The sequence below is a fragment of the Phodopus roborovskii genome, unplaced genomic scaffold, assembly GCF_943737965.1.
Source record: "Phodopus roborovskii unplaced genomic scaffold, PHOROB, whole genome shotgun sequence".
Classification (NCBI taxonomy): Eukaryota; Metazoa; Chordata; class Mammalia; order Rodentia; family Cricetidae; genus Phodopus; species Phodopus roborovskii.
Window position 1 is genome coordinate 17,601,598 of NW_026126517.1, and position 72,089 is coordinate 17,673,686.

Here is a 72,089-nt window from a genome sequence, read left to right on the forward strand (position 1 = left end):
AGAAGTAGTAAGCATCTTCATCCCGTAAACTGTCTCCTCCAGCCCCAGTTTTAGCATTTGAATTATAAAGTATTTGTAGGTTCAGTTCAACTGCTATCTGCTTCTGCTTCCTCTTGTTTATTACACCTCCTATACTTATGAAGTTATTGCTTTCAATTCACAGTCAGGCTATATTTTCATAAGTATCTAGAGAGTTCTCTCAGTTCATCTACTCAAAATTAGCAGATACTCCTGCCAGTTGCTTGAGTCTAGGTCTTTGTCTCCTGAAATTGACATTTGTGGCTTCTAGTTTTTCAAAGAAAAATGATGGGAGGAGTTCACGAAGACATTGTTTCCCCTTGATCTATATCTGAGATTAAAATAGTATATAAGGTGGATTTCTTCTGCAGTTCACTATTTTCTAGAGAGCATAGCACTTCTTGTTTTAGGAACCTCTGAAGTTGACCTTAATCCTGACTCCATTCTTCACTCAGATGCAAAACTTTGCCTTCTGTCCCTGAGGAAAGGAAAGCCCTTGAGCCAAACCCTGGCCCACCCTCTGCAAGTACAACTGGCAACATCAAAACCAACTGACCTGTCACACTGATGCTCCCACCTCTTTCTGGATGGCTGCCGTATTTTTGGAAGGTTCACTAACATAGGTAAATGGTTGGGGTTTCTAGTTTAAATTTTTGTGTTTCTTTTTTCATAATTTGTACAGCAGAATAATTTCCTAATATCTAGGCTGTAATACTGTCAGAAAGACTAATCTACGATCGAAAAGTTTAATTTTTAAAACTAAAACTTCTGTATAACAGAAAACGCCATGAAGAAAGTGCTGAAAGAAAAAGCAAACAAATGGAGATATCTGCAATGAAAACAACAATGAATTTGTATGCAGTGTTGAGGATAAACACAGTTCTTGTTCCACAAGAAAGAAGAAATAGCTTATTCTGTACATCTTCCAGTATGGAAGTTATTACATGACCTTTTAGTCCCAAGGGATGAGGGGGGAATGGGGACAGGAGACGGGGAACAACAGTCATAAATCAATACATTTGCAAATACTTCGGTGGAGACAGATACCAGGGAACAAAGTGAGAGAATATTAGAGATTTTACACACTATCTAGAAACATCTCTAGCTTTGGGGTTGCTGAAAGAGAGTGGTCTCCTACAGTATTACAACTCAAAAAGATGCTGGCTCTGAAGCAGACATGGATGATAATAATTGCTATTCAGGGGACTAAATGTAACCTGTAGCAGCTTGAATGAGAAATGTCTGCCATTGGGCTGTATTTAAACACTCTGTCCCCAGTTGGTGGTGCTGTTTAGGGGAGTTATGGAATCTTTGGGACGTGCAGGCTTGCTGAAGGAAGTACATCAGTGAAGACAGACGTAGACGGTTTATACCTTCACCAGACTTCCTGGTTACTTTCTCTGCTTCTTCTTCCATGTGGATGAAAAAAACGTGATTGCCTTTTTCCTGTCCTGCCACCATCCATGCCTTTCATATCATATGGATTCCAGCCTTTTGGAGCACTAACATAAACAAACTCGCTTCCCTCCTGAAGTTGCTTTCAGTTGTGGTATTTTACCAAAACAATAGAAAAATAACTAGTACGGAATCCAACAAATCTTGGCTCCAACCATGCAACAATGTGTCTCCCCCACATTCATCAAGCCGTGAGCCTGCAGACTCCTGAGCATTAGTATGGCTTTTTCAAGAAACTGCTGCTCACAATGGATTATAAAAAAGGATTCATTTTTATTATCAAATGACTTAATAGGAGAAAAATTATAGATTAGCCTACTTGCGGATATATTTTATGATCATTTGGCTCTGTTTTTAAGTTTGTTGCAAGGCATAAGTCTTTCTGTGCTGATATTATTTCAAAATGAATACTTGTTCTCAATAGATACATGTTATGATGGAAAAATCTTGAAGATTGGAAACATGGAGTTTTAGTGGGTTGGTAAGAATTTATGTATGCATATAGCCTCTTTATTTTTCATTCTATTTTAATAGAAAAGGTAAAAGGTAATGAGCAGGGATAGGGAATACAGAGTCAGATATATTGACTCTGGTCAATGTGGTATTTCAACTCTATGAGCTGAATGGGTCCTTTAATAAATATGACTGGGACAACCGCACTCTCTGCCTAATACAATACACAATGAATACGACACACAAGTGAGATCCAAAGGTAAAGTGAAACTAGAAAAATGCTTCTTAATATTGATAAGAATAATGTCATCCACCCTAAGGGTAGAAAGAATACAAGTTAAAATTGTTGGAGAAAGTGAAAACTAGTAGTAGAGTCTTTCATGCAATATATTCTGAGATCATTTACTAAGCACACACACATTAAGATACAGCAATCTTTGTATTCCACTCATCAAAATAAATATATTTAAACATCAACACATCAATAATTTAATAACAACAGGAAACATAGTTATAAACAAATAGCAGATGAATACACACCACTCCATTTCACACATCTGTATGTACAGCAATAAGCCAGGAAGAGATTAGAAGAACAGACTACACTGTTAATTTGGATGAGAGTGGTTTCAGCATGGGGAAAAGACCTGTGAAATAGTGTGTACACTATAATACAATGTGAAAATGTAAATTCTGAAAAATATTAAGTCTAGTGTCTTCTAAATTTTCTAATTGAATTATGTATAAACAAAGCTTACTTTGAACCAGAGGAAAAATTGATATTATAAGAAGAGAACTGAATTTAAGTCCTCACGTACTAGACAAGGTTTCTACCACTGTGCTTCAGTTCCACCCTTTGCCTCCTCTTCTTTTTTCCTTCCTTGCCTCTTTTGTTTTCTTTCTTTTCTCTCCTTTTTGAGATTATAATGTGATCATATTTCTCCTTTTTTTTTTCTTAGCTCCAAATTCTCCTATACACCCCTCCCCTCTCTCCTTCAAATTCATGACTTCTTTTTTCACTAATTGTTAATGCACACATATATGAACAAAACATGTTTCGCCTATATAATATCACCTGTATGTGTGTATGTTTTCATATTAACCATTTGACACTAGACAACCAATTGATGCACTCTTCCCTGGGAAGACCATCTCTCCTGCTCCCAGTTTACCTAAGTTGACTATGGTTCTTTGTGTAGGGTTGAGGTCTCACAGCTTTTTCCTATTAGTTTGGCATGCCCATTGATGGCATCCTTAGTCAGCTCAGGTTTGAGCAGTTTTGTTGGTTATACTTTATAAATGTAGCTTCTGATACTACTGGAGACAAAATCTCACAGCAAGCTCCTTTATCCTTGAGCTCTTATAATCTTTCCGTCTCCCCTCTTTGGAAATGTTCCCTGAACCTTAAATACGGAAGTGTTTTGTAGATGTATCCATTGGAACTGGTCCCCACAATGCTGAATTTTGATTGATTGTAGGTTTTTGTGCACTCTTCATTTCTTCATTGAAGATGCAGTGTGACCAGCTCCCTTAAGCCCCTACCGCCATGACTTCCCACCATGATGGACTATACCCTTAAACCATGACCCCCTTCTTTCCTTAAGGTTTTTTGGGGGAACTGTTTGTTTGGTTTTGGTCGGGTATTTTGTTACAGCAACAAAACAAGAACTAATACTTTTAGCATTATAACAATATGAAACTTCTTCTCATTATAAAAATAAAAAAGTCCCACCTGGCAAAAAGACATAAAAATATGAACTAGTTCCCAGAAAAAAAAAGTCATATCTTTGTGAAAGATTATCAAAGGCTTGTTGATTGATCAGTGCCTCACGATTATTGGGAGTTGGAATGTTACAGATCTAGGAACAAATTATCTTAGACCAATCATAGCTCCTTGACTAGCTACTTATGGCTGCCTATGTGTCTGACCTAACATCTCTGTGACTATCACCAAAACTCTTTTGAATTCTACAACCATTAGTTTCTATTAACCCAAACCATAAGAATGCAATCAGACAGCATTTCCCTGCTTTTCTGTAACCACCTTACTTGATGGTCCATCAGTGTGTTTGAAAGATGCCCGGATTTATACCTTTTATTTGTTTCTTAACTATAAAGATTACATGAAACCATTTCTACACTGGAACATGGTATTTGGGGTGACCTACATCCACATGTGTTCCCAAGCCATGATCAATCATATGTGACTCAAGAATAAGCTATGTTTTGTTCCTGTAAAGTGGGAGCTGTGTTTCTTGTCAGTTAGAATCAAAGTCAAAATACAAGTCACAAAATAAGGAAAATATCTCTAGCACACCCTCTAAAGCTGTTAAAGTACTTACACGTCAATCAAAAGATAAAGATAATTTAATAAGAAACTACAGCAGGTGCACAGACCATTCTCATAAGAGAATCTGGAAATAGCCAACAAAGATATGCAAAGACAGCCATGTCTAGTATTAGTCAGAGAATGATCTCCTGAAGCAATATGTCTTTGCATACTTAACTGACAACATTTCAAAAAATGGATAAACACCTAGAACAGAAATTGATGTGGAATAATTACACACTGTTCAGAAAAATCTAGGAATGACAGATGGCATGATCCCCAAATCCTTATATAAGTTGTCCCAAAGTTAGCATTTGATTTCTAAACTATGCATAGCAGGTGCAAGGCAAGGAGCCCAGCAGAAGCAGCACTTGGAAGGGAACAATCTGGAAGGGAATTTCAGTCACTGTCCTTGACATGAGAAAGTGTGAAGTCAGAATCCCATAATGACATTGGAATGACCGGGATATGCAATGGATGGATGTGATCACAGAGAATAAGCCATGCTCCATAAGAATGGGAGTTTTTGTTTGTTTGTTTGTTTTTTGTTTGTTTTTATTTTTAAGGTAATTATAAAAGTGACTGACCAGTATTTTATAAATCCCAAGGTGAAGCCTTGGTACTTTATTTTGCCAAAGAAACAAATTTAAATGCTCTTCAGGGTCACTTGCAGAAGCTAGAGTATCTAACTGATTTTCCAGCATACAATATACATGACAACACATATACAAGTCACCAAGTACATGCAAATTATGGCAGTAACAGGGAAGTGAAGAGAACTGCTTCATGGAGGTGATATTAGCAACAACTGTAAAGCAGACACTACCTACATGATAAACACGCTACTTTAACACAGTGAAAAATATGTATGGCCTTGGTGAATGAAAGCATAAAACAATTGCTTTTGAAAACTGAAATATTAAGAAACATAAAAGTGTCTTGAATGATGAGAGCATTGACTGGAGCCCACAGAAGAATAGAACAGTAGAAGACAGTACCATAAACCTGGAGCCCAAGCCAGTGTTATTGTCATGCTTAATGACACTCATATCTTATGAAAGAAAAAAAAAAAACCTACAGAACCACACTAGTCTCTGGAACAGTGTGAGACAATCATGTAGGAACTTTCTTGATTCTGTTTGAACACAGTATTAATGAACATTCATTACAAAACGTCAAACTATTTTTAGTCATGAAATGTTTCTATAACTATACTGCTAATTATGTCTTTCTTCATGCAATCTAGGAGTACAATACTTACAAATAGGATGTCACATTCTTTATCATGAATAATCATGTGCATGCATGCATGCATGCGTATGTGCATGTATGTGTATTATATATAATGGTAGTTTGAATGCAATTGGCTCCCATAAGGTCATAGAGAGTGGCACTATTAGGAAGTGTAGCCTTGTTGAAGTAGTTGTGGCCCTGTTGGAGGAAGTGTGTCACTGTGGGGGTGGGCTTTGAGGTCTCCTATGCTCAAGATACATCTAGTTCAGTTCACTCCCTCCCTGTTGCCTGTGGATCAAGATGTAGAACTCTTAGCTTATTCTCCAGCATCATGTCTGCCTGCACACAACTATGTCCCACCATGATGATAATGGACTAAACCTCTAAATAGCAAGACACCCCAATTACATGTTTTCCTTTATAAGAGTTTCTGTGGCCATAGTGTCTCTTCACAGTACTATTGAACCCTGAGAAAGATAGATAGATAGATAGATAGATAGATAGATAGATAGATAGATAGATAGATAGATTGGGGAAAAAACTGCCTACAGACCTAGCTTTCCTTTCAGTTCCTCTACTTTTTTCACTTTTGGGCCATTAAACAAATGCCTGCCTAATTTTATGGTTCACATAAGTGAATATAAAATTGGTAAATCAGTTTGGTTCAAAACTGTTTATAGTGGGTGGCATAGAGAGGATTTTAAGCTGTTTCTTGAAAGCCTAGTAATGTCTTCATTGACAACCTTCCAAGGAAGTCCTTTCTTCTATCCTGGTCTCCTTTTCTTCTCCCCTTTAATACCTTTCCTCTGGAATGTCCTAGAGCTTTCAACACACACACACACACACACACACACACACACACACACACACACACACACACACGGGGGGGGGGATAAGAAGGAAAGGAGACAGGAAGCATCAAAAGCAAATAAAACAGATCCTTGGTGATTAATATGTTATTTCTTTTGGGGGTTTCCTCCCCTCTAAGACCCATAGCATCCCTGCCTCTCCTTAGCTCCATGCTGTGCTTTTGAGGCAATATTTACATTCTGTAGTTTTAAAGGCTCTTCCAGAGAATTTAATTATTCAGCCTTACTTCCTGGGGAATTCTAATCAATAATGTTTTGTTGCTTAAGACAAAATCAGAAGCTACTCTAAGATTTGGATTTGAAAAATAAATAAATAAAACAAAACAGCCTCCAGGAGCATCATTACCCACAATGTGCAGGAAGAAAAGCTGGGAGCCACTTTCCAAGGCCTGCCTGCCTGCAGCTGTTGGATGGTCACTTCCAGGAGTTTCTAACAGTGAAATATCTTTATGCCAAGTTCTTAGAATGTGACTCTTTCCTACCAGAACAGAAATCCACTCAAAACATCCTCTCCCACTGATTTCACTCATGACCACTTTCCTTAAACCAGCTGCCCTATTGTTCCTTGCTATTTCCAAATTTCTCTCTTTTAATGTTTACCCAAATTTCAAGTTAGACTTGCTTTTTCTTCCCCTACCAACTTTTTTCTAAGAGAAAAACTAACATAAAGTTTGTATTAAAAATAACTGCAAAATGGAAAATATGTATTTATTTATAATCACTTATATCCTCTTTTGCTCAAACATACATGATTTTAATTTTTTGCTAAATGATTCCTTTTTGTTTTGAATCTTTAGAAAATATAGTACTTATGAGTGAATTTAATAGGTCAATGTCCTAGCTTGCTTTTCTGTTGCTGTGTTAAAACACAGGAAAGGGTTTATTTGGCTTACACTTTCATGTCACAGCGCATCTTTGAGGGGATTCAGGAAAGGAACTCAAGCAAAAACCATGGAGAAATGCTGCTTACTGCTCACTAGCTTGCTTCCCATTGCTTACTCAGTCTGCTTTCTTATAAAACCTAGGACAATCTGTCAGTGGGTAACACGACCCACAGGGGTGGGCCCTCTCACATCAACCTTTAATTTAAAGAAAAAAAAATGCATCAGAGACTTACCTATAGGCCATTTTGACAGAGGGAATTCCTCAATTTAGTCATCCTCTTCCAAGATGCTACAAGTTTGTGTCAAGTTGACCTAAACTAACCAGCACAACCAACAGCAATAACTTTGTGCTCTGTGTGCAAAGACCTGCACTACCATCTGTGGAGGTATGTTTGGAAAACTACTAGTGGATTCCTGAAGCTGTGGCAAGTATCAAAGCATATGATGCTTTCCCCTTACATACACAATTTGAGTGCTGAATTCAGAAATTAGTCCCAGTAAAGAGATCAACAATAGCTCATCACAGGTCCCAGCAATCTCTGCATATGATTGTTTTCCACTTTCCTTATCAAGTCAAGAATTTTCATGCTTTTACTTGAAAGAAATGCTATTCAGATTCTCTTTAGCATCACAACCCTTTTACTTTGGAGCTATTAATATGTAAAATGTGATTACTTGCACAAAGACACAGTCAATAAGACAAAATGGCAGCCTGCAGAATGTGAAAGTCTTCAACAACTCCACATCTAACAGAGGACTGATCTCCAAAATATATAAAAACTGGAGAAACCAAACATCAAAATAACAAATAATCCAATTTTAAAAGAGGGTACTGATCTAAATAGAGAATTCTCATTAGAAGAATCTCAAATGTCCAAGATATATTTAAAGAATTGTTCCTTAGCCATCAGGGAAATGAAAATCAAAATGACTCTGTAATACCATCTTACACCTGTCAATGTAAGACCCTAATTTCAGGATCCTGATGGGCCGATGGGAGAGCCCTGCGACACAAACACCAAAACCAGGAGATGCAACAAGCAAGAAGTGTTTATTGAACAAGTGCACTCGGGTGTCAGCAATCTTGGGGAAATTCTTTGTGCAAGCAATCCCTCAAAGGGTTCAGGTCCTTTTTATAGAGAAAGACCGCAAATCAGCATATATACATGGTCACAAGGTAATTGATTACAAAGTATGATCTCATGTTTGAGAGATCACCCAGGTATGACCAGAAACCACAAAATGACTTGGAAAGTCCCCAGACTGTCCGTTGGCCAGGTATGACCCAGACAGGGCTGTTCATCTGGGACCATTTGTTCCAGGGTTGGGGACCTATTTCCTTGTGGGCCAAGACCTGTGAGAAACTTCTTTCATACTCTGGCTTTCTCTTGGCTGTACATTTAGAGCCTTCGGTTATTCCACAAAGGTTTGATGATTCAGTAACTAGCCCTATTTAACAAGACCAGCCTAGCATATAACCATTAGCCCCATCACCATAGTAACCTTTCTTGTTCTCATAATTCCTATTCTTTCCTCCCATGTCAATATCCATTTCTTATGATTTTCTATATTCCGCTTGCAAGAATTATTTTCCTTCCTACATCCTTACTCTGCAAACTAAAATTTTTTAGTCATAATGGCAAAAAAAAAAAAAAAAAGTAATGACAGTTTATGTTGGAAAGGATGTGGAGTAAGGGGAACACTCCTCCACTGCTGGCAGGAGTGCAAACTTGTACAACCACTTTGGAAATCAATATGGTGGTTTCTCAGAAAATTGGGAATCAATCTACCTCAAGACCCAGATATACCAATCTTGGGCATATATCCAAAGGATGCTCAATAATACCACAAAAAAACACTTGCTCAACTATGTTCCTAGCAGCTGTTAAGGATGGAAAAATACAGCCTAACTCTCCAATGACCCCAGGAAGCTAGAAGTTTAAAAATACTAAATACCTTAAATTCCAGACCCTGTCCTCAGCCAGTAAATGGGCAAAAGGTCACATTCCTTGCTACTTATCTGACTTCGTAAATGGCTTGTGGAACCCCCGTCCCAGTGACCTAACCCAACTACCATTTGTCACCCCACCAAGGAGTCCACACAAATGCAGACCTCCGGGGCTTTAGAAAACTGATTAATTGACCTGCATCGCGCAGGCTCTTGATGCTATGAGATGATCGGTTTACGATGCTCGGGCTTTGTTGTAAACCCTATAAAAGCTCTCAATTCTGTACTGGGGTCCTCAGTCCTCTACTGAACCCCAGTGCACTTGGAATATAAAAGACCTCATGCTGTTGCATCAAGACCGCTTCTCGTGAGTGATTTGGAGTGTCGCCTTTCCTGAGTCGGAGCGTGAGGGTCCATGCTCTGCGGGTCTTTCACAGCATTATTCATAATAACCAGATCCTAAAAATAACCTAGATGTCCTTCAACTGAAGAATGGATAAAGAAAATTTGGTGTATTTACACATTGGAGGACTACTCATCAGTTAAAAAAAAAAAAAAAAATGACATCATGAAAGTTGGAGGGCCCAAAAAGTGAAATAGAAGAGATCTCCTGGGTAAACTGGAGGTAGGGGGATAGAAACATGAGGGATCCAGTGGGGGTGAGATAGATAGGGATAGTAATGAAAGAGATGCCTTGATAGGGGAGGGCATTTCCAGGTTAGGGAGAAATATGGTGCCAGGGAAACTCCCAAGAATCCAGCTAAGACTCCACCAAGCCTCAGACTGCTGCCTCTCCTCAGAATGGCACCTGAGATACTGGACTCTTGTTTTTCATATACCTCTCTACAACTGGGATTAAAAGTATGAACTCTAATTCTCTTACACTGATTCACTCTCATGTAGCCCTGGGTGGCCTTGAACTCACAGAGATCCATCTGCCATTCTCTCCTTGAGTCCTGGGATTAAAGGTGTGTTCCACCACAACCCAGCTTCTATAGCTAACTAGTGTGGCTGACTTTGCATTTTGATCCTCAGTAGCTTTATTAAATAATCAACAATATATCACCACACACCTGGGCTCATAGGAACTCACAGACTGAACAGACAACTAGGGAGCCTACATGGGACTGACCTAAGCCCTCTACATATGTGTGATAGTTGTGTAACTTCTAGCAATGGGATCAGGGTCTGCCCCTCATGTTTGAGCTGGCCTTTGGGAATCTAATCCTCCTGAATTCATTGCCCAGTCTTAACACAAAGGAAGAAGCATAGTTCTGTCTCAACTTGATATGGCATGATTTGTTGACACCCATGGGAGGCCTTCCACTTTCTGAACAGAGACAGAGGAGGAGTGGGGGGCGGGTGCACAGAAGACATGGAAGGGGGATGGGAGAAGATGGAGGAGAGGAAACCAGTTGGGATATAAAATACATGAAAAAAATTGACTATTAAAAATTGCAGGAACACTGAAAATACTACCCCAAATTACTTTCAGCCTATCCATATAAAGTATATCTGAAACATAAGTGAATTATTGTATTTAAACTCAGCTCCCATCCCCTAGATCTCATTGTGTATATGCAAAATTCTGATCATGGTTTCCCAACTCTAAGATCTTCCTTATACATACAATCCCACAGCTCACTCGCTCTCTCTCTCTGCTCTCTCTCAACAAATAAGCAAGTAAACAAAACAAAATAGACTAAGAAAGGTGAAACACAGAGAGAGAGACACAGATGAATTAAAACAAAACCCATAAAATACAAAATTGGAAACAATAATATTCAAGCAAGACTACTAGTAAGACCAAAAAAAAAAAAAAATGACCAAGCAAAGGAAGATAAAACAGTCTATAAAAATACCATTGAGTTTATATTGTGTTGGCCATCTACTGCTGGGCATGAAACCTATATTAAAGCATGGTTAATGTAGACTCCGGTGGAGAAAAGTAATAGAACCTTTGACAAGCAGATGTCAACTGGAAATAGCTTCTTGACTAGAGATGGGAGCAATTTACAATTGCAAATCAAATTTTCCTATTTCTCAGAATACTTGCTTTAATGATGAGTTATTTATGTTCCCTCTACCAGCATGAAGATGACAGTCTCTGACTTTTCATTCATCACTTTGAGATAGTTCATACAAAACTCAAATATAATTCAGTTCCATTCACTCTCAAATTCCTGGGTACTTGACCAGTTGACATATTATTAAAAAAAAAAAAATTCATACCCATGATTCACATGGAGTTCCTCATTTAACCAGTCATATACCACTGATTGCCAATCTTAGTGAAACTAAGAAATTGAACACTTGGTAAGTAACAGTGTGGGTTCTCAGATGTAGATTAATTTCCTTAAGAATACAAGGATGATGGATACCAATTAGGAATCAGAAAACTCTGAGTTCTTGAGTTTGACTCATGAATAAACTTTTAGTGAGAACTTCTTTTCTCCCAGGACTATTTGAAGCTCATCCATGGGGACTAGTGTCTCAGAGGAAACTAGGAAAGTGCCACACTGACAAATCATTATTTTTAGAGAAGAAAACTTGGTCTGGCATGAAGAGATCCATTATTCATACTCAATGTAATTCTTCTAAGCACTGAGGAATTTTCCCATTTCTTGTCCTATTTATAAAGAAAGTTCATTGATGCAGAAAAGCACTTGCTTTCAGTTCTAAAATGGTGTCCATTTTTCTTTACAGAAAGTAGAAGAAACATTTTCTGTTGGTATTATACTGTCTTTCTAACAAGACCCCTTATCTGTCAGTGGAACCATGAGCAGAGACACACTTCTGGACCAGAACTGCTTCTTTGAGCAACCTTGGTGCTGTGAGTATCGCTTGGCTAGAGAGAAAATGTTGAGGATAAAATTTTGGTTTTCTCTAGAATAAAGAAATACAGTTAGCTTTGATGTATGGATATCTTCAAGTAGCAAATGACTTTCAGTCTCATACAGAAAAATCATAACAATGCCTTCAATCTCCTTCAGTGCAAGTGACATTTATTTTCTGCATCTTACCAGCTGTCCTTGAGTGGAATTCCAACTGCCCTCTATTGAAGGTCCACCTTAGTAACAACCTCAAGCAGTGACTTTTGTTAGTTTCCCCTTGTGGAATGTATACCACATAGTGTTCTTGCTTTAAGGCTCTATCATATTGAGAATTTTCAAACTGACCCCATGAGCAAAATCTTGAAAACTTGAATTTATATCAACAATTTAAAAATTAAAATAAACAAGGCCCAAGACTCTTTTAAACTTCAGCTGATATCTAGAAGACAAAAAAAAAAAAAAAAACAAAAAACAAAAACAAAAAACAAAAAACAAAAAACAAATCTATCAACACATTTTTTTTTCTTCTAAGACTATGAAAAAAATGTAAAAAGGCAAGGTCAATTATTGCAACAACATAGCCTAGAAAACAACAACAGATTCTCAAGACAGCATTAAATGAGTTAAGAAGGATATGTGTACTGGGGCAATCTGGAAATGCTGGGAGCACAAACACAACACAAAAACAGCATTTCCTATTTGGGGAAAGATACAGCAGGGAGATTTACATGCAGCAAAACCTAAATAAGGAGAAGCCAGGGCAACAGCAGACTTGGAAATAGATTATGTAGTACATTGCTCCTTCTATGACACCCCAGGTGTTTAAAATACAAGTGCATATCACATACAAATGCATATGTAGCAGTCTACATAAACATAGATAACCAGGGCATACTGCCAACAAGCTATGAATTTATGCAATCATTTAGGAAATATCATTCAAGGGTTTGTTTCATACTCAGTTCAGTGCATAGGTCCTGAAAATACTATTGAGACCTCCTAAGAGCTTAGCATCTACAGATAAAGCCAGAAAGATAATACAATTCAAGTGTTAGGATACAGACATGGCCAGGACTTGTTGAAAGGGTGTGGATAAAGCTTCTAAGATTGCCTGGATGTCAGAAATTGAGGAAGACTCCCACGGAGAGGGCTCCTAAGCTGAGATCTAGAAGTCTAGTAGGGAGGAAAGGGCATTAAACCAATGTAAATCCCCCTGTGCAATAACTGGAAAGCAAAGGAAAAGATGACTCTCTCAGGGAACTAGAGCAGGGTGAGAAGACTGCTAAGGGCCTGATAGAGAATGTTTAGGCACACTGGAAACCTGTGTGGCCCCCTTTGCAACTGCTTAAGTCGCCATTGTAGCACAAAAGCTGGCAAATGAGTCTGGCTGTGTTGCAATTTGCTTACTGAAACACGACAGTGATTTGCCAGACTTTGAACCTAAGTGATTCAGTGAGGAACACAGAGTGGGAAAAAGATGAATGGCAGGTGAGGCTGGAAAAGTGGTTAAGGCAAGGTCATCAAACGTCTTGAATGTTAGGCTAAGAAGCTTGGGGGTCACCCGGAAGGATGTGAGTGATCAGCCTTACTACAGTTTGAGCTGTGAGTAGGAAAATGGCAGAATCAGGAGAAAGGGAGCTCCGTTTGGGGCTGTACTTGTACACAGACTAAAGACTGAAGACATGGGCTCAAAAAGCCAGCATGAGGTACAACAAAAGGGACAAGGTGGAGAATAAGGAGCTAAATTATTGGTCTTAGGAAAGGTGGAGGAGTGTCATCTGACCCTACACATCACTATATTTCTAGTGGAGAATTAAAATGACTAGGAAATATAGCGGTGGATTTTGGAGAGTACGCAGATTCAGTGTTTTAACTCTGAAGCCTTAGCTTCCCAAAGCCACTTTTTTGTCTTAGTGCTGTTGCCACTTGTGTATATGAGACATCCAATTTCCTTCAGAAATATCAGAGTTCACAGGGTGCTCCAAACCTTGCCTGTGCAGCAGTCTGGGGAGCCAAGGCCTAATTCCTGATGACTGTATTAACATCCTTTCCATTGGATGCTACTGCATCTGGCGCTCATGCTAAGGACCACTCCTCTCAGCGGGCACTGTCCTTCCATCAGTGTCTTTTCTGTTGGCATTCCAAGAACTTCATTATTCCTGTGCCAAGCCATAACCTTTACAAAAGGAGGGAAGACATGCCCTTTTCTTTTTCAACTTGTATTAGTTTTTTATTTATTTTACATACTAACCACAGTTTTCCTTCCCCCACATCCCTTTAACCACCCCCACTCCCACCCCCCATCCCATCCCCACCCCCCACTGCACCCCCACCACCCATCCACTCCTCTGTCTCTATTCAGATGGGGTAAGGTCTCCCATGGGAAGCAACAAAGCGGGCATATCAAGTTGAGAAGGACCAAGTTCCTCTCCACTACATCAAGGCTGAACAAGGCATCCCATCATAGGGAGTAGGTTCCAAAAAGCAAGCTCATGGGTCAGGAATAGGCCCTGATCCCACTGCTAGGGCTCCCACAAACAGACCATGCTACACAACTGTCACCCACATGCAGAGGGCCTAGGTCAGTCCCATTCAGGCTCCCTAGCTGTTAGTCTAGAATCCATGAGCCTCCATGACCTCGGGTCAGCTGTTTCTGTGGGTCTCCCCATCATGATTTTGACCACCCCTTGCTTGGCCGTGGGTTCTGCATCTGCTTCAGTTACTGGCTGAAGGTTCTATGATGACAAATATGGCAGTCACCAATCTGATTACAGGGGAAGGCCAGTTCAGGCATCTTCTCCACTATTGCTAGGGAATCTTAGCTCATATCTTAGCTAGGGATCCTTGTAAATTCCTGGGAGTTTATCTGGCACCAGGTTTCTCCCTGACCTCATAATGGCCCCCTCCCCAAACTCTACCATCCTGATTCCTTATGTTCCCATAATCTTCCCTTCTATCTCTCCCTCCCCTAACTCCAGCTGATCCAGGAGATCTCATCTATTTTCCCTTCCCAGCAATCCATGCATCCCTCCCTCATAGGGTCCTCCTTCTTACCTAGTTTCTCTGGGGATGTGGATTGTGGCCTGGTTATCCTTTGCTTTACATCTAATATCTACTAATGAGTAAGTACATACCATGTCATCTTTCTGGGTCTGGGTTACCTCAGGTTATTTTTAGTTCTATCCATTGGAACTAGAACATTGTAAATAGCCCTTTCTTGTGTGCACCCTATATGGTTACCTGAATACTGTGGTGTTGCTTTGAACTCACACAGGTATCACCTATATACTTACTCTATAAAACTTACCTCCACTTGCATGCGTTAGGGTTAAAGGCTGACATCACACTACCTACATATGCAACCTTCCATGTGAGAAAGACTCCAGACCCTCCTCTACAAAAGCCTCAGGAAAAGCCTGACTCCCCGCTCTAAGATGGAGGGGATTCATTGCTCCAGTTGTAGTTCACAAGCATTGCATCTTTGCCCCTTCCCAGCACTCTTCTGTTTAACTCAGGTTAGGTTTCTTTTTCTCTGGGAAACCGCTACTCCATGTCCATGTGTTTCTAACAAAGGGTGGTTTCTGACTATTCCCAAAGAAACCTGTGTGTGACACTACTGTGTCATTTTCATTCACTAGATCATGTTAGAACTACCATTCAGGGTATTTGTGTGTCCTGATTGACAAGCTCCTGAGTGGTCTATAGGACTTGAAGCATAAGCCTTCAGCAAGTAATTGTGGAATTCATCCATCTAATTCTTCAAATGTCGGAATATTTTGTATTAAACTGAAGAGGCTGCCACTCTCCTCTATGTAGGAAATGAAGGTGATTCCAAGTCTACCCTAGATTTTAAAAAGACCATGCAGGTGACCGGTTGGATTGGCTATTAATGCACAATTGAAAATTCCTCCCTCTCATCTTACCATTTCATGGAAAGTATGGGAACTTTGATATTAAAGATAACAACCTTGTCTTTGTCTAGAAAGGAGATGAACACTTAACCTCTCAGTGTTCACTCATATTAGGGAAAAATTAAACAATGCAACAATGAAGCAGAAGCTTCCTCCTCCATGCCATTTTTGGTGTTCTTTGAGACTGTACAATTCATCTCACAGGAATTTATCTTACACATTTCAAAGGAAAATTATAAGGAAGAATATGCTCATTAACACAGGCTGTCATTTTACTGTTTCATAGTTATCTTTAGTAGAACAAAAAGAAAAAAATCGTCTATGAATTTGCACATAAAAATTGGAATGCTTCATTTACCAATGGAAGATAATTTGTCACAAAAGAAGGTTTTGATAGAAATGTGCTTTTCCAGTGTTTTCAGTTTGGTATCATTAGCAATTATTTCACTTCTTTTAGGTTAATGTCTACAGTTCCTTATCTAATATGCATACACTATAAATTTCCATATAGCAAGTAACTGGTCCCAGAAATTTTAATTTAGACACTTTTCTACTTCCTCAACAATCTTGTTTACTTGGTTTCCAATATTTTATTTATTCCCCTTAAAAGAATGACCTTAACTAGAATGTGGACTCATTAACAAAAATCTGCCCAAAGTCAATAATATAGAACATAATTACAACTACTCAGGAGAAAGAAGCAAGAGGATATGAAAAACCAGCCTGAACAAAACAGTGAAGTCCAACTTAGCCAAAGCTAAGAAACTGTGTCTCAAATCCCCTTCCCTCCTTTCAACATAAATAAGTTTAGAAAAACATTAAGGCATCTTCTCTGATTTGTATCCCACCCACCTACATAATAGCAATGGTTTTAGTTACTTTAATAAACACACATAATGTGGGCTTCCTTCACTATATCTGACCTCAACTATGGAGTCTGTGCTGGGGACATAGCACAGGGGTAGAGCACTTGTCTAACATGGTAAACCTGGGATTCAAACCTCAGCACCAAAAAGAACAAAAAACAAAAACAAAAATCCCTTTTTTTTTCAGAATGTAATATAAGAGTTAATTCCTCATGAACTCAGTTGTTTGTCATTTATATATATGCTTCATTATTATTATAAATTATGCACTATTCACTAAGTTATGGTATGGTTTGTTGACAGTAAGCTATCACATTTATAAATATTATTTTCATAAGTATATAATGGTAAAAAAATCACTATTTTCCAGTTTACATAATACTTACAAATTCTATTAAAAGCTGGTTTGCAGCCAGCTAGGTGGCTCAGCAAGCAGAGGTGCTTCACTAAGCCTGATGGCCTGAGTTCAATCTGCAGAATCCACACAGTGAAAGGAGAAAATCATTCTCATAAATTGTCATCTAACCTCTATAAGTACCCTATAACATGTATGTGCATGTGTTCACACATGACTAAACATAATTTTAAGATTTAAAGTTGGTTTAGGTATTCAAAGGACCAGCCAAATCATCAATCAATGAAGAAGTCATGCCTACTGGGTATGTATAAATGGAGGAGGGGGGACCTGAAATACAGCTATGTCCCAAAGGAACGTAGATACAACCTTTTATATTGTTATTCTAAATCTTCTTGACTCAAGTCTAGGGATCTGTGGCTCAGTAGAGGGTTTGCTTAGCGTGCACAAAGCCCTGGATTACATTACCAGCACCACTGAATGAATGAATAAATTAGTAAATGAATAGCAGTAAATAGCAAACTATTTTAAAAGCCCAATTTTCTGTTCTTCATAAAAGATGCATCTAAAATGTAAGCTATAAAAAGAACCAATAACCCCACTAAAATTTGTTTATTATCATTGTTATTATTAGTAATAATTCCCTGATTCTGAGAACTCCATCCTTGCTGTCTCCTTAGGAGATCAAAGGACATGAGAAACGGCACTGCAATCACAGAGTTCATCCTCGTAGGCTTCCCAGGCACCCAAGGCTTACAAGGCCTTCTCTTCATAGTGATCTTTCTCATCTACATATTAACACTTTCAGGCAATGGACTCATTATTTTCATTGTCTGGGTTGAGCCCAGGCTTCAAACTCCAATGTACTTTTTCCTCTGCAATTTAGCCTTCCTAGAGATCTGGTATACCACCACCGTCATCCCCAAACTGCTGGAAATCTTTGTGGTAACAAAAACAGTTATTTGCACTGCCTGCTGCCTGCTGCAGGCTTTTTTCCATTTCTTCCTGGGTACCACTGAGTTCTTGATTCTGGGCACCATGTCCTTTGACCGCTACTTGGCCATCTGTGAGCCCCTCCGATACCCTACCATTATGACTAAAAATCTCTGCATGCAGCTGGCCCTCAGCTCCTGGCTAGGGGGCTTCACCATTGTCTTTTGTCAAACAATGTTGCTCATCCAGTTGCCATTCTGTGGCAACAATGTCATCAACCACTTCTACTGTGATGTGGGTCCTATCCTGAAAGCTGCCTGTGCGGACACCAGCATTTTGGAACTACTGGGTCTCCTGGCAACCATCCTTGTGATCCCAGGATCACTCCTCTTCACCATCATTTCTTACTTCTACATCTTATCCACCATCCTACGGATTCCTTCAGCCACTGGCCGCCAAAAGGCTTTTTCTACCTGTGCCTCTCACCTGACAGTTGTCTCTCTGTTCTATGGAGCTGTCTTGTTCATGTATCTGAGACCCACAGCACACTCCTCCTTTAAGATTAATAAGGTGGTGTCCGTGCTAAATACTATCCTTACACCCCTTCTGAACCCCTTTATTTACACCATTAGAAACAAGGAGGTGAAAGGGGCCCTAGGAAAAGCCATGACTTGTCCTAAAGCTCACCATGCAAAGTGAAACCTGCAATACATCAAAATGTGCCTAATGCAGATATTAACACAAGGACTGGTAATGAGACAAACTTGTAGAAAAGTTTGGCAAAATCCACCCCCTACCACCACCACCTCCTGCACCCATGACTAACCTAGGCCCTCTGCTAGTGTGTGACATTGTGTGGCTTGGTCTCTTCACAAGGCTCCTAGCAGTGAGATCAGGACCTGTCCCTGGCACTTGGCTGGCTTTGGGGAACCTGTTCCTCATGCTGGGTTGCATCAGTCCTGCATCCCTCATCTTGATGTCCCATGCTTTGTTCAAACCCATGGGAGGCCTGCCCATTTCTGAATGGAGACTAATGAGGAGTGGATGGCAAGTAGAGTAGATGGGAAGAAGCAGGGGAAAAGGGAAGGAGAGGAGAGAGGGGAATCTGAGATTGGTATGTAAAATAAATGAAAAAAATGTTATTTAAATAAAATAAAAATTTGACCCTATATACCAGAAGCTTTAGTACGTATTATCCCAACAGACAGACAGACAGACAGGTATGATGGGTAAGATCTCCACTAAATTATATAAAATGAACGTATATTTGTTCTCCTTAAAGGGGAAAAGCCATCTAAATTTTCATCAAAAGATGTCTCATGATTTCCTAAGATGCATGGGGCAGAACTCAGGACTTTCTTAATTACAAAGGTGAAAAGGCCAAAGTTAGAAACAAATGTTAGTGAGTTTAGACGTGTGTAAAGAATCCTGCTTCCCTCTTTTATTGATAACTGGGATTTCTGAAACAGCATAAAGAGACAGAAGGTGGGAAAGAGACAGGAGTCTGACCTTCAACAGACAGTCAGACAGGACTATGTTCATTGGTGCACACAGTGAGAGGTAGCCTCTCTACCCAGGGAAATTGAAGGGTCTGACAGTGAAGAAAAGCTGGCTTCCACCCTTTAGAGGAGCTGGGTAAGGAGTCGGGAATGAGGAAACACTACAACTGTAGGGGACTACATGTCTCTCCTTCCTGAAAGTGTTGGCCCAGGGGAGAGAGGCTATCTTTGAAGACTGTCTCTACAGACATTCTTTTCTGACCCACAAGGCTGAGCAAAGTCAACTGTAATCTCATGGAAATCCTGTTTACTAGTGATGCACTCTATCAATAACCATATCTTGCAGCATCCCACACCTCATTTTCTCAGCCCCATTGCTTTATCATAAAAGAAACACACTGGAGTCAATGCTGATGGGCTTTCAAAATGTCTAAAATGAACTTGCTTTCTGCTTGATCACATGTTAATAAGGCCCCTCCACCTTGACATAATACAGAATTTTAGGTAAGCCTAACGGAATCATTCCCAGGAAGTACAAAAAAATGAGGGCATAGTGTAAGTTCTGATTTCTACTTTGTGGATTATTCCAGTTTCTGGAATTTATTCCCAAGAGATCAGGCACAAACAACAGATGTCTTGGTGATAACATAACTGGGAGCCTTATTGGAAAATTCCATTCCTATGAAGTTCATGACTTTGAATGCTCACTTGCAGATTAGCATTGGAGACCATAGAAGCAAACATATTCTTGGGCAAGATACCTGTTATACTATAATGATGATATGGGTGAGTCAGTTTGTGGTAGTGGATATTGCATATTCCCTTTCCCAACAGTGAAGATTATCATTTAAAGCCCATTGAAACTCATATTTATTTATTGTACATACTAATCACAATTTCCCCTCCCTCCTCTCCTGCTCTTCTCTCCCCCCCCTCCTCTTCTCTATCCCTCCCCATTCACTCTCCATTCAGAAGAGGTAAGGCCTCCCATGGTTGTCAACAAAGCAGGAACCTATAAGGATGACCCGAGCTAAGACTGCTAGTAATAGTAGAGTGGGCACCTAAACTGTCCTTTCCCAGTAATGAGATTGGTAACTAAAGCAGATGCAGAGATCCACAGTCAAACCTCGGGATTAGTTAGTTAGTTAGTTAGTTAGTTAGTTAGTTAGTTAGTTAGTTTCTGTTTCTCCAGACAGGGGTTTCTCTATTGCTTTGGAGCCTGTCCTGGAACTAACACTGTAAACCAGGCTGGCCTCGAACTCACAAAGATTCACCTGCCTCTGCCTCCTGAGTGTTGAGGTGTGTACCACCAACAGCCAGCTGAAATGTTTTTTGTTTATTTTGATTTGATTTGATTTTTCAGGACAGGGTTTCTCTGTGTAGCTTTATAGACCAGGCTGGCTTTGAACTTACAGTGATCTGCCTGCTTCTGCCTCCCGGATGCTGGGATCAAAGGTGTGCACCACCTTAAATTGGAAACTCAAAACAAGGTATAATGAGATAAAAATGTTATCTCATTCGCTATACTTAATTTTCTCCAAGAGAAGCAGCCACATCGGAAATGATCAAGGCAAACAAATGGCCATTGTTTAAGTGGGAGCTTAATCCCATGAATTTTACCCAAAGCCATTTAGACAATAGTTGAAATTGCCTTGAATAAGAAAATAGAGCCATGTTTAGCAGTCTCCAAAGAATAAAGTATCTTAAAAAAGGAGAAGAGCAAACGCAATAGAGGGAAAGTAGTCTATGTCTACTTCACCAGACCAAGAGATGTGCAAACAACTGGGAAGGACTCTGTGTGTCCCTTATACATATTTACCATTCTTGTGACAGTAGAAAATATTAGTACTTGAATCGGCGGGTCTCAGTCAATCCATTGAGGACTGAATAGAAGACAAAGGCAGAAATACTCTTTCTTTTGAACCAAGATATCCATTTCATCCCGATATATCAGAGCACCTGATTCTTCCACCTGCTGATGCCAAGGTCCACAGCAACACCCTGTCTTCATTCATCTGTTCTCAGGCTGAGTCACATTTTCTCAGTTCTCCATTCTTCAGTCCACACAGATCCTGCCCTGTCTCAGGCTCCATAATCGCAAGAGCAAATTCTCATATTAAATCTCCACTAGTTGGAACTTTGTGGAGAACCAGCTTAAATTCGACAACAGTAGAATTTAAGAATGTACTAAGAAGAAAGCTCAAAAACAATATTATTAGGCTTTAAAAAGGAAACCCCCAGAGCAAGCAAGCTGTAAACTTCAGCACCTGCCTAGAGAAGGAAGATGGACAAGATGAAGAGAGGAAAATTGTCATTTGCAAGCAGTCACATGGTGTGAGGGAGGGGTGCTTCAGAAAAAGATGGAAAGGACCTAAAGTAACAGAAAAAGCATACTTTGGCTCTGGCCAGTGTCCTAAGAAAGGAAGGAAGGAAGGAAGGAAGGAGGGAGGGAAGGAGGAAGAAAAAAGAAAAATTAAATCTGAGTTAGAACTCAGAAGGGCAGACAGACCTGCAGAGCCCTCGAAGTGGTTCTACCTGAACTGCACAGATCAGGTTTGGGGGGGAGTACATTATCTCATTAAAGGGATAAATTTCCCCACTCTCATCTCTTTTACAATGGTATTAGGTAAACCTGCAACCTGCAACCTGCAACCTGCAACCTACATTCTGGAGCCGTGATCTCCTAGTCAGATGCTTAACTCTCATGTTAACCTGAAATGATAGGTCTCCACCCAGGCCAGAGGTCGATTCCATTTTTTTTGATCAGAAAGAAATGGTTTTCCTTTTGATGGCCTCAACAAAGCCCTGGTCAAGGGTACTGTAACATCGATTTCATCCCCTCTGCAGAACTCAACTGCCTCTCCAGCAAACGGGATTAAATTAATATCTGCAGTTCAAAGTATGCTAAGCAATCAACAGCAATTTGTCCCACGGAGTGAAATGGTTTTTCAAGACGCAGTTGACAAGAGAAGGCCTGCCCAAGTGACACACGGGGCAAAACTGACTATAGAAATGTCAGTGACACAGACAAAAGTGAACAACTCGGATCAGGCAAGAAAGTCGTAAAGCAAAAAGGCACCAAAATAACATACGAGGGCAAATAGGAAACACCACTATCTTCTCACTGAGCTTCCAACTACATTCCATTTTTTTATTTCTAAGACCAACATTATTAGCCTGCCTTTTTTTACGAGATGGACAGAGTTGACAGGCGGATGTGCCAGCGGGGAAGCAACAGCTGACTGTGCATGCAAGATCCAGCATTCAAACTCAAAGCTTTCTTTTTTTGTTTTTCCACGCTTGCAGGAAAGGAAAACTGCGTGGGAAGGAAGGAGTTCTCGTAGAGGTGTAGATACCAAAACCAACATGAAAGATGAAAACAAAACCCTGTAGGAGGCAGGCAATGAATTCCACACTCAGGGAGTTGATTGAATTGTGGCAAAAGGGGCTGTGTACAGAGGGCAGCGGTCCTGGGGGAGGCTTTTCCCGCAAGGGTCTCTCTAGAGCCCCAGTCCTCAACCCGCATTAACACAACCAACGAGTGGACCAAACCTCCGATAGCCTAGACCGGCCCCAGTACGACCAGGAGGCAGGGCGAGCAGCCGCTTCCGGTTCCGGGCGCGGAGGCCCCACGTGTTCCGACCCGCTGGGCCCCGCGCGACTCGTATCCCGCTCCGCTCTTTCAGCCCGGAGTGAGTGGGGCTGCACCGGGCAGGGGAGGAGCCGCTGCAGCCGCGGGAGACGTGAGTGTCGGGGACCTGGCTGGCGAACGGGCACCGCGGCGGGCGGGGAGTGAGGGCCGGGCGGGAGCGTGGGGAGGGGCTGTAGACCCCGCCCCTCCGGCGCCGGGGGATAGCGGCTGCCTGGGGAAGGGGCGGCGGCGGGGTCTCCACGGCTTGGGCGTTGTGGCCCTGTCACCTCCCCGCGGCCGGAGTCGGCACGTCCGTAGACGGGTGGCGCTCCAGGCTTCTCTGCCCAGCCACCTCCTTCCGCCCCCTCGCGGGGCCTGCGGACACGAACTGTGCCCCTCGGATTGCATCCATGCCAACTACTCCCTGTGCCCCGGGACCCAGTGGGGAGTGGTCTACGCCCCCTGACACCCATCTTCCCCGCCTCACCAGGATTTTCACCCTGCCTTTCGCATTGCTCAGGAACCCTCTCGGCAGGCTTTCCCTTCTCTCCTTCCCGGCGGACCCCGCCCCCTTCACCAGCGATCTTACCACCTGTGAGCATGCCAGGTATTGGAGAAGGTCTAGCTTGTGGCTCTCAGCTGCCTTAGTGACAGACTCGCAGCTTCCCTGTAGCTAGAGGCTACTGTCTGCACTTGCAGCTTCTCCTTTGCTACCTCTGACAGCCAGTTCAGGGGCCTGTTCTCCACCTCACCACACCAGTTGCGGGACTTGTCTTAGTCGACTGAAAAGTTTGCTAGTTTCAATTCCATGGCTGTTCTCTCGCAGGCTTTCTAAACCCTGAGCCGTGGTTGTCTGTTCTCTGTGATGAACTGCTCATAGGGAGGCATATGGGCCCAACTGATCTTGAACTGCCTTGGTCCTGGACAGAAGTAACACATGCAGGTTTTGCTGACAGGCTACACTTAGAAATACCGTTTGTTCTCTGCCCACACTCTGTAGAGGAAAGCCGGGGAAGGCACACTGAAGTCACAAAGCTCTCTCCGCAGCTTTTCTTCCAAGCAACCCCATGGGCCTGACCCAGAAAACTACTTCGAAGAGGTGTCAGGGGGTTGCAGTGGAAGGCTTGTTGGGAGAAGCAAGTGACAGTGGAGTAGTTGCTTTGTGCCATCTGTCTTGAGTAATTTTCTGCCATTACTGCCTAACATAGAAAGGTGGACAGAGTTGGAGGGAAGTGGGACATTTTTTTCTTCCTAGCACCACAAGACACTGATGGTTTCCCCTCTCCCCACCATATGCATACCCTTTTGCACTCTGAATAATTGCAGGAGATAATCATTTCAAGGACACTTGATTTGTATGACTGTGAGGGGCTCTTGTCATTATAGAATATACAGGTGGCTGTGCAACTTGACAGACATAAAACAGTTCTAGACTTTCTGCTTCTATTGTCTTCTTGCCTGAATGTGGACGTCACTGGATAAGTTTGTTCCTTTCTGCATAAAACCTCAAACTTACTTCCTGTGTCCATGTAGTGGGTATCAAGTTTAGCACACATGAAACGTTTATCAAATACAGACTCCTGGGCCTTCATGCCCAGAATCTGCATGTGAAACCCAAGTAGTGCTATGTGGTCTGGATTGATCCCTTTGAGAGCCACTATCATTTTCCAGACCTCGTGACAGCCACCTTACTTAGGTTTGAAGACAAAGACTTGCAATACTAATAATATTGATTCATCTTTAGTGGGTGATCTTAACATTCAAGTCTGAGTTATTTGTGAAATGAAATAAAGTCGGATGCTAAGCATGCATTATGGCAAGTTAAGATGAAGTACTGATGAAGGTTTTGGTTGTTGATTTGTCTTTCTCTCCCTCATATTGTTTTGATTTTGATTTTGGGTTTTTGGGACAAGGTTTCTCCCTGGCTACCCTGGAACTCATTATATAGACTAGGCTGGCCTAGAACTCATAGAGGTGTGCCTGTCTCTGCCTCTGGGTGCTGGAAGTAAAGACTTAGATCCCGCTCTCCCAATTTTCTTCTTCCCTTGATACAGAGCTTCCCATTCAGATCACATACATATTCCAAGTTTTGCTGTGAATTCTTCATATTGCTGAATGAAGTACCTATTTTTCGCTGATTGCTTGTTAAGTTCAAGGTCATAGCCTTTCATTTCTTCTCTTTTCTCTTAAGCACCTAATCTAGTATGGGATATAAAATTGAGGCTCAGCGTATGTTTATGGATTGAATCAACTCTGTGTACTTCTCCCCTAAAGTTTCTCTCCATTGATATTAATGTGGTCTGTCTCTATTGAACAGTAAAACAGGATAGACTTTTCATTAAGACTTTGGAATACTACAGCTGTCCCCATGAAGGACTCATTCATTACCAAAGGGCCATTGTACCCACTAATTTCAGTGCTTCTATATCCAAATTAGGGTATTATGTATTGAGCTTCTTTTCTACAAACTTCCTGGAGTAGTGGTAGGCCCAAGAACATATTCTGACTTAGGGGGCCCAGCTTAAAAGGAAAACCCAAGAATGACTGCTGCTGGGTTTTCTTCTGTCCTCAGATTCTTCTTGGTCAAACCACAGAGATCACAACATTTATCATCACATATGTGCACAAAAGCCTCAGATAAAATCAGAAGGAAGTCACCTAGCATAGAGTAGTGAATAGTCAGGATATAGTAATTATACAGAGGTAAAAAGGCATCTGTCCTGAGTTACCTGCATCTAACCCTATGATCTGGCTGCATTCTTGTTAGTTATCCTGTTCCCATTAAGTGATAGTTCCCCTGTTGTGAGATTGTCATTGATTGTGTTTGTTGTGGGACTTATGACTGTATTTGCTTAACTTTGGCTACCAAATAATAATTGCTATTTTCTTCTAGGTGGATGTCAAGATTGGTGTCCCTTATTTTTCAGCTTCAGATTAATTTGGGGGTTTGTTGTTGTTGTTTGATATCTATATATATTTTTTTCTTATTTTACATATAGATCACAGTTCCCTTTCCCTCCCTCCCATAACCCCCCCCCCTTATATTCCATTCCACCATCCATACTCTAGGAGAAGGGTGATGCCTTCCAGGAGGGATCATCAAATCTATGTTAAGGGAGTGTCCCTCCATGGAGAATATGATCCCAAAGTCCTTTAGTGCACAAAGGATACATCCTGGTTCCAAAGACAGAGGTCCCTTAGACTGCCCAGGCCTTCTAACTGAGACCCATGTTCAGGGGGTCTCAGTCGGTCTGATGCTGGTTTCCCAGCTATCAGTCTGGGGGTCCATGAGCTCCCCCTTGTTCAGGTCAGCTGTCTCTGTGGGCTTCTTTAGCCTGGTCTTGACCCCATTTTCTTATCACTCCCTCTCTGCAACTGGATTCTAGGAGTTCAGCTCAGTGTTTAGCTGTGGGTGTCTGCTTCTGTCTCCATCAGCTACTGCATGAGGGCTCTAGGATGGCATATAACTTAGTTATCAATCTCATTATCAGGGAAGGGCATTTAAAGTAGCCTTTGCACTGTTGCTTAGATTGTTAGTTGGGGGCCTCCTTGTAGGTCTCTGGACATTTCTCAAGAGTCAGTTTTCTCTTCAAACCTATAATTGCTCCCTCTTTTATGGTATCTCTTTTTCTTGGTCTCTTCTATTAGTCCCCCTACTCAATCTTCCTGGTCCCACATGTTCTTCTCTCCTCTTTCTCCTAATTTTCTCTACATTCACTGCCCCCCCCACCCCACTCCCAATATGCTCAGGAAATCTTGTTCCTTTCCCCTTCTGTGAGGGACCTTGTATGAATCTATTAGGTTCCTCCTTGGATCCAGCTTCTATGGAACTGTGAATTATAGGTTAGTGGTCCTTTGCTCTATGTCTAAAATCCATATATGAGTGAGTACATGCCATATTCCTCTTTTTGTGACTGTGTTACCTCACTCAGGATGGTTTCTTCAAGTTCCATACATTTGCCTGCAAATTTCAAGATTCCATTGTTTTTGTTTTTTGTTTTTTATTTTTCTGCCGAGTAGTACTCCATTGTGTAAGTATGCCACATCTTCTTTATCCATTCTTCAGTTGAGGGGCATCTAGGTTGCTTCCAGGTTCTTGCTATTACAAATAATGCTACTAAGAATATAGCTGAACAGATGTCTTTGTTTTATGGATGTGAATCATTTGGGTATATGCCTAAGAGTGGGATTGCCAGATCCTATGGTAGACTGGTTCCCATTTTTCTGAGGAACCACCATAGTGATCTCCAAAATGGCTGTACAAGTTTGCACTCCCACCAGCAGTGGAGGAGTGTTCCCCTTTCTCCACATCCTTTCCAGCACAAGGTGTCATTGGTGTTTCTAATTTTAGCCATTCTGACAGGAGACTTTTTTTTTTTTTTTTTTTTTTTTTTTTTGAGCACTTAAGTGTCTTTCAGCCATTTTGGACTCCTCCATTGAGAATTCTCTGTTCAGTTTTGTGCCCCACTTCCCACTTTTTAATAGGATTATTTGGTGTTTTGGTGACTAGCTTCTTGAGTTCTTTGTATATTTTGGAGATCAGCCCTCTGTTAGATATGAGGTTGGTGAATATCTTTTCCCAGTCTGTGAGCTGCTATTTGGTCTTGTCAACTGTGTCCTTTGCCTTACAGAAGCTTCTCAATTTGAGGAGCTCCCATTTATTAATTGTCAATCTTAGTGTCTGTGCTACTGTTGTTATGTTCAGGAAGTGGTCTCCTGTACCAGTTTGTTCAAGGGTATCTCCCACTTTCTCTTCTAAGAGGTTCAGTGAAGCTAGATTTATGTTGAGGTCTTTGATCCATTTGGACTTTTTTTCTTTTTTGTGCATGGTGATAGACGTGGGTCAATCTGTCGTCTTCTACACACCATCATCCAGTTGTGCCAGCACCATTTGAAGGTGCTTTCCTCCTTCCATTGTATACTTTTAACTGTTTTGTCAAAAAACAAACAAACAAACAAAAAACAAAACAGGTGTTCATAGGTGTGTGGGTTAATATCAGGATTTTCTATTCAATTCCATTAGTCTGCCTGTCTATTATTGTGTCAATACTATGCTATTTATAGGACTATAGCTCTGTAATAGAGCTTGAAGTCAGGGATGGTGATACCTCCCAAAGTTCCTTTATTGTATAGGGTTGTTTTGGCTATCCTGGGTCTTTTGTTTTTCCATATAAAGTTGAGTATTTTCCTTTCAAGGTCAGTGAAGAATTGTGCTGGGATTTTGATGAGCATTGCATTGAAAAAAAGATTGCCATTTTTACTATGTCTATCCTACCTATCCAAGAACATGGGAGATCATTCTATCTTCTGGTATCTTTTTTAATTTCTTCCTTTAAAGACACAAAGTTCTTTGCTATATAGGTCTTTCACTTGTTTAGTACACATTATGTAAGTTACTTTATGTTGTTTGTGGCTGTTGTAAAGGGTGTTGTTTCTCTGATTTCTTTCTCAATCCCCTTACCATCTATATATAGTAGGGCTACTGAATTTTTTTATATATAATTTTTTATTTAATTTTATATAACAAAGTCCAATTAAATGAAAACAAACATTTATACACAATATTTGGGAATTTGGGCATCGTTCTTTCCAAACTACTTCCTGCTGGTAAGGGGCGCTGTCTTGGGGGATTTGAAAATTTAAGTTGAAGAACAAGTTACTGGGGAAAAGGATTTCTATTTTTGTTTCCACAGAAAATGAAAAGATGTGGATTCCTTCCAGACTAATGTGGTTTGATCACGCCAGACCGCCTGAAACAGAGTACAAGCTGATCCTACATTCCAAACAGCTGGACAAAACAGCCCTACAGACTACAGCTAGGATATCTGAATCTTTTTTTTTTTTTTTTTTTTTTTTTTTTTTTTTTTTAGTGAATCTAGTATCTGCTAATTTGCTGAAGGTGAAGGTGTTTATCAGCTGTAGGAGTTCCCTGGTAGAGAGAGTTTTTCTGGTAACTTATATAAACTATCATATCATCTGTAAATAGTGACTGTTTGACTTCTTCCTTTCCAAATTTATTCCCCATTGATCACCTTTTGTTGTCTTTCTGCTTTGGCTAGAACTTCAAGTACAATATTGAAAAGATATTTAGATAGTGGGCAGCCTTGTCTTGTTCCTGATTTTAGAGGAATCGCCTTAAGCTTCTCTCCATTCAGTTTGATGTTGCTTTTATTACGTTTAGGTATGTTCCTGTTATCCCTGATCTCTCCAAGACCTTTATCCTGAAAGGGTGTTGGATTTAATCAAAGGATTTTTCAGCATCTAGTGAGATAATCATGAGATTTTTCTTTGTCAGTTTGTTTATATGGTGGATCACATTGATAGATTTTCGTATGTTGAACCATCCCTGCATCCCTGGGATGAAACCTACTAAGTGGATGATTTCTCTCTCTGATGTGCTGTTGGATTCAATTTTCCAGTATTTGATTGAGTATTTTTGCATCAATGTTCATGAGGGATATTGGTCTGTAGTTCTCTTTCTTAGTCTTTCTGTGGTTTGCCTAACAAGGTTGCCTTATAAAAAGAGTTTGGTAATGAACTTTCTGCTTCTATTGTGTGGAACAATTTGAGGAGTATTGGTATTAGCACTTCTTTGAATTTCTGGTAGAATTCTGCACTGAAACCATCTGGCCCTGGGCTTTTTTTTTGGTTGGGAAACTTTTGATGATTGCTTCTATTTCATTAGGGGTTATATGTCTATTTAAGTTGCTTACCCACTTTTGATTTAATTTTGGTAAGTGATAACTATCCAAAAACTTGTCCATTTCCTTTGAATTTTCGAATTTTGTAGAGTACAGGTTTTCAAAGTATGACCTGAAAATTCTCTTGATTTCTTCAGTGCCTATTGTTTCGTCCCCCTTTTCATTTCTGATTTTGTTGATTTGCATGTCCTCTCTCTGCTTTTTGGGTAGTTTGGATAAAGGTTTGTGTATCTTGTTGATTTTCTCAAAAAACCAACTCTTTGTTACATTGATTCTTTGTATTGTTTTCCTGGTTTTACTTTATTGATTTCAGCCCACAAATTGATTATTTCCTGGTGTCTACTCCTCTGGGGTGAGTTGGCTTCTTTTTCTTCTAAGGCTTTCAGTTGTGCTGTTTATTTTCTAATGTGACTATCCTCTATTTTCTTCATATGGGCACTTAGTGCAATGAACCTTCCTTGTAGCATCGCTTTCAAAGTGTCCCCATAAGTTCAGGTATGTTATGTGTTCATTCTTGTTGAATTCTAGGAAATTTTTAATTTCTTTATTTCTTCCTTGACCCGGGAATGGTGCAATTGTACATTTTTCAGTTTCCATGAGTTTGTAGGGTTTCTGCAACTTCTGTTGTTGTTGAATTCCAACTTTAAAGCATGGTGGTCTGATAAGATACAGAGGACTATGCCAAATTTTTTGGTGTCTGTTGAGGTTTGTTATGTTGCCTAGTATGTTGTCAATTTTAGAGAACATTTCATGTGGAGCTGAGGAGAAGGTATATTCTTTTGTGCTTGGATGGAATATTCTATAGATGTTCGTTAAATCCAATTGAGACATAACTTCTGTTAGTTCTTTTGTTTCTTTGTTAAGTTTCAGTTTGCTGGTCTTGTCTAGTGGTAAGAGTGGGGTGTTGAAGTCTCCCACTATGAGTGTGTGGGGTTTTATGTGATGAATACGAAATGATCTTCATCTCTTTTGATTAATTTTGGTTTGAAGTCTAACTTGTTAGATATTAGGCTAGCTACACCTGCTTGCTTCTTGGATCCATTTGATTGGAGGTCTTTTCGCAACCTGTCTTTGAAGCTTAGATGTGTTTGTATGCAGCAGAATGATGGATTCTGTCTTCATATCCATTCTGTTAGCCTGTGTTGTGTCTTTTTATAGGTGAGTTAAGACCATTAAGGCTGACGGAAATTAGATTTGTTGTTGGAGGTGGTATAGTGAGTATATTTGCCCCGCTTTTTCTTTTATGTTCTGCTAAGTGGGATTATCTATTGCCTATGTCTTTGTGAGATTAGTTAACTTCTTGGGTTGGAGTATTCCTTCCAGAACATTCTGTAGGCTGGATTTGTAGATATACATTGTGAAAATCTGGCTTTGTCATTGAATATCTTATTTTCTCCGTCTATAGTGATTGAGGGTTTTTCTGGGCATAGGAGCCTGGGCTGGCATCTGTGGATTCTTAGTATTTGTAGATCATCTGTCCAGGACCTTCTGGCCTTGAGAGTTTTCATGGAGAAGTCAGGTGTAATTTTGATAGTTCTGCCTTTATATGTTACCTGGCCTTTTTCCTTTGCTACTCTTAATATTCTTTCTTTATTCTGTATGTTAGGTGTTTTGATTATTATGTGGTGAGGGATCTTTTTTCTTTGGTTCAGTCTATTTGGTTTTCGATATGCTTTTTGTACTTTTCATGGGCATGTCCTTCTTCAGATTGGGAAAGTTTTCTTCAATGATTTTGTTGAATATGTTTTCTGCACCTTTGAACTTGGCTTCTTCTCCTTCGTCTATGCCTATTATTCTTAGATTTGGCCTTTTCACAGTGTCCCACATTTCGTGGATGTTTTGTGTTAGGGATTTGTTGGATTTAAGATTTTCTTTTTTAGATGAATCTATTTCCTCTAGTTTATCTTCAGTACCTGAGATTCTTCCATCTCTTGTATTTTGTTGGTTATGCTTGCATCTGTAGTTCCTGATCGTTTGCCCAGTTTTTCTATTTCCAGTATTCCCTCAGTTTGTGTTTTCTTTATTGTATCTATTTCAGTTTTCCGGTCTTGAACTGTTTAAATTGTTTCCTTCATCAATTTGGTTGTTTTTTCTTGGCTTTCCTTTTTTCTTTAAGAGATTTGTTCATTTCTTATATTTTTTGCTTGGTCTTTTCCTCTATTTCTTCCAATTTTTTGTTTGTTTTTTCTTCCATTTCTTTAAGGAATTTTCTCATATTGTCTTTGAGGGCCTCTATCATTTTTATGAAGTCATTTTTTAAGTCGTTCTCTTCTGCTTCTTCTGCTTTGGGGTGTTTGGGTTTAGTTGATGTAGAGTCCCTCGATTCTTGTCATTCTATTGCTTGGGTGTTTTCTTGTATTGCTGTCTTCCCGTTGCTTCTTCCAGTGGCTACAAGTGGAACCTTTCTCTCTCCCTTCTTCCCTCCCTCCCTCCCTTTCTCTCCCCATGGGCATAGGTGGGTCAGGAGTTTGATGTCTATAACTCTGGATGATCCAAGCTCTCTTGTGTCTCTCCTTTGGCAGAGGTCCAGTGATGGAGTCCAAAGATTGGACGAGTGGCACCTCAGGGTGGTCCTGCATGGATAGGCAGGTCCATTGTGCTCAGAGCAGACCCAGGAAGTTCCGAGGAGGTGGAGGGGTGTTGGATCTGCACTCTGGCCCAATGCTCACCCCTTGCAGTGGGCCCAGCAGGACAAAGGGTCCCTATCTCAATTCTTGAGTAAAAAACCTCTTTCACCACTCCTCACAATCCATTGCAAAACAAACAATAAACAAAGCACTTGTCTTTGTTCTTTTGAAGCCCCTCCTTAATATCATAAAATCTGGTTAGCATCTCAAAGGATGATCCATTTTGCCTTTAGACAGAAGAATCATCTGCTTCAAAATGAATTGACACAGCTGGTCAGCATGCCTCACCTTTACAGGGTAGAGTAGGGCGTAGAATGTAAGTCTTCTGTCTCTCATAACAGAACTCTTTTGCTATTACTGCCTGGTGTGTGACAACAGAGAAACATTTTATTAGAGATTTCATTACTATGATTTTTATATTTTTAGTTTTACCTTATTCTCAGTGACATTTTTACATCCAGCTTAAACCTTAATGATGACTACAAAGGCAGTCAGATTTCACAGTAGAAGATAGCTAAACCTCTACCCATACCTCCTGTACAAACCACTACTTAATTGACCTCTCATCTCATTTCTTCCTGTCTTCTCCTTTTCTATTCCTCATTCTGTTTCTTAAAATCTATTATAATAAGCTTTGAACTAATATTTTTCTTGGTACCTAAATATGACTTTAATGAAGGAAAAAGTAGCCAAAAAAAAAAAAAGGTTTTCAAAGTAGGACCATAGTTCAATGGTAGAGTACTTGCCTAATATGCAAAGTTCTGGATTCCATTCAAACTCTTCCAAAATCAAACCAGTTTTTCAGCTTGGTTCAAAGCATACTGATCATGACAAGTTTGAAGGCCAGAATGCAGGGAATGCATTGCTTTTCTCTTCTTTGCCTTCTGGATTGAACTTTCACAGGACTATACTCACTGGATATGAACCATATTACCTCCTGCCAGCTGCAGAAAGTGGAGGGTCTTTGCTTTTGGTAAGTAGAGGCCTTGGTGGTTCCCCCTATCATCAAGGTTCTACCCAATCTGTGTTCAGCAACTCATTTCATTCTGTTTATAGTGCCTCCAGAGCAAGGTCTGTTTGCTTCTTGAGTTTAGCACTTCACTTGTAGCAGACAGTAAACAAACCAACCCTTTCTGTGCGATCTAATTTTTCTTTCATAATTATGAAGACATAAAATGGAATGTTTGCTTATTATTTACATCTTGGTTTCTTAAAAGGATTTAAAAGAGCTTGAAGCAGAAAATTACAAGCCATATTGCGCATCTACCCTGTGCTGGATTCTGTGGCAAGAGATTTTTGTAAATTATTTCATTTACTCCATAAAATATGTAAGATAAGCAGTGTTAATCACATTTCAAGGATAAGGCTAAGAGAAAAATAGTGTCATGTGCTTTATGAGAGTAGAGATACATACCTAAGATCCCAAAGCCATGTTACCATTACACGGGAAGACTGGATATGCATATGTATATAGAACAGTTGAAATAAGAGTGAAAATTTGGCTAGAGGAAGGGCCATATTGTTGCAATCTTTAATTTTGTAGAGCAGCAGTTTAGAAGAGAACGGTTAACAGTTTGAATTAATTGTTTTTACTCTAGAACAGCCAGAAGGCCCTAGTAAGCTCCAGTAAGCACTTATATTCACAGTTCCAGATTATGGGGCTACATTTGTCATTTGTGGAAAGGTGTGAACAGATATCCACACCAGATAAGATATAAATGACAAATCAAAGAAAGTGTACTACCCATAGAGTTTGGTAAGCCATTGAATTCATTAGTAACAATTTGGGTAAGGGGTTACTCATAGTCACAGAGATACCTGCATCAACAAAACATTCACCCCAAAATGACAACTCCCATAGTTCAATCTGCTCAGTCTGAAAGTGGCTCCACCAGAGTCTTTACCACCAGTTGCTTCCTGTTTATATCATCTTGGAAAGGGGCCTCAGGAATCTGTAACTATGTATGAGCTTCCTGAATCAATGAACTTCCAGAGCCTAAGTTTCATTAGCTTCATGAGACTTGTAAACCACACCCCCCACCACCTCTTCAAAAGGGGCTATTTCATTTGGGAGGAAATAGTGCATAGCATTCACTCTTTCCTATGGCTCATATGTTCTTTCCACTCTATCTTCCAGCTTGTTCCCTAAGCCTTTGAAGAGGTTAAAGAGATGACTGATTATTTTCTTCCACTCAGTTATTCTCAACAGCTTGTATCAGTCTCTGCAGTACCCACTTGTGGGAATGGTGGGGAGCAGCCTTACCTTCTATATTAGAGACTGGTAACAGCAGTATCTATGAGTATAAGCAACTGTTTCAAAGTCAATTAGATACATCACATTCACACACTAAAACAGAAACAGTAGTAGATTCTTCACTGCTATTCCTCCTGACCTCCCTAGCCACAAGTATATGCTTGGCTTAACAAAAGTAGGTGTCAGTCCCTCCTGTAGAGCAGGCTTTAAATCAAAGCAGAAAGCAGTTGGTTGCACATGTAGCAATTGGCCATTATTGCAACAGCTGGCATATCATTCCAAGCATGTTCATAGTGCAGCATGTAGAATTAGTATCTGAACAGAACTGTTGGTGATATTTCTCACACAGTAGAGTGCATAGCACCCTCTGGCACTATGAAAGCCATCCAGCAGGTAAGAAGCTTCTAGCTCAGTCCCAGACTGATTTCTTATGTGCCATAATCAAAGCATTCAGTGTCTTCAGTAATAGAGTCTTACCATTTAGTTCTAATGTGAAACCAACAGCAGTGGCAATAGCTTGTATGAAAGGAGGTAAGAGGGAACTCAGGTCTCCTTGGCCAGTAGCTCATAGGTAACCAACTCCTAACACCAGGATTAACATTCAGTAACCATATGACTTCTGGGAGTGCCCACTCACTTAGTATGATTTCCTGAAGACAGTTTAGACATTTTCATTGCTATTTTTTACTGTCCTTAGAGATATTTTTCTAAGTCTGTGAGACACCCAATGTTAACATTATAAAATGATAACCTTTTTATGGTGAAGGTAGAGTTTCTGAAGACTTACTATCCATTCCAAGTAAATACCAATTGGTCTTAGGCAGCTAAAAAAAGAACTGTTATTAAGGCACAGTACAGCATGAGTCGATCCTATTTGAATCATTTGGCTTTGTCACAAGAGTAATGTTAGGTACAGTTGTGTAGATGGAAAGCACTACCTTATTCTACACTCTAATCATAGTCGTTCTCCCTAAGCCATCTACTCCATGCTGAGGACCCACTTTGCATTCCCTCATTGGGTCCTATGGGGCCAGCTTGCACTGGTGGGCTAGCTTGGTTGAGGCCAAGCAGGCACTTAATCTTCCATACCGCACATGCCACTGATTGTAACAAGCTCCAGGTCATTATCATTGCCATCCCTCTCTGTCAGCCACACATGGCTGTTAAAGGGGCCCTGGTTTAAGTGACCTCAGTATACCTTTCATACTAAAGACTGACGACAGCAGTAGTCTATGGGTATAAGCCTGAATATTCCTCTTTGCAGGGAAAACACTTACAGCATACTCTGGAGGACAGCTGCCTACTCCTAGGAAAACCTTAGTCTGTTCACTTGTAATGCTTTGTCATCCTCGTCTTGTTTCAACAGTTTACAGAACTGTTCAGGCTTTAAAGCTTTTGAAAATCCAAATACACACACACATACACACACACACCGACCTTTTATCAACCCCCTCCTGAGAACTCCAGTTCATCCTAAATCTTGCCACATTTGCCTTTCAGTGACCAAGAAAGACTCCCTTATATGCTTTTCTGTTCTCATTTGATTTCTTTAGCATCTTAAACACCCAATACATATTCTGTTCTGAATATTCAGATCTGCCAGAACCTCTTCTGCCCAATAAAGATCATGCCGTAGCATGGACTTAGCAGTGCTACTAAAGCCACTTATGAGTTCCAAGGTCCCCCTGAATCAACATCTTAATTTTCCTTAGGTAGCCAGTTCTGTCTAGTCCAGTGAGCTGGGTACCAACCACCACTTCTCACATGTTCAATTCCTTTGGGAATATTTACCCTTCCTCTGTTGTTTTCCAGTTCCTGTTAATCCTGAAGAAAGTCTGAGCCAGTGATAACCAAAAGACATAATGGCTTATATGAGCTCTACTTTAGAGACTGGTCTTCCTCACACTCCTTCGGGTTCTGTGTACTCTGTCTCAGGGAGTGATGAGTAGTTATGCTTCTCTGTTTCTCCATTTCTTGATACTTGGACTCATCCCATCTGCCCTCGAGTCTCATAGCCCCATGAACCAAGCTATGAGGGACTCTCTCATACTTTGTTTTTACCATCTGCTCAGTTAAAACATCACATATGTACAGCATTCCCTTATTCCATACTGGGCCCCTAGTCACTCCAAACCCCCTCATGCTGAACCATGAATTTTCTCCTCCTTTGTATTAAAGATTGGAATTGGGGAGATATCTTCTTTCACTTTTGTCCTCTTCACTGACTTACTTTCTCATGGTATCCCAGTTTTTAAGTTGGGGGTGGCATAGTGGAGTGTTTTTTAGCAGGAATCTAGTTTGTACTGTCTCCCTTGCACCTGCCAAATGTAGGAAATGACAACAACCTGCCCTCTCATTTTACCTTTTTTTTTTCCTTCTGCCAAGTTAGGATAGAGTGTTTTAATGTAGTGGGAATGACTACACACAGGATAGCTAGATCTACTAAATATAAATTGTTTAAGTCTAACTGCTTGTTACTTGTCTAAAGACTATTTTCTAGTAAAAAGGCAAGTCATCCTCTTCTTATAGCTAGAAAAGATATCTTTTGAGCTATAAAATTGAGTATTTTCATGTCCTATGGTTTTCTATGCTCAAGAGAACTGAGTTCATGTGATACTTTCAGATAAGGGACAAAGAAAGCTGATCCAAGAATAGTAGAAAGGTCTTAGGTTTAGTTTCCCCATGCCTCCTCTCCTAACCATTCTTTGGGTACTCTAGCAATTCATATTCAAGAGGCCCTATCATGAGCCTTGCCCCATCTTACCAAATTCTTTGTAGACATTTGTCTTAGTGACTCTTCTATCCAATCATTTACTACTCCCAGCTTAGTTATAGACTCTAGCATGGGGTGTCCAAGAGCCATGCCCACTTCAGGGTGACTGCTGTGGGGGACATTGGTGATAGGAAGTGATCATTGAGTAGAGAGGCAAGCTGCCCAGAACCCAGGGATTTGCTGCAGAGCCACCAGATTTGATGCCAAGGTTTGATCTTGTAGAACTCTTCCAAAGATACCCAAAAAAGGTAATGGAATCAGAAGGCCAACAAATTGCAAGGCATCATGCATGTAGCCTACACATCCCATAAATTAAAAGGGGGGGGGATACCGCATCCTCCATGATTTCTCCATTAATGCTTGATATTTGAATAGCATATTTTAACTCATGCACTGTATTAGAATAGTTATCTGAAGAGTACTTTACCTTATACGTGGACTCTGGTGAGTGTGTTAGGATCTGGAGCTGGAACGTGCTTCTTCGGGTACATGATCTATAGCTTTACTCAGTTGTCACGCCTATTCCATTCCCATCTCCTTCCCCTCTTCATTCTCACTATTGATGGCCTCTTTCCCTCCACCTTGCTTTTTTGAGGCTGCTGAAGTGAATGCAAAGCAAGCAGCAGAAATATCAAGTGAGGAGCATTTAAAACCCTGGCAGGTCTTATGTGGCATGGCTAAATTCTTTATTCTCTGGAAAGTAAATCAAGGCAGGCTCCCTTCAGTCAGTACATGCACTGTATAGAATCTCATACCTGGTGCTCCTTGAAGACCAAGGAATTCCTAGCTTACTTCACCGAATGTTGGTTCTCAGACTTTTTTAAGTACTAGAGATCTTTTTAGAAAACTAGGTTACCCAGTGTAGCAGCTCTGTTTATCTGCTTCATGGGAGTGAATGTTAGGGATAAAGGATAAATATTGGAATACGTTATATGGGTAAATAATGAATATTGACATTACATTATTTAATGTCTGGTTGGTGCTTACTAAGGCTGATTAAAATCTCAAAGATAATTTTTTTTTCAAATGCCCAGTTTCATGTAATGTACATTTGGATTATCTCCAAAGTGACCTGAAGATTAATGTATCACACTGAAAACCACTGATAATGTCCTGTTCACTCACAATGCGAACAATAAATTTGTCTTTATTCACTTACCCAACACATGTTTTACTGGACATATGACTAAATAATAATTAATATGACATGGGAGCTGTCCTTCCCAAAGACAGGAGCTCAGAACATGTGATATGTCCTCATCAATTATGAAGCAAGTATTTACTGTTTGCCAGACTTTGAGCAGGGTACCACATGCCCCTCCCTTCAGACCCTATATAACTTCATGAGTTATCCTGCCACCAGAGGAACAATTTTTTGCAACAGAGTCCATACTGTGAAATGGAGAGATTCCAGTTTTTATTATTCATCACCTGGAAGGGGGTCAGTTAAGGGGAACTCAGAAAATAGATTGGGAAGAAGAGTAGAGTTAGTCAAGTGAAGGCTAAATAGAGGTATTTCTGAGAGAAGTTTAGCAAATTTTATGAAAAGGAAACAGGAGATACAAAAATAGTAATTTGAGCGGTGGCACTCATGCTAAAAAAGAGAGGCCCCCAGAGGTCAGGCCTTGAAAAACCTTGGATATCAGAGAGAGTCTCTGATGTGACAAAACTCTCCTGGAAGACTGGAGGGATGGCCAGGGTTTGTTAGCATCTACTCTCACAGACTGAAGTTCTGTTCCCAGCACCCATGTCACACAGCTCACAATCACTTGTAACTCAGTTCCAGGGAATCTAACCTCTTTTGGCTTCCTTGGGCACCTAAACACACATTAAATCAAAATACATCTTTTTTTAAAAAAAATCACTTGAGATCCAAATAACATACTAAAAGTATTTTTTCAGGAATACCTTGAAAAGTTAATGTTAAAATCAATTGAAACCATTAATGATAAGCTAGAAACAAATGGAATTCTGCCCATTTTTAATTCTACCAAAAAAATACAACTTCACTAATGATGAGCATAAACTAAGCATAAATGCAAACTATACAGAAGTAGAGAAACTTAGCACAAGATTACATAGGAATGATAAAACTAGGCAAAATGGTTTAATGGATAAAAGCACTTTGCTGCCAAGCTTAAAGACCTGATCCATGGAACCCACTTGGTAGACAGAGAACCAACTTCTTCAAGTTGTCCTCTGACCTCCACCTGTACACTGTGCCATGGCCACATTACACAGAGGTTTTTTGTTGTTGTTGTTGTTTTGTTTTGTTTTTAGTGATTATTTTTTCTTATTTTATACATCAATCCCAGTTCCTCCTCTCTCCCATGCTCCCCTTCTCCCTCCCATCCCACCCACCACCACCACCCCCCCACACACACACACACACACTCGGTAATGTCTTCCAGGAGGGATCAACAAAATCTGTCAAGTCATTTGGAGCAGGGACTAGTCTCTCCCTCCTGCCTCTAGGCTAAGGGAGTGTCCCTCCATGGGGAATGTGCTCCCAAAGTCCTTTCGTGCACCAGGGATACATCCTGGTTTCACTGTCAGAGGTCCCTTAGACTGCCCAGGCCTTCTAATTGAGACCCATGTTCAGGGGGTCTGAGTCAGTCCAATGCTGATTTCCCAGCTGTCAGTCTAGGGGTCCATGGGCTCCCCCTTGTTCAAGTCAGCTGTCTCTGTGGGTTTCTTTAGCCTGGTCTTGCCCCCATTTTCTTATCACTCCTCCCTCTCTGAAGCTGGATTCCAGGAGTTCAGCTCAGTGTTTAGCTATAGGTGTCTGCTTCTGCAGCTACTAGATGAGGGCTCTATGATGGCAGGTAAGTTAGTCATCAATCTCATTATCAGGGAAGGGCATTTAAGGTAGCCTTTCCACTGTTGCTCAGATTGTTAGTTGGAGGTCATCCTTGCAAGTTTCTGGACATTTATCTAGAGTCATTTTTCTCTTCAAATTTATAATGCTCCCTCTATTATGGTGTCTCTTTTGTTTGTTTGTTTGTTTGTTTGTTTGTTCTCATCTGTTTCTCCCCTGACTGAATCTTCCTAGTCCCACATGCTCTCCTCCCCTTCTCTTTCTCCTAACTCTTTCTACACTCATTGCCCCCTGACTCCTAATATGCTCAAGAGATCTTGTTCCTTTCCCCTTCTGTGAGGGGCCTTGTATGAATCTATTAGGTTCCTCCTTGGATCCTAGTTTCTCTGGGGGGAGGGGGGTGTTATAGGCTGGTGATCCTTTTCTCTATGTCTGAAATCCATATATGAGTGAGTACATACCATGTTCCTCTTTTTGTGACTGGGTTACCTCATTCAGGATGGTTTCTTCAAGTTCCATACATTTGCCTGTGAATTTCAAGATTCCATTGTTTTGGGTTTTTTTGTTTTGTTTTGTTTTGTTTTTTTTTTTTTTTTTTTTTTTTTTTTTTTTTTCTGCCGAGTAGTACTCCATTGTGTAAGTATGCCACATCTTCTTTATCCATACTTCAGTTGAGGGGCATCTAGGTTGCTTCCAGGTTCTTGCTATTACAAATAATGCTGCTATGTACATAGTTAAACAGATGTCTTTGTTGCATGGATGTGAATCATTTGGGTATATGCCTAAGAGTGGGATTGCCAGATCCTGTGGCAGACTGATTCCCATTTTCCCGAGGAACCGCCATACTGATCCCCAAAATGGCTGTACAAGTTTGCACTCCCACCAGCAGTGGAGGAGTGTTCCCCTTTCTCCACATCCTCTCCAGCATAAGTTGTCATTGGTGTTTCTAATTTTAGCCATTCTGACAGGAGTAAGATGGTATCTCAGAGTTGTTTTGATTTGCATTTCTGGGATGGCTAAGGATGTTGAGCAATTCCCCAAGTGTCTTTCAGCAATTTTGGATTCACACAGAGTTTTTTGTTTTTTTGTTTTTTTTAAAGAATTACAGAACTGCCAAAAACATGGAAGCTATACGGAAAATGATTGAGGACAATATAATGAAATAACTTGGATTAAGAGAAATTTGGGAACCATGTGATCATTGGCCATGAGTCATATACAGTGCAGCAGCAGTTAAGGAACAGCTGGTGAGAGGCAAGTGAGAACCTTGAGAGTTGGTTGCAGGCAACTGCAGTGCAAAACAAAATGATTAACAAATATGGAGTTCCTGGGATGTTCTTTTCTAGAGGAGGACAGAGCCTGTTTTTACAGTTATAAAGCCTGAACTCAGGTACTTCAGTAAGCCATAGTACCTGACACAGGCCAGTGCTTTTCCAGGGTTGTCACACTCAACTGGAGAATTTAATGCAGATGAAGACATGATGAATTTGCAAGACATTTTGTTAGAATTAACAAGACTTAATGAATAGGAAAGTACTATGAGTGTAGATATCAAAAGATTGGTGTTGACTGCTAAGGAAGGAAAAAGAGTGGAGATTCATTCATTTTAATTGCATTTATTGTGTTCTTTGTAATAGACTTTAGAAAATAAAATTCAAAGTTCTAACATCAAGATTTCACAAGGAAAACAAATAGTGTCTGTGTAAGAATAGGTAATGACAGAGATGGACCCAGGTTGCTTTTGATCTACTTACATGATTTCTAACCATGTATGAGGATAGAGAATAGGATTCAAAGAAACGTCTTAGAAGACATGAACCTAATCTATGTCTTAAAGGAAAAGAAAAGTTTAGCCTAACTATAGGTCATGAGTAGGAGGAGTAGGATGTGACTTTTCTCCAAGCCAATCAACTGCTATCTTGGAGCATTCAGCCATGCCCCATTGCAAAAGTCCCAGCTGGGCTTGTTTATAGTTCTCCCCTACCCATCCAACTGCTCCTTACCAACTGGCAACTCTGCACATTCCCTGGGGGAGGGGCCAAAATATAAGCACACGAGAAGACTAGAGCAGGGCCTCCATCTACGCAGCTATTAGGGAAGCCTTACATCCCTACTGGATAAAGCTTTCCAGAGTGTCTCTCTAGGGGAGGAATGTAAGTAGCCCCTCACCTGTTCTCCGTGCGGATGACTAATAAACACTTTCATTCCCCACACTAAGGTTTGGTGGAACCATGCCTCCATTTGTTGTTAGAAACATAGGACAAGGGGTAGTTATTGCTTATGTTTCCCCTGGGAAGGAATTTTAACAACTCAATGCAAAGGCTAAAGTGCATGGGACACTTATAAATATTGTATGTACCCAGTTCAGGAATTGGAGGGAGGGACTGGCTGTAAAGGATAGCAAAGGGAACAACAAGATTAAGGCCAACTAGAGTGTGATATGCTTAAAGAAGCTTATTCACATAAGAAAAAAAGCAGAAATAAGTAGAGGATCTTCACTAGTGGAAGAACATGACCAAATTGACTGTGACTACTAACACAGTAGTTTGGATTGGTGTCCAAACTTTTTACGGTACAAAATAATGTCATCTACAAATGTGTTGACTATATTCATAGCTATCCTGAGAAACATGTGTCCCACAGGCTGCAGATAGACATACCTGCTAAAGAATGGTAACTTGAAGATAGCAACTCCAGAGGCAGTTGTGGTTATCAAATTGAGAACTGGTTAGAACCTCACTAAAGCAAAGAAGTGAAAAAAGGAAAACTGCTAAGAAATAGCCACACACCCTGTAGAAGTAAAAAGAGGACAGAATGGAGAGAATGTGCAATAGGCATAGGCTTCAAACTTCAGGGAGGCCTAAAATGCCATGTTGTTGGCCCTTGGTGCATCACTATAGCAAATAGTAGAGCGAATGGGTAAGATAGACTGTAAAGAACTCATGTCCTACACAGGGTTTGAGATGATCTTACTAACATTTTAAACACTACTCTTTATAATATCAAGTAATGTCATTGAAAATATACTTTACAAAGTTAATAATTAACATTGAAGTTCCATCTCCTTCTGAACATAGCAAACAGTAAGACATCTAATCTCAAATTTAGACTAATAGAAAATATTATCATTTCCATTCTATTGATGAGAAAGGTCATTTACAGAGAAAACTTCCCACTGGGCTCCAGCATACTAAAAGACACTCTTAACTTCCCTTACTTCTTTTGGCATTATCCAACAAGGATTCTCAATAGAATGACAAGTAGCATTTCTAAAGATGTAACTAAGTATACTGAACCAGAATGTCTTTGGGACAATAATGCATAGAAAAAGCTTCACAACGGATTTACTGTATTTACTAATGGTTGAGTACTCCGGGGAGCACACATAGAAAATCATGGCTGTAGTTCAGGCAAGGTAGTGAGGACCACCCTGAAGTAGCAGGAAAAGGAGTAAACATTTAGAAGTTTAAGAAATAGGGTTGGTTTAGTAAATTTTGAACAATAAGAAAGAATCAGAGTTGAGTCCAAGGATTACTAGATTGTTAAAACAATTGGTCCCTGCCAGGGCAGGAAGAAGGTAAGTTGCAAGCAATAAAAGAATGTCCTTTGTGAACTTGAGGATCAGTAAGTCATTCAGTTAAAAGTGTTTTAGCAAGATAAAGGCAGGCTTTTGGAGTGTTACTCATATTAGTGTCTTTCCTCACTGCTGTTTCTTGGAGTTCTTAAATCTCCAAGAGTTCCCATTTTACAGAGGTCAATATTATGTGTGATGTAGCCTTGAGTAACCTACACCCACCTTGTTGATGTCTCAGGAGATACATGTTATATGACTGTGAAACAAACCATAGTCATTGGGGCATTCGTTAGTAGGCATTATGAGCATCTGTTCTCCCAGCCATTTAAGTACTATGAACTATACCAGACTTTTTCTTTTAGACCACCAACCACTCCCAAATCATGACACAGAGACTTAATGTTAGTTTTGATTGTTCTGTCTAGCTTAGGCTCATTTCTGGCTAGCTCTTTTAAATTAACTTGTTTCTCTTTATCTATCTTTTGCCTTTTACCTTTTTACCTTCTTTCTGTGTATCTTACTTTCATTGCTTTTTGTGTCTGCTAGCTAACAGCTGCCTGGCTTCTTGCTCTAGGCATGTCTCTCTCTACCTCTGTCTCTCACTCTCTCTTCTCTTCTTTCCTGTCAAGACCCACCCATCCTTTTTCCTGCCTAACTATTTGCTGTTCCACTTTTTATTAGATCAATCAGATGCCTTAGGCAGGCAAGATGAAACAGATGCAGCATAAACAAAAGTAACACTCCTTTACACAGTTAAAGTAATATTCTGTAGCATAAACAAATGTAACACATCTTTACCTAGTTAAAATACTATTCCACAACAATGGGAAACTCAGAATGTGCTGGCTATAGTTTAGACAGAAAATGATGGGGCCAGACTAAAGAAGTCAGTAGGAAGGAAGTGGGAGAAAGACATTAGGATATAGAACTACAATATTAAGTATATAGCTGTGTACTGCTTTCCTCCAGGCTAGGAGCCTTGCCTAGGATGTGAGGGAAGAGGACCTTGCTCAACTATGGATATCCTATCCCAAGTGAATTTCATTGCAACCTACAGTTATGGAGACAGGGGGAGAGGGGGCAATTATTTAAGAAGTGTGCAGAGAATTACAAAGTCAGAACTGTTATCTCTGCATAACTGCAGGCAATCTATTCTCTTTCATCTTTACTTCTCTGTCCTAGGTCCCTTGGGAAGAACCCTGTGAGGTACCCAGTCTGAAGTGTGTTAATGCCACTGTGAGGCCTAAATGTTGTAATAACACCCAACAGCCAGGAAATGGCTACAGCCTTGGAACCAGAGGACCAAGATCTTTGGGAAGAAGAAGGAGTCATGATGGTGAAACTGGAGGATGATTTTACCTGTGGGCCAGAGTCTGCCTTGCAGGGGGATGACCCTGTGCTGGAGACCTCTCACCAGAACTTCCGATGCTTTCGCTACCAGGAAGCATCTAGCCCTCGAGAAGCCCTCAGCCGACTTCGAGAGCTTTGCCATCAGTGGCTGAGGCCAGAGAGAAGGACGAAAGAGCAGATCCTTGAGCTGCTCGTGCTGGAGCAGTTCCTCACTGTCCTGCCTGGAGAACTGCAGAGCTGGGTGCGAGGCCAACGACCAGAGAGTGGCGAGGAGGCAGTGACACTGGTGGAGGGTTTGCAGAAACAACCCAGGAGACCAAGGCGGTGGGTGAGGAGGGGGAGTCCTGATCTGTGTGATGTGGAGGGGGCCTGTTTCCTGAAAGACTGGATGTAGGGAGAGTATGAGGACCCCATAAATTATCTTCTAATTTTTACTGGCTCTGTCTTTGAGTTATGTATAGATCCATGATCCCTAACAGGCCAGGGATGTCTGTGTGTATGAGTGTGACTTTCTAGAGTTGGAATCACCTGCCTGTGCCATCTGAAGTTTGGGTTTTTTAATTTCTTTAGAGGTGTAACCTTGGGGTCCTAGAAAGCAACTTTTAGACTTCCTCAAAGTTCACCTAGACTCTTAATCCCAGAACCCCTTTCCTTAGATAGTAATCTGGGGAAACAAACAGTAGAAGAAGACCTGAAACAAGGAAGGATGGAACCCTCAGGTCCCAAGATAACTGAAATAAAGTTTAAGAGTAGAAAAATTGAATAGTACTAGTGTATGTTCTGTCTTGTCTTTGCAAAGAAAACTGGTTCTTCACATATCTATGCAATTTGAGTTTCCCTTCCTCATCTGGTTCCCTCTGAGAGTGTTCCTCCTAAAATAACCCCTGATGACAGACAACCAGGAATTACCTCCTGACTCCATGGTGACTGGAAGTTAAAATTATTCCCAGGTAACCGTCCATGTTCAGGGCCAGGAAGTCCTGTCAGAGGAGACACTACACCTAGGGGTGGAGCCGGAGTCCTTCAGTGAGCAACAAGATCCAACACAGACCCTGACCCCTGAGCAGCCCCATGAGGAAGCCCTCCAGAGGACAGATCTGGGGACACCGGAACAGGAGAACTTGCAGCATGAAGGGGAGCGCCGACCTCTACAGGAAAGTGGTAGGAAGGAGCCTCAGCAGGAAGCAGAGATTTGGGCAAAGTGAAATGGAAATAGGGTTTCCTCCTATACCACACAGACAGGAAAATTGCAAAGGAAAGAAAACAAAATCTTGATGTTGAGACCAGGAAGAACCAGCTAGAACTTGCCTCAATATGGGGCCAAGTTTAATTGTGGTATTCTTGAGTGCTCCCAGAGTTCCAGTGGAGTTAGAGTAGATAGGATAATTAACCTTAGACCAATTTCTTGATTCTCTTAACAGAGAAGTTAAAGCTACGTTTTGTTCACTATAGTAGAGGACACTCAGCATCTTGTACTTCATGCTACTGACCTCTGTCTCCTCTCCCCGCCGCCCTCCCCAGAGGTTCCATTGTCCCAGGATCCAGACCGTCCTGCAGAACCAGGGTCGAGAGACCCAGAAATGGTCGCTCTTCTCACTGCTCTCTCTCAGGTAAATCCTAGTTCAAAATACATATTTAAAGATTTGTTGGGTGTTAGCCATAAGCTGAACAAATCAGGGATACAAATATTCATACTTAGACTATAAGTCTTCAGTTCTGTGGGTATGCAGGACAGGGGAAGAAGCTACATAAAAATTAAATAATGGTTTTTCAACTCCATTCTTTATAGTCTCGTTATTTGCCAGAAGTACTAACTAAAGGTACTACGTGGGATTATTTTTGCAGTATTCGGTACAGTTTTTATGTTAAGTAGGTTTTATCATTTGTAAGAATGACTAACATAACTGCTGTGATATGCATGAACTATCCCTCTAGATAGCTTCAGATCCTTTCTTGATCTGAACTTAAGTGGTTGATGTTGTCACTCATGTCATCCTTGTTCTGACTACAGACAATAATAGCCGGGGTCATTTGAAAAAGAATTCTAGAAAAAAATTTTACAGAGACTTCCCATTAAAACATCAAATAGGGAGTTGAATGATTTAAGATCTGTTTTTGGGTTTTAAACAATACCCTAAAGAGGGAAGTAGTCTGGCCTGAGGAAACACAGTGGGTTTTAGAGGAGGAGAAGCAAGTTCAGTGCTTTCCTCAAGTGCTGAAGTCTCAGAAGCAGCAGCAATGGAAACAGGCTTCCAAAGGAAACCCTCGTGCCTGTTAGCCTTCCCTTTGTCTTTGGATGGACTCTGCCCCAAAACGCAATAGGCTACCTGAAGCATCACATCCTGATTGGATCCTTGTGTCATTTCAGGGACTAGTCACATTCAAGGATGTGGCTCTGTGCTTCTCACAGGATCAATGGAGTGATCTGGATCCAACACAAAGAGAATTCTATGGAGAATATGTCTTGGAAGAAGATTGTGGAATTGTGGTCTCTCTGTGTAAGGAGTTGCATGTATTTCCAGGATATTCTAGCCACAAACATCTTTTTCCTATCGGAGTATAGGGAATCAAAGACCTTGGACTCCATGAACTAAACTTTCACTTATGCATGCCTACCCCACAATGAGATTACAGACCAGTTAGCTGAAGAAGATGATATCCTTCCAACTGAAAGGAAGAAATAAAGATGCTTGGAAAAATGAATGGAAAACATAAATGGGAAAATACAGTTATAGTTTTTTTGAGCTTTTAATATTTAACTTTTGAAGTAAACATATGAGTTTTGAAGCAGTCAAAACAAAGATAATCTGCTTTTCTCAACAAGAGGGAAAAAGCAAGGCTCACAGTCAATAGTCTAGTTACTGAGACTCAGGTGGAGGCACAAGGAATGTACAAGATGGGCAGCACTTAGCGGTGCCACGCTAAAGACTAGTAATATCTGACCAGTTACCTTATGTGTTTGCTCTGACATCTACGAGTCCATAAAGATCTGCTCTTAACTCAGGGAAGTATTGAACCAATCGTGATGTCCTTTTTTCCATCTCTTGAGCAGCATTTCCAATTCCCAGACTAGATGATACCCAGATTAGTGAAGAAGAGCCTCAGGTCCCAGATGTTCATGAATCTCAAGAGCCTGCAGAACCAGAAATCCTGAGTTTTACCTATACAGGTGAGGAGTAGCAGACAGATCTGACCACCACATTGGACAGTTCCCTCTAGTCAGTATGCCTCTTTCCTCTTAGGATATTTCTCATTGGTTCTCTTTCATTATTTTGTCTTTTTCTTTTTGTTATGGTCTCATTTTGTAGCCCAGGGATTAAACTCACAATCCTGCCTCATCCACTGCTATGGTCATACCCCATACCCACTCAGTGGTTCTTCTAATGCACCATCCATCAATAATGTCTTTCTCTGGAAGCCAGACCCATCTGCCATTGGTCTCTATGTTCTTCCTGTCATTTGTTAGAAAAGCCGTTAAAAATCCTCTTGTGTTATAAAAGGTATGTGGTTGCTATAGCTTCTCCTTTCTGTTCTTGCCCCTTCTCTAGGAGACTTGAGTGAAAATGAGGAAGAATGTGTTGAACAAGGAGATACAAACAAGTCTGTTTTGGCAGACACAGAAATTCACCAGACTCCAGATTGGGAAATAATCTTTGAGGATAATACAAGTAGACTTAATGAAAGAAGATTTGGTACAAATATTTCTCAAGTGACTAGTTCCACAAATAGTAGGGAAACTATTCCTGGCCACTCCCTGATAGGGAGGCAACATCACTGCCCTCTCTGTGGAAAAAGCTTCACATGTAATTCTCATCTTATTAGGCACTTGAGAACTCACACAGGAGAAAAGCCCTATAAATGTATGGAGTGTGGGAAAAGTTATACCCGGAGCTCACATCTTGCCAGGCACCAGAAAGTCCATAAGATGAACCCTCCTCATAAACATCCTCCAAACAGGAAGAATGTAGATGGCCCTCTGGCCCAGTCTGAGGGAAATGCCCGCGTAGAGAAACCATATAGCTGTGATGATTGCGGAAAACATTTCCGGTGGACTTCAGACCTGGTCAGGCACCAGAGGACACATACAGGCGAAAAACCATTTTTCTGTACTGTTTGTGGCAAAAGCTTCAGCCAGAAATCTGTGTTAACAACACACCAAAGAATCCATGTTGCAGGCAAGCCCTACTCATGTAGGGACTGCGGAGAGGACTTCAGTGACCAGAGACAGTATCTGACACACCAGAAAACACATGGGAGTGAGGAGCTCTATCTCTGCAATGAGTGTGGGCGCTCCTTCAACCATAGTGCAGCATTTGCCAAGCACCTGAAAGGCCATGCTTCAGTGAGGAACTGCCGATGCGATGAATGTGGTAAAACCTTTAGCAGGAGGGATCATCTCGTCAGACATCAACGAACACACACTGGAGAAAAGCCTTTTACCTGTACTACCTGCGGGAAATGCTTCAGCAGAGGGTATCATTTAATCAGGCACCAGAGAACACACACAAGAAAGACCTAGCTATGTGCCATGTATGGAGAACTTTATTCAGCCCTCAAAGCTGGGATGGGATGGGCTCTGTGGTCAGCCCTGGAAGACCTTTTCTGAGGCATCTCTTTGACCTGCCCATACCTTATGTCACCTCTTCCAACAACCAAACAAAAGCCCTCTCCAGAACTTCTCGACTTTCCTCAGTTGAGGGTTCTTCAATAGCATAGTCCTGCCTCTGCCTCATGGGTATGAAGTAGGAGATGTGGGACTTTAAGAAATTTTGCTTATTATCTTTTGAGACACCTAAGCTGTTCTATATCCTGAAGACTACTTACCAGCCTCAACTTCAATATGGTCAAGGATTAGGTCTGATAAGGGACCAATCTAAAGGGGTCTGTCCTTACTGGGCTCAAACCATAAAGCACACAGCCCTAAACTCAAGACAGGAGGGAGTTCTGTGTCCTGGGAGATTTGCCACACCCTGATGGGCTAGCTACAGGTTCCTCACTAACTCACCTCTTCACTGTACACTTTCTGTTATGCTGGAGACAAGGGGTGGGGTTGTTAAAGGACAGATTTAAGGCTGCTTCACAAGGACTTGGGAAGCTGCCCCCTTCCCCATTGTCAGAACGACACCAAGTGCCATACACTGCTGCAAAAGCCTCGTGGGGTGCACCATCCCGTCTAAATACTCCTGTCTATAGCTTTTCTACTATTCAGCTGCTGCCAGTTTTGTCCCTTACATACCTGCTGCAAGAAAGGTGTAATACTGGAGTGATGAAGTGCAGCATACTTAAGTAATGGTGAAATCCATTACATTCCCACACAATGACTAACCCTATCCTTCATTTGGGTTGTGAGAGGGAGTCTGAGGCACAGTCAGCTTAGAAAGGCACTGTAATCAGTGCAGAATCACTGTTGGCCAGGTCACTTCATTCATAAGGGAAACTAGAGAAGCTATAATACCACTTTGGAAGGTGTGAAACAGCTGTTGCCACTGGCCAAGACCATTAGGACTCTTCCGACACCCAGTCCTTGGTATCCCTGCCTCAGTTCTCACATGTCAGGGAACATGACTTTGGACCCTTAGAATTCACCAGAAGTAAACGGATTTTTATGTGTCTATGGTTATTTGGGGTTTTTTTAGACGTGTTCATTTTCATGTAACTGTGAACTTAAAAGTAGTATCTCCTGGTTACCCAAGGGTCTTTTACCTGTTCAAGATCCCCTGGAGTCTGAAAAAGTGTGAACCTTGGGTGCCTGGCCATCTGGAAAGGACTGGGGAGAGATGCTCCAGAAATGGAGCACAGAGTGTGGAATTAAAGCATGAGAAGGCAGATAGACATGTGTGCCTGCTTTCTTCTGCCTTTTTCACAATCACAGGGGATTGTAGTAGGTTAGCAACATACCTTCCCCTGCCAGTTAGTTGACGAACACATATATGGAATAAATAAAGTGATACTTGCAGCCAAGTACCCCAATTTACATTTCACCTAATCACTTCCTAGAGCTTCAGGGTTCTGATGTCCCTGAAGGCTGTTTCTGCCTTAACTTGATTTGAAAGGATGAAATTATTTTCCACAATAGTGAGGGCTTAAAGTGGTTAGCATAGCTCTGGGTAGAATGTGTACACAGAAGGCTGAGCCTGGAGTTTGAACAAGAGCCTAATATTCTGGCATTTTTCAACCACATATCTAAAGTGTAAACAGAATTTGTCCTATAAGAAATGTCACTCAAAAGATAATCTGATACTTTTATGCCAATACTTTCATGCCAATCTCTTAAGGAACATAGAATATACTAGGAAAAAATTGGCTTGATTTCAGTAAGTAAAAATCTGTCAAGACAATTCTCCATAAGGAAGATCTAAAACTGATGGAGTTAGGTCAAACAGCTTTTCTGTTGCTACTGGCCCTGTAGTTTCCTATGCTGACAGTGGGTCTCTGCTCCCATTTGCAAACACGTGTTTTCTAAGACTCCTGGAGAGATGCTCAGTCTCCCAAGTCTGAACACAACCACAGTGGAGCATCAGGGCCAGTGATAGTACCTCAGATAAGGAAACAGCATTTCCACTGACCCTAGGCCCAAGCACAGGATGCTTCTTCCCAAGAGCCAACTTCTGGAACTAGTGAAGTCCTAGTGTCTTTTGTAAGGATAAAAAGACGGGCTTTTAACATCTGGCGAAAGCTATAGTCCGCTAAAACAAACAGAATGTCCAGGTTGTTGGAGCTGGGGAATGTTGTAAAGGTATGACTAGACTAAGAATAACCAAGAATCAACGTTATCACCACAAAGAATCAAGAGAGCAAATATGCTCCAAATTAGGAGCTGATAAATTCATATGAGCTCCATGGAAATTTTTGAAAATTGTATTAGCATCAAGTTATTAGAGCCAAAACCTTCATAAAGTCTTGCTGCCTCCAGACTCCAAATCAGGTGATAGATTTAATAAAATGTGTATTATTTCCACTATCTGAAAAAAAATGTGCCCAGTGATTCTTATGAAGCTGGCAGAAATCATCTGTACCAGAACTTTCAGCTAGGAGAGAGCACCCCTAGATTGCCCCACTACATGAGAAAGTGAGATACTTATTAGGTGCATTTAGAGAGCATTTTCATTAACCAGGCTTCCAGAGATGACAATCCAAATGAGAGTTAATGGAGCCCCATGGTGGCTTTGTCAAACAAAAGCAAAGCAGAAATAGCAACTGATGGCCTTCATTACAGGTTAAAAATTCCACAGCTTTCCACGCTGATATTTTGTTTTACTAGCACATACTAAATAGTTTCATTATGACATTGTCCCTCACAAACATGATGCATTTTGATCATAGTTATGTGTATCATGCTTATTTGTTCCCTCCCACTCCTGCTAATCCCTGTCTCTTCTCAATTAGCCCCTATCTTTCATTTTGGGGAGGAGTTACCCAATGAGTTTCATCAGTGTGGTTTTGTCAGAATATGAATGCTGGCTATACCACTGAAGGAAGTATCTGCTCCATCAACCACTATTAACTATAGATAAGTAGTTGATGATTTCCTTCCCATTCCATGATGAATTGACACCTTGTCTGACCAAGCTTGTGAAAGTAGGCATGTGCTGTGAGTTTCAGAGACAGACATTCATGCCAGGAGGTCAGTTTTCCAAGCTACTACCACCTCCTTGGTGTATAGATTTATCCTGCACTGGGCCGTGGATGTAAAGTACAGATTTGCCATTTATAGATGGCATTCAACAGTCATTTCATTCTCCATACTTGATCAAATATGAGTTTGTACTAACCTCTCTGGCCATTGCAAAAAGAAGCTTCTCTGATAAGTTGAGTTTACAGTACCAGACTTGAATTCTTTCCTGTGGAATAGACATCCAGTCCAATCAGAAAGTGGTTGGTTATTCTTTTCCTTCTGTTGAATGCATATGACCTTCCAACACTATGAAAAGTAGCCAGTAGAAATAAAGCTTCCACATCAGTAACAGATGATCTCCCCATGTTCTTTGGTTCAGGTATGTTGTGTCTTTATCAGTCATGTCTACAGTCACATTTTGGAAGGAAATCAAGAGCACTGACACTATTTTGTAATGTTTGCGGTCAATAGGACCTTACTAGCCAACAACTACAAGAGAGGTAATCAATTCCTAGCACTAGATTTTTTTTTATTTCCCTGTAGTAGAGCTAGTGCCATCATATTATAGAGTAACTCCATTCAAATTCTATATATGTGTATGTACATATTTTAGAAAATGCTTATAGTAATAGGTTTTCCTTTGACTGTTTTTGAAAAATCTTTAGGATTATCCTTCCCAATTTCCTGATTTCTGTGGGTGTGCAAATTGAAGTATACATCTCTGAAGATTCAAAACTAACATTCACAAATGAGAGAAAAATACATTATATTACTGTGTTTAAATTTTATCAGTCAGAATGTTTCCTGTCCTTCCATTTACCTACATTTTTTTGGGAAATGGAAAAGTAAAAAAAAAAAAAAAAAAAAAAAGTGGGGGGGGAGGAAAAGGAGAATGGGCCATTAAGATGGTTGAGTAATTAAAGGCACCTGCCACCAAGCCTGATGACCTGAGTCCAATTCCCAAGGCCTAGATATTGAAAGGAGGAAAACGTCTATGTATTGTCCTCTGAACTTAATCACCCTGGGAGAAGAGTACATACCATAATAACAGCAACAATACTGACCCAATGCAGATACAGAAATATAATTCAAATCACTTAAAGCCAATTACTACAGCATCCACAGAAGAAAATGCAAAAGAGTGTAGTGTAAGCTCTGAGGCTAAAACCATCCTATCATAATAATAAGTGAATAAAGTAAAGGTGGCAGGGAAAGGGGGAAGGGATTAAATAAAAATACAGAAAGAAAAAGTGTGAGAAAGAGACAAAGAAACAAGATTAATTTTTGATTCTACAATAAAGAAAAGTAAGTAAATAAACTTGGATAAAGATAAAATAATACAAAGAAGTTAAACAATACTAAAAATACAGTAGGAAGGGTTGGATGGTAAAAGTTTCAAAAGTGACAAAGAAGCCACTGCCTGCCTGCCACACTTGGTGCTTTTAGATCCCAGCCAACTTTCAACCACCCTTAAAAAAAAAAAAAAAAAAAACGAGATTTTTAAAATTGAGGGTGCCCTGGACCTGGGACCAGAGTCCTTAGTTCTGCTGGAAGTAAACAACATGCCATCAGGGAGGCAGCCCTGGAGGCCAAACCATATGCTGGCCATGCATGCCTTAATAATTTTACTGCTTCATTATTTCCCCTTTGTTAACTTGTCATCTGTACTTTAAAAACAATGTGTTTTAGTGGTTACCCTAGACATCACAATACATACCCCAGATTCCTATTCTCAAACATCAGTATGGACCTTCACCATTTCTTCAGCAATGCCTAAGCTACAAGCACTTACACTTCATCTATTCTCTCCATCCCAAGTGTTAATGCTGTCATGGATTTTCATGAGACATTATTTGTGCTTCATATAATCATCCCTGATGTAATTATCAAAATACTTAACCTGTTCTGTGGCTCAATGCTCACTGTGTTTCACAGTGTGATCAGTACTAACAGATGGGCTAGTAATCCTTTCAGAGAACCAATTGTTTTAGTTTGATACCACCTTCATTTTTGTCATTACTTCCTGTAATTAGTTTATTATTTAAATTTATTGAGAGACTATCTGGGCTCATTAAATGTTTAGATTTTTTTTCTCTCCTGCTTTCTAATACCCTCAGCATTGTCTTCAGTATGTCCTACAAATTCTCGTAGGTGGTATTTTTACATTTGACTGCAGTTGTATTCTTAAAACTTTATTACTGTTTCTTTTTAATTCATGGATTACTTGCTAGGGAATTTAAGACTCTCCAAACACATGACAGTAATTTGTTAATTTTTACATAAAATGTTAGAGAGGTAATATTCTATTGATCCTTTGGTATGGCATTGCTCTCCCCAAGAGCCTCAGACCATCTAATAAAAAACCCAGCACCAAGCAGGAGAAACCTCTTTTCAAGTTGTTGGTCAGAAGAGTGCAAGAGACATCCTCAAACAATATAAGCTATTTCTGCTGCCCTTAGATACCTCCAGGGGTTGAAGGTAGGTCCCTATTGCTGGATCTGACCTGAAAGCTTCTGTCCTAAAGATTAGGTTTCATAGTACCCAGAGGTACCCATAGTACCATGTATAACAAGCATCCAAAGGAAGAAAGAAATCAGCATCCAGTCCGTCCTTGATTCCTATGAAACACAGCAATAACTACTCTGGCAAGATTCTCCTAGGCAGACATGGAGGCACACACCTTTAATCCCAGCACTTGGGAGACAGAGGCATATGGATCTCTTGAGCCTGAGGTCAGCCTGGTCTACAAAGTGAGTTCCATAGAGAGCTACATAGAGAAACCCTGTCTTTAAAAAAAAAAAAAAAAAAAATACTCTTGTGGGGCATTGATGGCGCACACCTTAATCCCAGCAGAGAGGCAGAGACAGGTGGATTTCTGTGGGTTCAAGTCCAGTCTTGTCTACAGAACTAGTCCCATGACAGGCTCAAAAACAATACAGAGAAACCCTGTCTCAAAAAAACAAACAAACAAAAACCAACTTTCATAAAGGTGCAGTAATGATACCCACATCTTGGTGGCAACCAACAGCTCTCTAGTTGAAATTATAGCCCGCTCAACAGGAAGTAAAACATGCCTGTTACTAGAAACCTAGTGGGGCTAATGAGGCTATGGGTCTTAGAGGAGAACATATTACCATCACTTTTCTAGGCCAACGTAACTCCTAACTGCATTGTAAATACTAATCCTGATATCCACAGGTAAGTGTAGCTCTCACTCCACATCTATGAAGTTTCTCTTTATGGCAAATAAAACCTATATAAGAAGACCACAACTAGTTAAAATTCAGAGAACAATTGTCCACAGCATGCCCAGTCACAGTGGATACTGGGTAGGGGAACATCATAGAAGAGGGAACAGAAAGATGGCTAAGACTCAGGTGTCTAGGAGCTTGATTATTGGATTCTGTCTACTAAAAATGACAGGGAGGCTACACTCATAACTACATGGCTTCGTAGACAAGACCTGAACAATGACAATATCAATAGATATGCTAATGTGAAAGGGAGAAATCTCATGGGGCCCTACCTCTAGACAAAGAAAGAACTCCAAGCTACTAAAGACTTCTGAGAGACTTAGTCTTCCCTAGGAGATGACCCCCATTAGTTACCCAATGCCAAATGGCCATCCCTGAAGTCAATGTATGTATGTATGTATGTATGTATGTATGTATGTATGTATGTGTATGTATGTATGCAAGCAACACTAAACAGACTCAGTGGGCTGTATGAAACAGAAGAGGGATGGTCATCTTTTCTTGGAGAGATTCAGATGACAAGAGAGACAGGTGAGCACTTAAGGGACAAATGGGCCTTTGAAATAAATTAGAACTCTTTCATCAGCCAACTTTCTAAGTGTGAACTACAGTGTATAAGTTAATCTGCTCTCAAGTAAATACAATGTGGATGTTAATGACACACTTCAAGGACAACAAGTTTTAATGAGCCCTAAATTCTAAGCATCCCTTCTCATAGAAGATGAAGTCAGTTTTCACCAAGGAAATTCTCACCTGCCCACTTGCAGTTCCTACCTGCAATTCGAAATATTAACACTAGAGGGCAGCTCCCAATGCAGTGGTTTACTCCATTGTCAGCAAAACCCTGCTTTAGATAGGGAAATGTGTGGGATCTTAAATATCTACTGCCAACTGGAATTTGCAAGAGACACAAATACAAAGGCTATCTGTTTATGACCAACCAGATCTCTGGACCAAAACCCTTCATATGCAACTAAACTGTTAGGTAACACCTTTCTTTGTGGCACTCTGTCCTGACAACAGTCTAAGTAGGAAAATCAAAGTGGCCAGAGTGCTTCAGGACTTCAGCAGAGAGCACAGCACCACACCCAACGTGGAATTCCTTCAGGTTTCCTTCAAAGCAGCAAAAACTTAGAGGGACTGCATCCTCACAGAGCCCCTAGTGTATTCTCCCAGGGACTGGCTGGCCACCATCTTCCTAAGGCAAGGCTGTGATTTGTGATAGCTCCTTCCTTTTCCCTGACTCTGAGTATCTGTCCATGGTGCTAAGTTTGAATTGTTCTTAAGGATCCACATCTATGCCTGTTGTGTGAATGATCACAAAGGCATCCTAACAATTGCATTCAGAGGTGCCACATCATAACTCACTCATTAGATAATTGCCAGTGAGCTTCTTAAATATTGAACTGTGTCCTATTAGTTCTAAGATAAAAGCATTCAATGGTTCTGCAGAGTGGGATAAGGACACGGTGCCTTGGCTTGCAGGGTCTTCCCTTAGGCAGTGTCTTTGTCCATCCCCTGCTCTTACCCATACTAGCTTGCCAGTTCTTTTCTATTTTTAATATTTGATTCATCCTTCACTTCCCCCAAGAAGCAATCTTTCATTTACTTCCATCACGGCCCTTTGTATATTATAATCATGTTACCTCTTCTCATAGGCAAACTACCATTCATTTCTCATAGGCAAACTACCATTCATTTTTCTAGTATGAAACACAATTTTGATTTATGTTAGAAAATGATTCATGTTCATTAAATAGTAATTTTATGTCTAAAATGCTCCAGGAGTCTGTGTGATTACCATATAATGGCTATAGGCACTGTTTGTATATATAGTATAACAGAAGATAAAAAGAAGGCACCTTACAAATTTAATGAAATATTGGGAGAAGACAAGCAAATATTTATTTCCTATGACCAGTCACCACACTTGAGCTTCTCAAGACAGAGAGATGCATAGGGGCTGGTAAAAATGGCTCTGTGGTTAAACGTGCTTGCTGCTCTTCCAGGGAACCTGGTTTTGTCTGGTTCCTAATATGCATCCTGGTCACACCTCCACCCATGGGAGGAGCCTGTCTTCTAGTACCCTGATTGGAGCCTCCTGTGGACTTGGGACTGCACACAGTGGAGCCCAGCAGACCAGTCCCTCTGGAGGCTGCCTGTGTCCAGTCCCATCTCCATCTGTGGGAAGGGGTAAGCTTGGGCCTGTTTCCATCCCACCTTCTGGTGCCCTCCTCAGAGCCTCCTAAGGACTGGGGACTGTGCACAGGGAAACCAGTCCCAGCAGACCAGCCCATCCAGAGTCTGCCAGTACCCTAGTCCCACCACCACTCACTGGAAGACGAGAGAGATCAGAGTATTGGACCTGCTTGCGGTATGCACTGGAAGAAGGGATGAGTAGACAACAGTATAAGAACAAAGTCAACAACAGAAGGATCAATATGACACCACCAGAGTATAGGGACTCCACACCAGCCAGACCTGAACACCCAAACACAGATGAAGCAGAAGAGAATGACCCTAAAATGATCCTAAAAACAACTTCATGAAGATGATAGAGACCCTAGAAGAGGAAAGGAGAAAATCCTTTAAACAAATGGAAGAAAAGAAAAGAAAAAAAAAAAAAAAAAAAAACACACACAGCCTGAGGGAATGTTGGAAATAGAGGAAATAGAAAAGCTGAGTAAACGATCAGAAACTGCAAATGCAAGCATAACCAATCCAATACAATACAAGATGGAAGAGAGAATCTCAGGTGTTGAATCTAGGAGAAATAGATTCATGGACCAAAGGAAATCTTAAGTCCAACAAATCCCTAACACAAAATATCCAGGAAATATGGGATGTAAGGAGTAAGGCTTTTCCTCCCAGCGCTGATCTTATCCTGCAGCCACGCCAGCCCCAATTAACACACCGAGACTCTGTATTTGATATAATGCTGTTGGCCAGGTACTAGTTTCTTATCGGCTAGCTCTGTCTTAATTATTAACCCATTTCTATGTATTTCCACATGGTGTTATCTTGCCAGGGAGAGGTGGCTGGCAGTTCTGCTCTCTCCAGACTCTCCATCTTGACTCCTCCCTACTACTTCCTCTTTCCTCCTTGTCATCTAGTCCCTCCTCTCTTGCTTTCCTATTGGCCAACAGTGCTTTATTCATTAACCAGTATGAGAATCATATTTACAGAATGACATCTCCCATCAATGGGACACCATGAAAAGGCCAAACCTAAGAATAATATGTATAGAAGAAAGTGAACAAACCCAACTCAAAGGTGGAGAAAATATATTCAACAAAATAACAGAAGAAAACTTTCCCAACCTAAAGAAAGACATGCCAATGAAAGTACAAGAAACTTACAGAACACCAAATACAATGGACCACAAAAATGTCCCCTCACCACATAATAATAAAAACACCAAATGTAAAGAATAAAGAAAGAATATTAAGAGGAGCAAAGGAAAAACGCTAAGTAACATATAAAGGCAAACTTATCAGAATTACACCAGTCTTCTCCATGGAAACTCTGAAGGCCAAAAGGTCCTGGATAGATATTCTAGCAATACGAAGAGACCAGGGATGCCAGCCCAGACTACTATATGTAGCAAAGCTTTCAATCACTATAGATGGAGAAACTAAGATATTACATGACAAAATCAGATTTAAGTAATACTTTTCAGCTAATCCAGCCCTACAGAAAGTTCTGGAAGGAAAATTCCAACACAAGGAAGTCAACTACACCCACAAAAACATAGGCAATAGATAATCCCACTTTACCAACAACCAAAATAAAAAATGGGGAGAAATCCACACATAATACCAACAACAACAACAAACCCAAAATAAACAAGATTTAACAATCAATGGTCATTAATATCCATCAGTATTAGTTAATGGTCTCAACTCGCCTATAAAGACACAGGTTAACAGAATGGATACGAAGACAGATTCTATCCTTCTACTGCATACAAGAGAAACACCTCAACTTCAAAGACATTAACTCTGGTTAAGGGTTGGGAAAATATTTTCCAGTCAAATGAAATGGACCTGAGAAACAAGTGGGTGTAGCAATCCTAATATCTAACAAATAGACTTCAAACTAAAAATCAATCAAAAGAGATGAAGAAGGGCATGTCTTATTCATCCATTAAGATGAACTCTCAATTCTGAACATCTAGGCCCCAAACACAAAGGCACCCACATTCATAAAAAAAAAAAAATTACTAAAACTCAAATTGCACATAAAACCTCACACACTTATAGTGGGAGATTTCAACACCCCACTCTCAACACTAGACAGGTCCACTTAACAAAATTTAACAAAGAAACAAAGAACTAACAGAAGTTATGACCCAATTGGGTTTAACAGATATTTATAGAATATTCCATCCAAACACGAAAGAATATATGTTCTTCTCAGCACCACATGGAACCTTCTCTAAAAAACAACCACACACTCTGGCTCAATCAGAACAAAAATATTGGAATAACCCCCTGTATCTCATTAGACCATCATGCTATAAAGTTAGAATTCAACAACAACACAAATTGCAGAAACTCTACAAACTCATGGAAATTAAACAATGTGTAATTGCACCATTCCTGGGTCAAGGAAGAAATAAAAAAAGAAATTATAGATTTACTAGAATTAAATGAGAATGAAAACACAACATACCCAAACTTATGGAACAATTTGAAAGCAACACTAACAGGAAAGTTCATAGCACTAAATGCCCATATGAAGAAACAGGAGAATAGTCACACTAGAGAATTAACAGCACAACTGAAAGCTCTAGACAAAAAGAAGCAAACTCACCACAGGGAAGTAGACACCAGGAGATAATCAAATTGAGGATTGAAATCAATAAAGTAGAAACTAAGAAAACAATACAAAGAATCAATGTAACAAAGAATTAGTTCATCGAGAAAATCAACAAGATAGACAAACCTTTATCCAAACTAACCAAGAGGCAGAGAGAGGACATGCAAATGAACAAGATCAGAAATGAAAAGAGGGGACATAACAACAGACACTGAGTAAATCAAGAGAATTTTCAGGTCATATTTTGAAAACCTGTACTCCACAAAATTCAAAAATTCAATGGAAATGGACTATTTTCTATATAGATATCACTTGCCAAAATTAAATCAAGAACAGATAGGTGATTTAAATAGACCTATAACCCCTAATGAAATGGAAGCAGTAATCAAAAGTTTCCCAACCAAAAAAAAAAAAAAAAAAAAAAAAAAAAAAAAAAAGCCCAGGGCCAGATGGTTTCAGTGCAGAATTCTACTAAAAATTCAAAGAACAGCTAACACCAATACTCCTCTAAGTGTTCCACACAATAGAAACAGAGGGTTCATTGCCAAACTCTTTATACAAGGCTACAATTAGCTTAGTACCCAAGCCACACAAAGACACAACTAAGAAAGACAACTAAAGACCAATATCCCTCATGAACATTGATGCAAAAATACTCAATAAAATACAGGCAAATCAAATCCAAGAACACATCAGAGAACTCAATCCATGACCAAGTAGACTTCATCTCAGGGATGCAGGGATGGTTCAACATACCAAAATTTATCAATGTGATCCACCACATAAACAAACTGAAAACACACACACACACACACACACACACACACACACACACACACAAACAAAACAAAACAAAAAACAAAAAAAAACACATGATCATTTCATTAGATTCTGAAAAAGGCCTTGACAAAATCTAACAACCCTTCATGATAAAGGTCTTGGAGAGATGAGGGATAACAGGAACATACCTAAACATAATAAAAGCAATATACAGCAAAGCAACAGCCAACATCAAATAAATGGAGAGAAACTCAATGTGATTCCTCTAAAATCAAGAATAAGACAAGGCTGTCCACTCTCTCCATATCTCTTCAATATTGTACTTGAAGTTCTAGCTAGAGCAATAAGAAAACAAAAGGAAATCAAGGGTATATAAATTGGAAAGGAAGAAGTCAAACTCTATTTGTAGATGATAGTTTATGTAATGGACCCAAAAAACTCTACCAGAGAAATCCTACAGCTGATAAACACCTTCAGCAAAGTGGCACATTACAAGATTAACTTTAAAAAAAAAAAAATCAGTACCCCTACTATATACAGACAACAAAAGGCTAAGAAAGAAATCAGAGAAATATCACCTTTTACAATAGCCATAAACAATATAAAATATCTTGAGGTACCACTAACCAAACAAATGAAATACTTATATAAGAACTTTGAATCTTTAAAGAAAGAAAGTGAAGAAGCAAATGGAAAGATCGCCCATGCTCTTGGATAGATAGGATCAACATAGTAAAAATGGCAATCTTGCCAAAAATAATCTACAGACTAAATGCAATCCCCATCAAAATCCCAGAACAACTCTTTACAGACCTTGAAAGAACAATATTCACTTCATATGGAAAAAGAACCCTGTATAATAAAGGAACTTTAGGAGGCATCACCATCCCTGACTTCAAGCTCTATTACAGAGTTATAGTCCTGAAAACAGCTTAGTATTTACACAAAAATAGAAGGTAGACCAATGGAACCAAACTGAAAACCCTGATATTAACCCACACACTTATGAATACCTGATTTTTGACAAAGAAGCTAGAACTATACAATGGAAAAAAGAAAGCATCTTCAACAAATGGTGCTGGCATAACTGGATGCTGACCTGCAGAAGACTTCAGATAGATCCATATCTGCCCATGTACAAAACTTAAGTCCAAATGAATCACAGACCTCAACATAAATCCAGCCACACTGAACCTATTAGAAGAGAAAGTAGGAGGTACCCTTGAACAAATTGGTACAGGAGACCAGGTCCTGAACATAACACCAGACACTGAGATGGGCAATTAATAAATGGGACCTCCTGAAGTCAAAAAGCTTCTGTAAGGCAAAAGACACACTCAACAAGACAAAATGGCAGCCCACAGAATGGGAGAAGTTATTCACCAACCCTACATCTGACAGAGGGCTGATTTACAAAATATACAAAGAATTCAAGAAGCTAGTTACCAAAACACCAAATAATCCAGTTTAAAAGTAGGGAACTAAATAGAGAATTCTCAATAGAGGAATCTTAAGAAAGTGCTCATCAGGGAAATGCAAATCAAAGCAATTGTGAGATACTATCTTACTGTCTACTGAAAAATGGATGGAGAAAATGTAGTACATTTACACAATGGAATACTACTCAGTGGGGGGGAAAAACAATGGAATCTGGAAATTCACTGGCAATTGGATGGAACAAGAAGAAACCATACTGAGTGAGGTAACTCAGTCACAAAAAGACAAACATGGTATGTACTCACTCATACATAGCTTCTAGACATAGAATAAAGGATTATCAGCCTACAATACACACCACCAGAAAAGCTAGGAAACAAGGAGGACCCTAAGAGAGATAAACTTGGTCCCCCACAGAAGGGGAAAGGTACCAGATCTCCCAAACAAATTGTGATTTAAGGCGAAGAGGAGGGCAGAGGTAGGCATAATGGAGCATGAAGATGAGTCAGGGAAAGAATAGAGGAGAGCAAGAAAAGAGATACCTAATAGAGGGAGCCATTATAGGTTTAAAGAGAAATCTGGCACTAGGGAAATGTCCAGAGATCTACAAGGATGACCCCAACTAACAATCTAAGCAATAGAGAGTGGAGAGGCTACCTTAAATGCCCTTCCCCAATAATGAGATTGATGACTACTTTATATGCCATCCTAGAGCTTTCATCCAGTAGCTGATGGAAGCAGAAGCAGACACCCACAACTAAACACTGAGATGAACTTCTGGAATCCAGTTGCAGAGAGGGAGGAGTGATGAGCAAAGGGGTCAGGACCAGGCTGGAGAAACCCACAGAAACAGCTGACCTGAACAAGGGGGAGCTCATAGACACCAGTCTGATAGCTGGGAAACCAGCATAGAACTGACCCAGACACCCTGAATGTGGAGGACTGGGCAGTCGATTGGGCCTCTGATAGTGGATCAGTATTTATCCCTAAGCATACGAATGGACTTTGGGAGCCCATTCCACATAGAGAGATACTCTCTCAGACTAGACACATGGGGGAGGGCCTATGCCCTGCTTCAAATCATATGACAGACTTTGAAGATCCTCCATGGAAGGCCTCATTCTCCCTGGGGAGCAGAAAGAGGATGGGATGGGGGTTGAGAGGATCAGGGGATGATGGGAGGGTGAGGAAACTGGGATTGACATGTAAAACAAGCTTGTTTCAAATTTAAATTTAAAAGCATTATCATAGAAAAATTTAAAAATGCAGGCTGAGTAAGATAAATGAATAAATAGTAAAGAAGTTTTGTCTAGAACCTTGTTCTATTTGTTCTTCTTGTTCTATTTGTAACCAGTTATGAATCTGGGTCTCCCATAGCCTGGTTCTGTGGCATGTTTCTTCCAGTTCCATCATTCCCTTCAAAGTGAAACATTTGCCCCAGGAAGTAGGGGGATGCTCATGAGCCCAGGAGGTAAACAGGAGGAGAAAGCAGAAATTTGAGTCTTGGGGGCTCCTCACCAAAAAAGAAAAAGAAAAAGAAAAAAGTAAACAGTTACTTAGGGTGGAGACTCTGAGCAGTCAAACTGAGGAAAGGGAGATTTTGGGAAGGTCAAGCTGCACAGAAACAGTTTTCATCCCAGGAGGGAAGGACTTCCTGGTGAAGTCCCTGCCTTTGAGTCATCCCTGCCTCTTCTATATAACCCTTCACCCATATTCCTAATAGCAAACCAGTTAAAAAAAACTCATTTGTTCACTAAATTGGACCTTGCAATTGGTACTTTGATATATTGTAGGCTCTTTTGGGGGGTGACAGATGGTGGTTGTGTCTTCCCAGGGATAGCAGCACCATTCTGCAGGAATTTCCAGTCAGGCAAAATTACACCTAAGTCCAGAAGTTGGGTCAAACAGATGTATTTTTACTGTAGCTTTCCTTGGAGCAGGCTTTGGGTTTTAAACACATGTTGTAGTGTCTGGAACATAGCAAACACTCAACAGTATATGTTGACTCATGGATTGATATATGAATTAATAGGCACCCATTTTTTTAAAGACATTTTCATTATAAAATTTCATTCTGATTTTTTGGTTTGGTTTGGCTTTTCAAGACAGAGTTTCTCTGTGTAGTTTTAGAGCCTGACCTGGAACTCACTCTGTAGACCAGGCTGGCCTTGAACTCACCGAGATCTGCCTGCCTCTGCTTCCAGAGTGCTGGGACTAAAGGTGTGTGATGCACCACCACTACCTGACTCATTCTGAGTTTTGAATGATTCTACTTTTTGGCTTCTGAGAATGTCAAATGTTTTGAATATACCTCTGAGTGTATTCAAAACCTACCACAGTTAGAATACAACAAACACTGATTGGCTGTTTTATCTAAGAACATTGCATTTAATTTTTAAAAAATATAAACTGCTCAAATAGTGAAAGTCACACAAACTCAGACTTTAAATGTATTCCAAAAAAAGAAAAGAAAAGAAGTATAAAATTTTAAAGAAAATAATCAAGTATGTGATGATAGTACATGATGTAAATTTTTTAAATTATCATTTATAAGAGAAAGCTCAAAGCAAGGCATCCGGGTCCATACCTGTTATTCCAACACACAGAAGACAAAAGCAGAAGGATTGCTATGAGTTCAAGATCAGGTTAGACTGCATAGTAAATTCTAGGGCCTCTTGAACTACAGAGTAAGACCTTGTATCAAAACACACAGAGAGAGAGAGGGAAAGGAAGAGGGAGAGAGAGAGAACACTTAAGAGAGCTCCAAGAATAAGCCTTGCGTTTGCATGCATCCTCCTGCTTCATTCTCTCTGGACACCAGGTGGCGACATTTTATCATGGACTGAGTCCCAGACATCTGTTATTTATATTCAATAAATGTACAGTGGGAGACTTAAGCTGTGCAGTAGGAAATGATAAATGAATAGTGCATAGAGCTTGGGTGTACAGAGCTTATGGTCTGTCTATGGGGTTGCAGAGTTATGTGGATAATTTAGAAGTACAAGAATAACACAAAGTGTAACATCTCCTGGGAGCAGTGATCCAAACAGACATGTCACACATGAGGATATGCAAACGGCCCCAGTGCACAATGAGTGTGTTATCAGTTAGCAGGAAATTTTAAAGTATCGGGTCAGTGAGATACTACTATACCCACCCCACCACCCCACCTCTACCACTCCCCGCCCCCACAGAATAACTAGAATGAAAAGGACTTTGAAAAAGATTTCTCACAGGGGGACTTCCTCCCAGACCCCAGATTAGGCACAAACCACAGCCAAACACCTGTTTTCACAGAGAGTTTTTTTTGTCTCAGAAAAGTTAAAAGCAGTTGCTTTCTGACTCAGGCAGAAAACAGCAGCAAATGACTTTTCAGGTGTCATTTTAAGAAGAGAAAAGGGAGAGGTCTATGATAGAATGAACTAGGACACAGTTATAAAGGAGATGTGGGGTGAGGGAGAAGGGGACAAGGAAAAGGGGCCAGGGATATTTGTCCTGGAGGGACAAAGGAGTGCCTGTAAATAGAAAGGAGACAGACATGGCACTTAGGCAAATGGTGGTTCATAAGGGTAAAGGGGGAAACCCCATGTTAGAGTGAAGAGTTTAATTTTAATTGGCCATGTTAATTAGATAAGCCAAATGGAGGTTTCTGATTCCTGGACTTTGGTGGTCAGACTCAGGAGAAGGAAGTGGCCAAATGAGGAAATAAACCTTGGTGGCTAGCCAGCTCTAGGAATGTAATCTAATTGTTTTTAGTAAGGCAGAGAGGATGGGAGAGAAAGGCAAGGACTTCCAGAGCCACATGCTCTAGTGGGCTAGTGTCCCTTCACAGAACCCTAGTGATGGCTGCTCTGGGAGCGAATGGACTCTCATCCACTCCGGGGAATGACAACCGATGCAACCATTCACAGAATATCTTTATAGTGGTTACTAAAAGCAAATTACAGATACCTGCCACCCAGAAGTTCTCTCTGGAGTACTCATCAGTAGAAACAAATGTGTAAAGGCACCCAAAGCCCAAATAAACATGCTCAAGGAAAATCCTATATATAGGAAAATAATGAAAGTACTCTCCTGCCCATCAATAATACAGTGTATGAATAAATTAGTCATAATCTGTAGCCTAGGCTAGCCTCAAGCTAACAATCCTTTGGTGTGCTTCAGCCACCTGAGTGTGGGGTTACAGGTATGTGCTATCACTCCAGGCTGGGGTCTTTTTTCTTGAAGAAACAGAGACCACAATGAGATCACAGGAAGTTCAGAATACTTATCTTAAAAGCAGAGAACACTGCTGTTTGAATAGGATAAGTGGCTATGCAGGGAGTAAGTAAAGATCATTTGTAACAAGCATCCTTACACCCTCAGACCCAGGCTTCAGGCACCACAGGACAGGATGAGGTGGGCAGAGGTGCTGTAGGGGGGAAGCACCACAGAGCGCAATGAGGTGGGGAGGTGGCTGCAGGTACCAGAGCAGGGTGAGGTGGGGGTGGGGGTGCTACAGGCACAGCAGGGATGGATGAGGTGAGTTGCAGCAGGAGGGGGCCGTGGGGGGCTGGTGTACCTGCCACATTGAATCAGCACAATCAAGAACAAATTGGGTAGCTAATTGGGAATTGAGAGTCAATCAAAGTCAACTTTGTTTGAACAGAGAGAAAACAGCATTGGAAAACCACCTAATTTAAACCAAGGGATCGTTTCAAGGCTCGAAATTAGACGTGGAAAAAGAAAAGCATGGTTTCAGCAAAGTCCAATTAAAGCATGAAAAATCCAATTTGGATCGAATTGGTAGCCCTGTCTCAGCACTGGGGTAAGATGCTTATCTGGTCCAGGCGCCACTGCCCAGAGACATTCTCCGCCTCCCCCTATCTGCCTCTCCTTCTTCCCTAGCAGACATACTTCCTAGGCACTCCTACAACCTGTGCAGTCCTAGACCCCTTCTCAATCTCCCATTCCACCCATCAGTTGTCTAACGTGCTGGTGCTTTTTAACTTGACACCTGCCCTGGCCCAGTCTTGTCTTGCATTTGTACAAGTTATTACAGCAGATGCAGCAACTTCCAGGAATCTGGTGGCATTAAACATCTGGAATTTCCTTTCTCATAGTTCTGGAAACTCAGTATCCTAAACTGGTTTCACTGAGTGGAAGTCCAGGAATTGGCATGCCCACACTTCCTCTGGGGAACTGGAAGAAAATCCATTTCTAGCCCTTGTGGCTTGGGGGCTGCCTTCCTGGCACCCTGGACTTGTGAGATCACTGGGCTTAGCCTCCACTTTCACGTGTCTTTGTGGTTAGCTGAGTCCTGTCCCTTTCCCTGCGTTACAGGGACACTTGATGACATTTCTCACCTGGATAATCCCAGGTAATCTGGATGAGATGCTTAGTAGCACACAATACCATAGAAAGTAGAATTCACTCTCTTTCCAAACATGGTAATATCCATTATTTCTAGGGATCAAATTTTGATCATTGGAGAGCCCATCCACCCACCTGTCAGTTTTCCTATCCTAGAACTAATCAAACCCCCAGTGGTAGAACTCCTAGGTAAAAGCATTTGCCCAGCATATATAAGAACCCAGATTCAACCCCTCTTAACTTCTTTCTTTCTCTCAACAAATCTTCCAGCAAACATTATTGGTCCTAATTTTGCAAAACCCCACATTCTTTAGCTGTTTGAATGTCTTGATCTAGCACCTGGTCCCGGTCAGGGTCCCTATTAGGCTATTACAAGGTTTCTAACCAAATCCTCCACATCCTTACAACTGATACAGCTGGGGAGATCATCTCCTTGTTTGTCTCCTTTGCCCAGCATTCAATGGTTTCCCATCACATTTAAGACAAAATGTGATGGATGTCTGCTCCTGTGCCTTCCCTATCCTCCTGTGATTGTTCCCCATCCTCCAGGGGATTCCTACTGCTCACTCAGTTCCATGCTCCTGTCTCACAACCTGGCACCTTCTCTTTTCTCTCCAGGACTCACTTCCTAAGAAGTTTCCTCAGAAAATCCTTTGACCTTGTCAAAATGTCTGTAGTCAAAGTGTCTGTAAGACTGTCAGTTCCTCAGAGAGTCCTCTTCCTGATACATCACTTAAAATAGCCTTTCTGTCACACTCTCTTAAGACATTAATACCCAACATTGGGTTATATATTATATGTCAAATGACTTATTTTCTAAGTAATTCTCCCCACTATCATTTTCATCTTCTGAGAGCAGAAGCAGTACCATATTGTTCAGCACCAGACTTCTAATTGCCTGTGCTAAACGTTGTTGAATGAATAAGTGAATGAGTGAATGATTGACAGATTCCAGGTTGTGGGTGGTGAGCATTTAAAAGCAAAGCTCTTCAAGGGGACCTTTTTCTATTCTCCCAACCACAATCCCAAATAAATATAGCTGTACTTTCTTCTCGGCTTGAACACCTCCGCTTGCTCTAACCCAATGTGAGAGCTGCCTAGGCAGGGACTGCAGCCACCCCCATCTCAGCTTTCAGACCAGCCTTCCGGAGATGTGGGCAGTGTGGCCACCAGGCAGCAAAAGCTAAGAGAGCAGAGCTGATGGGTGAGTGGGTGTGGTGTGTGCATGAGTGTGTGTTGTGTGTGTGGGGGGGACCATTCTGGCATTCTGTCATGTAAATGTTAAACATTAAAATGAAAAGTAAGTGCTACCAGTTGGGATTCTCTGTAAGTTTTTAGCAGAAAGGTTGCATTTGATAGGCACCTGGGGCAGGTGACCTTCCATGAGTTCCCACAGAATACAAGCTCAAACACAGCATCTTCCATTTTAGACACCTCATTACCCTCCAAAGAGATCAGTATTTGCTTTGTGGCCAGCAAAAATCCCCATTATTTTATTTATTTATTTTTTCTTATTTTACATATCGATCCCAGTTTCCTCTTCCTCCTTAAATAGTGTAATATTAATAAGCCAATGGAATTTCAGAGACAAAGATCAGCTTGAATCTCAAATGAATATTTCTGTCTATTTGCATTGGTCACTTTTCCTTGCTATGACATAATGCCTGAGCTAACTGACATAAAGGAAGAGTTATTTTGGTTCATGGTTTCAAAGGTTTCAATCCATAGCTGCTGGCTCCACTGCTAATGGGCTTGCGGTGAGGCAGACCATTGGTGATGGGAGGGTGTGACAGGGGAGGTTGCTTGCCTCATACCAGAAGGAAACCTGAAACAACAACAGAAAAGGCTGGGGATAAGATACAATCTTTAAGGTAACATCCTTCGTGACCTATTGGGTTTCACCTCCTAGAGCCTACTGTGTCCCAATAATGCCATCAAATTATGAATCCATCAATTATGAATCTGTTGATTAGGTCAAAGCCTTCACTAATCAGCTCAGCAAACTCCATGTTTGATCATTGTATTAAAGACTTCAGCACATGGAGTTTTGAGGGGACTTCATGCCTAAGCAATAGCAGGATTCTTCAAGAACCACTTACTCGGCATCTATTTCCTTATGTAGAGAATTAGAATAAACTAAACTGGATAGATAGCCCATGCCTATAGCCCTGTTACTCAGGAAGGGGAAGGATCATGAGGTCAAGGCCAGTCTGGTTGAAATGACAAACTCTGTATCAAAAAAAAAAACAAAAGTAGAGGGCATGCTCAGTAGTACAGTGCTTTCCTCAGATGGGGGACACCCTAGGTTCAATCCCTAGGAAAGCTAAATTATTAGGTAGATAATGAGTACATTTCAGGGATATAATAAAAATTGAATGTTCTGGCCCACCACAGGACAGGACTAGCATAAATGCCCTTAGTCAACCTTTATAATGGAATGGGAGGGCAGGGAGGAGAGAGTAACAGCCACTGCACTCAGCATTCTACAGCAGGTTTAGCACTGCAGTGTGACCATCCATGTTGGAAGACTTGGGAGGAGGTAACAGCAGCAGCAGCCTGTGTATTGTGGAAAGAGAAACACTGAGCCTAAAAAGGCGAGCTGATTCGATCAGAATCACACAGTTGGTCCCTGGCAACACCAGAGCCGGAAGCCAGATCCCAGACTTCTGCTATGGAGCTGATTCGGGGTGATTCTGACAGCCTGATTGCTTTACAAAGCTTCCCACTTCTTCCACAGCTCAGGGCTGGCTATATAATGCTTCTCCAGGGACAGGCTCCTCTGAGCAGAGAGCAGACCTGGTTAATTTTCAGAGCCTCACTCTTCCCCATACCCAAATGGATTTAAACCACAGGGGCAATTGCTGAAAGGGTTAATCTAAGCACCATTGAATAAATGGTGATGTTGCTCTCACCTTTATGCTTGATTGCTTTGGAAATGGTGTCTTTAGTGTTACAACAAGGAATTATCAATTTTTCTTCATCAAACATTCAAATATCAGCAATTGCATATATAACAGATCAGTTCAGCCTTAGCAACAGTGATTTTGGGAAAAGGAAGAATACTATCTAGAGGGCGTGTGTTGGTGGTGCATGCCTTTAATCCCAGAGGCAGATGCAGGCAGATCCCTGTGAGTTGGAGCCCAACCTGGTCTACAGAGCTAGTTCCAGGACAGGCTCCAAAGCAATACAGAGAAACCTTGTCTCAAAAAAAAAATACTATCTAACATTCATTATGTGCAAGTTATACAGATTCATTAATTATTTCATCTAATATCCACATTGCTAACAAGGTGTGCCATTGTCATCATGGCAAATGGCATGTATGAGGAGAGCGTGGGAGACCCAGAGAGCACAAATGTGGTACCGGAGTGCAAAACCATCACAGCCTGATTGGCAGACAGAATACAGAAAAGGAAATACAAGGTAGTGCACTTGGGGCAATGATAGAGTTGTACCATTTATTACACAATACAAGCCAGAAATCTGGGCCTGGCATTGATGAGGAAACAAAGAAT

General features: G+C 40.7%; 2 protein-coding genes across 2 annotated transcripts; both read left to right on the forward strand.

Moving 5' to 3' along the window:
- Positions 1–17,848: 17,848 nt before the first annotated feature.
- On the forward strand, positions 17,849–18,787 carry LOC127232009 (olfactory receptor 6X1). Its single transcript, XM_051198004.1, has one exon. It carries the CDS (start codon positions 17,849–17,851, stop codon positions 18,785–18,787), a length of 939 nt encoding a protein of 312 aa, XP_051053961.1.
- Positions 18,788–45,053: 26,266 nt separating this feature from the next.
- Positions 45,054–51,187, forward strand: Znf202 (zinc finger protein 202). Its single transcript, XM_051197134.1, has 6 exons — positions 45,054–45,643; positions 46,266–46,476; positions 46,837–46,925; positions 47,684–47,813; positions 48,368–48,484; positions 48,864–51,187. Exons 1-6 carry the CDS (start codon positions 45,242–45,244, stop codon positions 49,832–49,834), a joined length of 1,920 nt encoding a protein of 639 aa, XP_051053091.1. The 5' UTR covers positions 45,054–45,241; the 3' UTR covers positions 49,835–51,187.
- The last annotated feature ends 20,902 nt before the right edge of the window (positions 51,188–72,089 follow it).

Bases quoted from the DNA above. Each gene is read 5' to 3' on its own strand.
- LOC127232009 (XM_051198004.1), top strand. From the start codon at position 17,849: ATGAGAAACGGCACTGCAATCACAGAGTTCATCCTCGTAGGCTTCCCA.
- Znf202 (XM_051197134.1), top strand. From the start codon at position 45,242: ATGGCTACAGCCTTGGAACCAGAGGACCAAGATCTTTGGGAAGAAGAA. The intron at 46,477-46,836 runs GTAGGAAGGAGC...CGCCCTCCCCAG, and splicing joins CCGACCTCTACAGGAAAGTG to AGGTTCCATTGTCCCAGGAT. The intron at 46,926-47,683 runs GTAAATCCTAGT...GTGTCATTTCAG, and splicing joins TTCTCACTGCTCTCTCTCAG to GGACTAGTCACATTCAAGGA.